The following is a 65,739-nucleotide window of genomic DNA, read 5'->3' as shown; positions in this document are numbered from 1 at the left end:
CGATACAGCACGCTTTAGATCTGCCATTGAGCGTTCCGACTCATCTTTCTAATTTCCACATAATCAATCCCGCCTTTTACATGCCCACCCCTCATGTAATGTCCTATTTTGGACCCTTGAGGTATTATTAAATAATAAAAAAAATAATAACAAACACGTTGACTGCATCTTTCTTGAGTATGCAAAAGCCTTCGACCGCGTAGCTCATTGCCGCCTAATAGCTAAAGTGACCTGTATTAGGCTTGACTCTTTCACATTAACTTGGCTTCGTAATTTCTTGTCTCATAGGCAGCAGTTTACTGCCGTGAATAACCCAATTCCCCTCTATCATGCGTAATATCGGGTGTACACTCGGTAGCGTACTCGGCACTCTCACCTTCTTATTTATATTAATGATTTGCCCAGTAACATATCTTCCAGTAAACGGCTCTGTGCGAACGATTGCGTAATTTACAGGCCTATTAACAGTCAGGATGGCAATCTAGCTTTACATTCCTAACATTCCCATAGGGTGAATGTCTGCGCATTGCTCCGGGATGACGCGTTGACGCGGCTCCCTCTAAGCATAGGCCACGGTACTGCGAGTACCTTGACGCTCTTCCGCCATCTCCTTTTCCAAACCACGCATGTCGGACTTTCCAGCAAGCGGAGCGTTACTCGGGTGTTTCGGCAGCATGACCCGTTTCCGCTCCCCTTTCTGTCTGACCACACCGTCTGTTTGCCGCAGCCGCGGCTACTTACTTTCCGGGCAGGGCCCTCCTTTCCGTTTACGACGGCAGCGCTGTCGCATCACACTGATCACCGGTACCTGCCTTCTTCTCTCCAGCACCGCACTCCTCCTCTCCCCTTAACCTCATCTCTTTCTCTTCGCGTCTACCAATCCAAGGGGGCCTCACTTCTACGTTGGCATAACGACTGGACTAGACGTTTTTCAAAGGGCTGTTGAAAACCTAGCCATAGTTAGGCACGGAAAATAACTACAAAGAACCAGTAAACGGAGACATAGGTTGGGAGTACTTCGACATACCGGAACCCCAGGGCAAAATCAGTTTCGAAAAATGCCTCAGCGGCCTGATGGAACATAGATAGGCTGCTAAGAGGTTTTTTTTTTTTTTGTATTGCTGTCGTTTCTCTTTTTACTTATTGCTATGTATAAAGGTGAAACGTTGACTCGTCGTGAAGAAAAATAACCAGGAAACTGGCTAGTAAAAAATAAATGATCGTTGTAAAATGCCAAAAGCGCCAACCAACTGCGGTTCACAAATGGCAAAGTATTAGTGGCCAGTACTATCCAATGGATGTGCCCTGTAACGTATGTATCCTTCCTTGAAAGTGATTTTCAGCAACTTATTTATTGCTCTCGCGCTGTTGCCTTACATCGACTGCGCGTTGTTTCATGCTTCGCATTTCTGTGAATGCCTAAAAGAATCTCCAAAAAGAAAATACACATTTTTTTGCAATATTTTCAATTGGTTTCGATGGTTTGTTAACACAAAGCATGGGTTCTAAAGGCCCATAGTAAGCTCAAAAGAAAGGTAAAAATAACGAGCTTGCTGCCACAAGCCGCCACTCCATTTGAAAGAGAATGCCTGCAATATTCATTCATCCACCAGTCCATCGATTCACTGTCCATCGTTGCCTCCTAGAAAGGTCGTACGTGGCACCTCCACCTCTCTCTAACTTTCAGTTGTTATTGTCGAAAATATCAAAGGGTGTCCTTAAACAATTCGCCCTAATGCTATCGCAATAAAAACACCAGAGGTCTTTACCACAACGGCAAGATCAGTCAGCTTATCGTTGTTGTTGTTTTTTCTCGTCAACAAGAACGCTTACTGTTATCTTTTTCTAACTAGAAATTCGTACGCGTGTAAGCACATGGATAAATGACTAGGTGACCTCTGATGATGACTCGGAAACAAAAATGTAACTTTGACAGGCCATCCTATATTCGTGCGGAGCTCAGTACGTCTTCTCTACACCCTGTACTCGGGGGCAGTTGAGAGCACACTAGTTTTCTAAGAAGTGCCACATACGAACCAGATGCATCGACGTCAGAGCCAAATCACCAGCAATTATTTGCGAAACGCTTAGCATGCTAAAAACAAATGGCACATGCTCTCAAACGTGGGTTCCGCAGCACCAAATGTGAAGTACAATTTACACTTTACATTTTCTACAGTTTCGAACTGCGCGTGGCAAAGGTTTTGGCACGTTCATACAGCGTAAAGTGGACTAAACAGCTCCAGCACTGCTTCCACAGGCTGTATGCGACAGAGCAATTGCAGTATTAAAAAAAATTCATAATTGAATAATGCTGCGAGAATATTCTGCATTTCGAACACGGTCCAAACTAATGCGCGTTAGTGTTAAACACGGAGGATGTGATTTTACAGTCGTGCTTTTAACTGTAGGCGCTTCTCGTTCAATTAAGTGTAGAGACCAGAAAACTCTCAATCAACAGGCTAGCCACATATGCGATCAAAGAATCAACTGAGGCCAGGTAGATCAGATTCTAGCACGCCACGACGCCGCAAAGAGTGAGTTCCTGTCCGGCATGTTTATCCTATCGCACAGGCGACTTCGTTGCTACAGCGGCCATTGGTGTAACGCTATTGACTTGTCAGCTTAACATACGAGCAATTGTTTCCACAAGTCGTTACTATACCTGCGGATGCGAAAAAGTGATACGTTAGTGGGCCGTCGCCACTGGCAAGGAAACTGCTGCTGCTGCTGTAGAAACCTAACAAGTATCAAACTATACTGATTTATTTGTTTTGTTTTATTATTCGGCAAGCGAGTATTGCAAAAAAAAAATCCACTGTTGCAGGAGCGGCTGCGCACGACAAAGAAATTACATTTGAGTTCGCGCTGTTTTCATATGCACTCGCTTCTTTCGCTCTTTTATCTGTTGCGCACGGAACACTGAAAACCTGATCCGCCTTGTCTCTTTTTAAGGCTATGCACGATCCTTGTTTTCAACGCCGTACTTTTCCTTCGCTCCTCGTCCTTTCCTTTTAGGCTCATATCGCGGTACGGACGCTGGTCTCACAGATATAACTACGAAGCCAGAACTTCAGCTTAAGCTTGTACGCTTATATTTCACGTTGCAGTGTCTCTGCATCCTCGTAGACGGCTGCATTTATCGCAGGGGACACATCCGACCACGCGCGTCCGGGCAACAACGGGAATACGTTTGACATACAGAACGCATCTTTACGCAATTCACCATTACCATGGGAGAACCGCTTGACTTAACATAGCAACGCCATGCGGTTCTCCCACATGGTAACGCCGCGCCGTGGTCAGAGCCGCAATACGCTCATTTCCATTTTACCTGCAGTCTATACACATATACCCCCTGTTTTCTTTTCTAATGTTCTTTCTTCTTTTCAAATTAAACAGGTTCCTTAAAAAAGCGTCTCGAAGAGACTCAACGTACCTGCATGAGACATGGCTATCTCCAGGAAGATAATTAAAAATATTTATCACATCACTTCTTTAAGAATAAAATAAATAATGGGGTTTTATGTGGCAAAATCAGGATGGTATTAAGAGGCCCACTGCAGTGTGGGGCTCCGGGCTAATTTTGACCACCTAGTGGTCCTTAGCGTGCACGCAAATCAGGGTGCACTGGTGTTCTTGCATTTTGCCCCCATACAAGTGCGCATCAGCCGCGGCCTAGATTCAACCCCGTGCTCTCGGGCTTGACACCGCAACGCCAGAGCCACTGCACCACTACGGCGGGTGATCAGCTTCCTTATTTGTTCACTTATGGAAACTCTATTCGGTCGATAAATGAAGCCGATCAGTAGTGACATAATCGCTGGTACCCACTTTCGATATTTCTCTTCCTAAAATGCACTATCATATACAATGGCGTCGCAGTGAAGTTTCCCAAAAGTCCTTTCCAGGGTTGCTGACGATCTGATCTGGCATTCTATAATCAACAATTTCTCAAAAGTATCTTTCTACTACCTTGTGAGGCTGACTTTATTTGCAGCACCTAAGCAATTTTTAACAGATTCTCGAGACTGCTAGCTCGAAAGGGGTGCATGCCTTGAGATTTCATCTAAGTAGGCATGACTTTTGTACTGTTCGGCTTCAATTCCACATTTGCAATATGTATCCTGAAGTCAATAATTGAAAAGTTCATTTGTATTTTTCGTCTTTTTTTTGGTTGTCCACCTCGAAATTGAAATCTCTGATGCAGACAATATCAGTCCCTTACAGTGGAACTGCGCTGTCAATGGCGATATTTTTGTGTGTTCAAAAAACACACGCACAAATACACACATATCTGCATACGTACATGCACGTGCGCCATACACACACACGCAGACATCCGGTATTGCTTCTATGATATTGCTCAAGTGTTGGGTCATTGTAAGATCGTAATATTTATTTTGGGATAAATCAGCTACACCCCCCTCCCCCCCACCTCCACAAACACACGTACACATTCGCAAATTCACGCACGCACGCGAGTTGCTTTCATGACAGTGAAACACGTATAAACTGTTTGTTTTCGGTGGAGGTTTTTCACAAGCCCATGCGTGTTAAATGCTATCGCTCAGAGCTAAGACGACTTTCCGTGTGGGAAGCTTCCCGAATGTTACCGCAGTTTCTATCTGTTGCCGTTGTCGCCGAACCTTGCTCTGGAAGGCACGCGAGCAGCAAGGATTAAGTTGGAACCTTCGACGACTCATGTATAAAAGCCGACGCGCTTCACGCGCAGATCAGCATTTCGAGGAGCGACGAGCGTGCTCGCCGCTATCGTCGCGGTTTGAGCGTCACTTGCTTTTGCGGGCTGTTGTCAAGTCGGCGGTCCGTGCGGCCAACGAAGTTTCCATGGATGGTGCCGTACCAGGTGCCGGGAAAAAGGGTTCAGAGCGACGTTTAAGAGAATGAAAAAAAAAAGGTTATATTAAAAAGAAGTACATGGTTGAGTTTTACAATACGGCTCCAACTATTGGAGCACACTATGGTAGTGTCTCATAGTTTCCGAGCGTCCCCCCCTCCCCTTCTTTTCACAGCCGTCTGGATCCGATTTTTATGCCCTGCGTCGTCATTGTTCAGTCACTTCCTCCAATCCGGCGTCAGGGGACCGATGCCCTCAGGTCCAACCAATCCAGAGGTTTGTTGCCCTTTTCCTCCGACGGGAGTTTTGTCGAAACACACGCACATCACTGGGCACAAACACGGGAACTGGGATGGCACGCTGACTCCGTCTCCGGCGTGGTCATGCCAATTTGTGTGGCTGACAAGTGTGAAGAATCGTAGCCTTGCACGGACCTCATCTCCGGCGTGGATGTTAAACATCCCATTTGACGAGGCCGACGGCTCGTTTCCCATAATTTCTTCTTCTGAGACCGGAGCTTTGTCGCGGAGTGAACGGCTGATCATAACGGCCTTGATGGGCTCTTCGTGACGGTCAGAAGAGACGACGTTGCTATCTGCAAGCGAGCTGCCTTGAAGCGAACGATGAGGCCTGACAACTACACGTCGCCGGGATGGCATCCCCCGCTCTGAAGGGCCGCTGGGCACAACAGGGCACAGGTTCACCCAATAAACACTTAGTTTCGCGACTTGCGTTGGACCACGGTGGCTGTTCACCATAACTACAACGTGACAATATTGCTGAACTGTTAGATTGTTGTAACATTGTGTTATTTATTTCGAACTAAACCGGCTAGCTAAGTATGACAGCTTGACCCCACTGGTAGTTTTATTTCGCCTCGGAGCTGTCGGCCAAGTCCAAGCAAATGTCCCCCAGTCAGATCAGCGCTTCACGTTGACGTTCAGCCTCCAAGCCCTGTCCCGACACTTTATATTGACGATTAGATCGACGTCCTTGCCGTTTACAGGCCAGAATCCCATTAAGTCATATCTCTCTTATTGCGTTGAATATGTATATTCCCACGAAACCTGTGAGGCTTCCAGGGAACATAACTTGCCATGGGAATGGGGAGGGGGGCCCCGCATCCGTCTAAGTTCTGCGATGCTCTGGGTCATTCTTCAAATCAACGAACATTCACTGAATTCTGGTGCTTTACGTGCCAAAACCACGATTTTATAATGAGGCATGCCGTAATGGGAGACTCCGGAATAATTTGGGCCACCTGGTTTTTTTTTTTTTTTTTTTTAACGTGCACTCAATGCACGGGACACGGGCGTCTTTGCACTTCGCCCCCATCGAAATGCGGCCGCCGCCGCCGGGATTCGATCCCGCGACCTCGTGCTTAGCAGCGCAACACCAAACCCGCTAAGCCACCATGGCTGGTACACAAACACGCTTGTCCTTCTGGTAACGCACTGCGTAATCCCAAACAATTCTGAGTATTCAACTACCAGCAAAATGCTTCGCATAACATCGATTCCCAAAGTGCGTTGGGTCTGCTTAATTTTCTCCATCTGTCTACCTCTGGCAAGCCTACTAGCTAGTGGCGCGCTGTTATCCAGACTGAGAAACAAATACACCACAGAGCCCTGTAGAAACTGCTTCGCTTACAGTGAAGCTTTAATTACTTTGATAGACACTAGGGTGCAACTAGAAGTACCGCATGCGCGTTTATTCTCATGAGAAGCACCTTTGTTCTGCTACTAGCGTGCCCACATTTAAGAGGAAGCTTTAGCTCGGGCCCAACTCGGACGCGGCCTATTCAAATACATGTAAAACGCAAAAACGTTTTTGTTAGATAAGCCCTGGATCGATTTTGATTAAATTCGTTGTATTTGAGAAAGTTAAATTCTAGTGACTGTTGGAAGCGGAATTTCGATTTAGGGCTTAAATTTTGTTAAAAAGATTTTCAAATATTCGATAGTTTGAAAAAAGAAATAGAAGCACGAAGTTTACAAACTTATAGCTCTGCATCAAGAATAGAGATCGCGGTTCTGTAAACGGCATCGATTAGATCATTCAAAGCGGACAAATTCGATGTGTCATTTTACATTTTACGTGAATTTCTTACGTTGGTTACAAGGGTTCTGCAAAAGGTGTATTTCGCTATTACTACATTTTTTCATATTCATGTGTAACATATCAATTTTGTCCGCTTTAGATGTACTATTAGATGCAATTCACAGAATTGTGATATCATTTTTCGTTGTTGAGTTACAGAGTTGTAAACTTGATAGTTGCATTTTTTGAAAATATTCGAATTTTGCTAATTTTTAATAAAAATTGACGACCTAACTAAAAAATTCGAAACCAACAGTCATAGATTTTCAGTTTTTCCTTTAAATGCAACAAAGCTCGATAAATTCAGTGCAGTGGTTGCCGAGAAAAACGAATTCTACTTTTACATGTATTTAGACAGGAGCACCCGAGCTAAAGCTGTGTTTATTTTCCCGGCATCCCCCGGGTTCATAATCAAGCCGATTGTGGCAACTCAGAGGAAAACGAAACTGCAATCCTGAACGTCCCTGAGCACTCCACAGACAGACGGAGGGAAAGACAGACAGACAGACAGACAGACAGACAGACAGACAGACAGACAGACAGACAGACAGACAGACAGACAGACAGACAGACAGACAGACAGACAGACAGACGGACGGACGCACGGACGGACATACAGACAGACAGACGGACGCACAGACAGACGGACGGACGGACGGACAGACAGACGGACGGACGCACAGACAGACAGACAGACAGACAGACAGACGGACGGACGCACGGACGGACATACAGACAGACAGACGGACGCACAGACAGACGGACGGACGGACGGACGGACAGACAGACAGACGGACGGACGCACAGACAGACAGACAGACGGACGGACGGACGGACAGACAGACAGACAGACAGACAGACAGACAGACAGACAGACAGACAGACAGACAGACACAGACAGACAGACAGACAGACAGACAGACAGACAGACAGACAGACAGACAGACAGACAGACAGACAGACAGACAGACAGACAGACGGACGGACGGACGGACGGACGGACGGACGGACATACAGACAGACAGACGGACGCACAGACAGACGGACGGACGGACGGACGGACGGACGGACGGACAGACAGACAGACAGACAGACGGACAGACAGACAGACAGACGGACGGACGGACGGACGCACAGACAGACAGACGGACAGACAGACAGACAGACAGACAGACAGACAGACAGACAGACAGACAGACAGACAGACAGATGGACGGACGGACGGACGGACGGACGGACAGACAGACAGACAGACAGACAGACAGACAGACAGACAGACAGACAGACAGACAGATAGACAGACAGACAGACAGACGGACGGACGGACGGACGGACAGACAGACAGACAGACAGACAGACAGACAGACAGACAGACAGACAGACGGACGGACGGACGGACGGACGGACAAATAGCCATGCACTTATCATACCATGTACTTTAATCAAAAAACGTCGAGCGAGTGAACGTTTCGTGTTCACAGTCAGAGCAGCTGCGTACATGATGCCGGAAACGTGGGCTGGACTGGACTGCTCAGAAAAATTAGCAACGGTGGCGAACGTAAGATGTACTGAATTCCGTTGAGTCCGTTGGGTGCGGTGACGCCAAAACCGAAGTCTTGAGCCGTGGTCTTCTTAGACCTGAAAAGGGTGGAAACGCAACCTGTCGTGTGCGCTTTCCACAAGTTTATTACTATTATTATTATTATTATTATTATTATTATTATTATTATTATTATTATTATTACAGCAACAGCTGTATATGAGTAACCTTCCGTAGTTTTTCGGCGCCCGGCAACAGGAACGGACTCAGCGATTTCTAACAAACCCAAACACAATGGGTTTCATTGTTTGCTTTGCGTGTGATCACGTACGGGTGCAGTGCGGCGGCGCAGTCAAAATGGGGACCAGATTAGAACGCTCGCCGTGAAGAATAGCGTGACGTCAAGGTTATCGCAGTATATAAGCAGGAGAGGTATCGGCGCTAAGAACAGCTGCCTTATAGATGGGGCGGACACGTATAGTTCGTACACCCGAAGAACAACATGCGTACGAGCAGCGCGGGAGGGAACAGCAGCGAGTATGTAAACGGCGCCGGCGCGAAACGACCACCGACGAAGAACGTTCCCCCGATGCTGAATGAAAACGATAACCGCGAGCCTAGGCAACCATTCCACTCTGTGAATATGGAATTGCAGCGCAAGCACTTTGCTTTTCGTTTGAGAGCTCTGACTGTCGCCAGCTTTCGTTACCAATCTATTTTCGCAGAGTGGAATGGCTGTCATTTTTATTATTATTATTATTAATGTCGTCGTCGTTGATGTTTTTTGATGTGACTGTAACAAATAAAGATGTCTCGATCAGCTCGTCACACGCTTTTTCGTGTCATCATTTATTCAGCTTTGATAAAACATTTTGTCTACATGGCTCGATTCTTGGTACATCATCCTTAGTGAATATCCGACATGCTGTTTAGGTCGCCGTCGTCATCACCTTTAGCGAGATGCCGAAGAGAGCGTCCAACAACGGCTTTCGCTGCAAGGGCTTGTCACGATGGACTTCTGTTTGCCCCTAGAGCGCATTCTGTTCCTTCACCAAAGATGGTCCTTGTGACCGGGACTATAATCAACTTCTTAAAAGTGGCATAGCTACATTTGGCTGTTTGATTCGTACCCTAGCATTGGTGCTGTAAGTAACTGATCTTTTAATTTGTAATCCCAGTGTATTCCGTGTTCTCCTTTCGTGATTTCTTTTTCCGTCCCTATCAGAACGTGGAATTAATGTGATCATGCCCATGGCAGCTGTAAGTTCAGTTTTGGTGTCAGGCTCGCGCCATTTTCTGACCTCTCAGATTACTTTGCTGTGCCTTACATACCTCGGGTGCTAGTCATTACTGAGGAGGTAAGCGATAGTCATCATTTCTGTTCTACGGCGTAGCTTTCTCTGCCCTTCCACCCCCTCGAACAGTGCTTCTCTTCGCAAAGCTGGGCGTTCGCCAATCGCTCAGTGCTTATAGCAAAGCAGTAAGGTGCGTTTGACACGGGATCGCTGCCTCGATGCCTGCTTCCACCTATTCGATGAGGGACACCCGACGCTTGCACTGCACCGCCAGGCGTGTATACGCTACTCGTACACCAGCGTACCGCACCGCGCAATTCAAAGCGCGCATTGCAACACCGTCGCCTAGCTCGAAACGTTAAGGACGGAGTTCGCAACGGAGTTACGAGTTGCGCGCGGCAGCACACAGCCTGCTCCGATCTTGCGACGCGCCGGGCGAGCAGCTGAAGCCAGGCGACCGTCCGTGTTCGCTCTCCACATCCAAGGGCGAGTCGTCTTCCGACGAGTCGCCGCTTCTTGAACGACGCCTCTCGTGGAGCTCCGAAGCGGGTCGCTCTGGCGCGGCAGCCGCGACGATGTGAGGGCGGCTGTGCACGGCCGTCGCGTTCGGCCGCGCAAAGACGGCCACGGGAAAACCTTGCGGCGCCGGCAGCCCGGGTGACAGGAGGGAAGGCAAAGTGGGCACCGCCAGCAGACTGGTGGTGGCCGTGGTGGAGCACGGCGGGCAGGGCACGTTCGACCACATCTGCAGGGCCGGCTGCTTTTGCAATGAGTCTTGAATCGCCAACGACTGGACCTCGAGACGAGCTGCGCCGAGCAAAGAGCGAATGGTGGTCACCTGTCAGTATATAGACCCGTATCATAGACCCGTAAAGACCCGTCAGTATCATTAAGGTCAAGATATCTATAGCCAGTGTTTTTTTTTATTATATTTCATCGAGCTTTATCTTACGAACGCCCGCGTTTTGATCCGCCCAAATTTAGGCGGATATATATATATATATATATATATATATGTGTGTGTGTGTGTGTGTGTGTGTGTATATATATTAGACATAGATAGATAGATAGATAGATAGATAGATAGATAGATAGATAGATAGATAGATAGATAGATAGATAGATAGATAGATAGATAGATAGATAGATAGATAGATAGATAGATAGATAGATAGATAGATAGATAGATAGATAGATAGATAGATAGATAGATAGATAGATAGATAGATAGATAGATAGATAGATAGATAGATAGATAGATAGAAGGAAAGCTTCGTAGTGAACAAAAACATATATATACGTTCTCTTCAGTGCTTCTAACCCGGGAGCAATGCTTTCCGGGGCTGTCGCCCAGCCATCTGAGCTAGCCAGGAGGCTAGCAGATCGCAGAGCGGGGCATGAACATGACAAATCCTTTCCGCAGAAATCCGCTAGATCCATAGAAAAAAGGACAGATTGCCATCCACCCAAGAACCGCATCCGCTGCGGTGGCCTAGCGGCTATGGCGTTTTGCTAACAGGCCGTCGGTTCGATCCCAGCAGTAGCGGCTGCATTTCGATGAGGGCGAAATGTAAAATCATTCGTCTACTTTGAAATAGGTGCAAGTTACAGGACCCCAGGTGTTCAAAGTTAACCTGGAGTCTCTAACTGCAGAACAGCTCACAATCTGGATAGTATTTTTCGCACGTAAAACCCAATAAAATTAATTTTGGTTTTGGAACAAGCGCGTGGGGAGAAAAATGTGCGTCGAGTGGTTGGTAGGAGCCTGTTGGACCGACATTTTAAGGCATGGGAGTGAGAAAAGCGAAGGGAGCGGCTTCATGGATAGTCCAGTTCACCTTTATCTCTGTCAGGAGGCATTGTTGCCTCCTTTTGCCGCGCCTCGTGGACATCCTGTACCACCTATGTATGTCCAAATAAACTGAATTGAAATTGAATTGAATTGAAAGAGGAAAAAATACTAGGAGGGAATGTCTCGTGATAGAATCGAAGGCCACCAAAGTCGGCCCTAAAGCCCGCGATATCAAAGCGTTTGACGCCGTCGCGCTCAGCACGCGCGGTTCTCTCCTCCGAAAAGAAATATGCGACGCAGTAGCAACTTGCACTTGCCGCCCTTGCACGTCGCAACGAGTGAGATGAATTCGCTTAACAAGAAACGATCGAACTTGAACAAGCGCGTGGGGAGAAAAATGTGCGTCGAGTGGTTGGTAGGAGCCTGTTGGACCGACATTTTAAGGCATGGGAGTGAGAAAAGCGAAGGGAGCGGCTTCATAGATAGTCCAGTTCACCTTTATCTCTGTTTCAGGGACGAAACCGAAAGCGTCGAGAAAAAAGCAGGGATAGCCACCGCTTAGTCAGCTTCGTCAACCAGTGCAGTGCGCATGACACAAACGGAAGTATGACATTCGCTGCGCATTCTACGATTATACAGCAGAAACTACAAAACAAAATGTATGGTCCAAGAAATGCTTTACTTTGTTTGCAATTAAACACAATCCTATTGATCAACGTTAATGGTCAGAAATCATATTAAACAACCTATATGCGCATGCAATACCCGCCGTGGTCGCTCAGGGGCTATGGTGTTGGGCTGCTGAACCCGAGGTCGCGGGATCGAATCCCGGCCACGGCGGCTGCATTTTGATGGGGGCGAAAACACCCGTGTGTTTAGATTTAGGTGCACGTTAAAGAACCCTAGGTGGTCGAAATTTTCGGAGTCCTCTACTACGGCGTGCCTCATAATCAGAAAGTGGTTTTGGCACGTTAAACCCCACAGTTTGACTGACTTAAACATATTTAAGTAAAACAAGATGCCGTAGTACATGTATCATTAGACCATAATACAGGCTACTACCAGTAATAATTACGAATTGCAGAAAAGGACATTGTTCTCGAATTCTTGCAGATCAACATGTTTATAAATGTTGAAGCGATGAATTGTACGACATTTTCGGTAATGTAAAGGTATCAGTTGGCACAGTGATTCTTTCTAATCCATTCCGTTCATCCCTGCGTGCTAGCACCCGCACTAAATTATTGATCCTGTAGGCGCTTCCATCTTGTTAAAGACAGGAGGTCTCGTTTCTTATGCCTCTGTCACAAAGCTATAAGGATAGAAAGGTTCAGGACGCTAGTTTTTTTACAACTATTTTTTGGGCGAGCAATGTCGCAATCCTTGTAGCGTGCGAACACAGAGACCGCCGCTTGCCAGTTCTCGCATCGCTAAAGATGCGAGTCAGCCGACCAAAGAAGTTAAGCTCCGCGTAGAGGATGGAGTTCATAAAACTTGGAAGCACGCATTCCCATGCTATGAAGGCCAAACTAACATGTATACTTACCTCATTTGAAATAACTCGAATACGAAAGGCAGATTGCTACGAGATGGTAACAAGGAAAGAACAACAACATATATACGCGAAGAAAGCATACACGCGCTGCAGGTTCATTAACATACATAGTTATCTCTACTCATTTTGTCTTCAATTAGCAGTGCTAATTCGCGGTTGCTACACCGTGCAGCTTCAATAATAATGAGCCCACTAGTGGCTAAGCAACCATCGAACGCAATCCGCTCAGTGGCGAAGGCATATTTGCCTTGTCCGATCATAGCGGTGGTACGCCGCTACAGAGACAACACCCCTGTGCGACTCGCACAGTTCGACCCACACGAGACGGAAGCGCCCACCGCTCGTCACCGTCGCCAGGCCCCCACGGTGCATGCTTGCTGACCCTTTCAGGCCCAGGGATCCCATTTGGAATCACATAGCGGCCTGGAAGAACGTGCCGCTTAAAGTTTTCCAAGGCAAGGCTGTTACACTTAGCAAGGTTAGGCCTCAATTTTTATAGCACCACTGGCCCTCTACATTCACGGATTTCCGCACCTGCATGCACCACATCGCGCAGTTCATAAATTCATGGCAAGGAAACACTCTTCGAACTGTTTATTTTGCTGACATTTATATTTAGTGAGCCTAAGGAAAGATCCCCAAATAAAGTTTGCTAGAACAAAACAATCTCCTTCATTTCATTTTTTTTCTTTGTAAACACGATCGAAATAGAAATGATTCAATTTGGAATCATTGGAACCTGCCGGGAAATTTCTGCTGGGTATGCAAATGAAATGCCTCGCCGTAAATTTAAGCTTTATCTAGATAAACTTCTCTCTTCTTGTGCTTTGGGCAATCTGTTCAAGCGAATAACTTGTACTTTTGTAGTTGGTAAAGGTCAACATTAGCTGTTTCCTTTTTTTTTTTTTTTTGAAAAGGGTATAACCGTAAGTTCTGCCATGCGACGTACCAGACACGCATATTGAATCATCATATGAACAAGAGAAAATTAGTTAAATAACAGGAACAAAGAAATACTGCTTATCCCGCCAAAATATTATTGTTGATGATGTGACGAAGAAAATCCCCAACGTAATCAGAAAGAAACGCCCAGCAGCATTGTGTGCACATAAATAAAAAGGGGAAAAAAAGAACGAAATAGGGAGGAGCCTTGCTTAGTCGACAGCCATACTAAGTTGTAGCATCTTATAAGTTCTTCAAGGTGCTCTCATATATAACTGTTTTATAAGGTTGCTTCAAACTTATACGCTGGTCTGTGCGATCACCCAGCACTTCTGGGAAAATAATTGCTGAAAAAAAAATCGCAATTTTTTACCATTTGGAGATTTCTCTGGTATTGTGAGAGTTATGCCGGGCAAATTGTACTGAAGTGAAGATGAAGTTTTCAGCACTGTAGGTGACATAATGATAAAATTACGCAGATCCCACGCACTGTGGGAATCGATGTAAGCGAAGCTTTCTGTGCTGAATGCTTTGATTGACGATAATTAGCGGTAATATTGACGGATAAAGCTTAATTTCTTCAACATTTAGGCTAACCCGAGAGTGGTGAGTTGATGTTAAGCGTTGCCTTGCGTGCACCACTGTTGTTTGCCTGCGTAGTACACAGAACACACAGGGAGAGGTGTTTGCTTGAGGCGTCGTTGTACGCCATATTTTATAACCTCTGAGAGGGTTGAGCGTTGTCATTTCCTCACATGGCACATCACATTGTGGCAGAAGTATTAAACTTGAATTGGATTATGGGGCAGTACGTGCCAAAACCACACTCGGATTATGAGGCAAGCCGTAGTGGCCGACTCCGGATTAATTTTTACACCGTGACGTTCTTTAACACGTCCCAAAATATAAGTTGACGTGCGTTTTCTATTTAGCCCCCGTCGAAATGCGGCTGCCGTGGTTGGGATCAAATCCACGACCTCTATCTAGCAATGCCACAGCCGCAAAGCTAACGCGGCGGGCACAGAAGTGTTGATTTCACGGTCGACCGCTTCCGTAGTGTCTCCTGTACCCTGCAGTACGCTTTAATTAATGCGGCTCTGCTTCTGCACCCCCTGTGTAAGTTGCCCGCTTGACATATTTGCATGGCGTTTGTTTTTCAGAAATAGCAGCAACTTACTGTACTGTACCTTGAACTTAAGCTTACCTGTTTCCCCCCAAACGTTGTCATGTAGTAGTGGGGTTTGCTTGCCTTCTTACGTCACCTCACCCCCTTTTTGTTGTACGGGAACTGCCTCTTCTCCTCCCTCTCCTTATTCTCCTCTCTACAGTTCTATCTGCGTCCCCTCTGGACTCGCACGTTAGTAGAAAGGGAAGCGCTGCAGTTTCTGCAGTGCTTCTTGAGGGTGTCACGGATAACTACAGCTGTCAAGCGGCTTAAAGGGAGACTAAAGCGAAACAATAAATCAGTTTAGACTAATGAAGCATTCTTTGAGAACCCTGCGGGCAGTCATTTCAAAAAAATAGTTTGATTATTAGATGAGAAAATGATGGCACAAGTATCAGTATTTGAATTTCGCGCCGAAACCCCAGCGCCGGTACGTCAGCGTGACGTCAGGGATTCCAAAGTATGTTTTCGCCTTTGGGCCGCGTTGGCTGAATAAAGGTTCCCGAAACTTGCCATGTTTAACACTTGGTTCCTTTAGAACACAATGTAGTCAATCTGTTCCGCTATATATAATTAGTAGGCCCTAGAAAATGCCATCAAAATCCAGGACGTCACAGCCCCCAGGTGCGGGAACTTAAGTAGGCGTCGCCACCCGTATTTCGTTCTTGCGCATTTCTGGCTTACCAAACGTCTTATTGTTGTAAGAGTGGTGTTTTTGGTGTTGCAGAACGGTAATTTACTGATGCACAAGAAATCATTTTTTACTTTAGTGTCCCTTTAAGTGGCGACGGCCGCGGAGCTCTAGAGGGCATTGTGCAAATTCGACGCGGTGGGGTGAAAACGAGTTTCTCCTGTCGCCTTTCCTCTCTTACTCGCGCCTGTCATATGTATACACGCTCTGAACCACCCGTCGAGGCGGTGTGCGCGACAGCAGTAGCCCACAGCAGCAGCGGCGGCGGCAGCAGTGGGAAAATTGAAGGAAGAGGCAAAGAAAGCTTTGCTTTAAAAGCGACAGGTTCGGTAGATAGAGCAAATGGTTTCATGCAAATGGCAACAGCAATGTGACCCCCAATACACGCCCCAGATGCGACAAACCTTCAAGGTGCAAGCACTGAATATCAGTCATTCAGGTGCAATGACGTTCTTGATTTATGTAGGTGCCACCAAGTCTTACCCCCGTAATCAGAAATGCAACTTAAGTCGAAGCCCATGCTTGACTTGATTTAAATGACGCCTGGCGTTAACGTGCACAAAGACGCTCACTGCGTTTCCTTCGGCGCGTTCACGATAGGCGTCACTTAGATCAAGTCAAACATGGGCTTCAACTTAAGTTGCATTTCTGAATACGGGGGTTAGTCATTTCAATTGCTACGCGTAATAAGATTACGCACGTAAATGTGTGCAGTCTGGTCGGTATGTTCCATCTATTCGAACCAGCATTACTTCTTACCAGAAGAATCAATTAGTTTCGTGCAGCGCACCGATATTTCCGACGTGAAAGGGTTTGAAAGTGCACCAATAACGGAGATGGCTATCACGAGACGACGCTGTAGATATCGCTAGCGATGCGCTCGCCCTGCTCCGTGCGTATGCAATGCGTGCAGCGTAGCGTGGACACGACGCATGCGCGGTGCGGAGCAAAAAAAGCGCAAGCAGATACGCGCGGAGGCTTTCAGTTTGCTCATGTACGGAATATGAAATGTGATATCTGTACCAGTAATCGGCGAACTTTGCTCACTGGTTGAGTTGGGAAATGATGGAAGACGCGTACAGCGAGCGGGAATGAAAGTGGAACGATTGGCAAGAACAACAGTTATCTCGCACGTACAATGTAAGCTTGAGCCACTGGTGATTTCCTTTTGATGTTTTTCTTTTATTTTTATTTTTCTTTGCGGTTACCAGGCACCGAAATGACTGAGATCATGAAAAGTGGCTGGTCACGTAGTCACTTAGCCTGTCAAGAGTAAGCGATTATACACGTATCGACGCAAAGTAAGCTGGTGGATACACAAACAGGAAGCCATTTCATCCGTCTCTGTTGTCACCAACTTTCAAAATAGAGACGTCAAACTCGGATTTATAATGCAAAATCAGTAGCCCCAGGACGTCATTAGTCTCAATCAAGATTACAATTTTTTTGCCCAGCCTAACCTATACTGGCGCTTGCAACAACAATTGAAGTCATACAGCACACGTCTCGGTGTCCATTTTGGAAATAGCAAATCTTCTTTTTCTTCAAAACAAGGAGAAGAAGCAATAGCACTCGCGGATTCCCCCCACCGGTCAAATAGTTGCTTCTTTTTCTTTCGCTGATCGATCGATCCTTGCCCGCTGTCCACGGGCAGTCGTTAGCACACCGCGCGCTCGCGTTATCATAAGAACAACGGTAAAAACTCCCTTAGCGGCGACGAAAACATAATTACGCGAGCTTTAGCGATACTCGAACGAGTCCCTGTTATGAAATTATTCAGGCTACACTGTCACTAAGCAGTAGCGTTCATCATCGCTGCGATGCCCGGCGTGCTTAATGATCCCAAGCAACGGACACGCGGGACTGTACTATTCGACATCGCGGAACAAATCAACGGGGGCGGTGCGGTTCAAATAAAAAAAAAAAAAAAAAGGAGGGCGCGGCGGGATGGGGAATGGAAGGGAGGGAGAACACGCAGCAAATTAAAGGATTAAAATAAAAGAAAAGACGTAGCAAGCTTGGCCAGAGAGTGACAACACAAACCAAAGCAAAATATGAGTCAGAAAAGAATACCTTCCAGAAGCCGGGAAAAGGCACGATCGACGCTGAAGTTTGTCTCCCGCAGGAGCGCGTACAGGTAAACGAGCGGCGGCGCCTCAGCACCGGAGACGGCGAGAGCGTTGGCAAGGCAGGCGAGGGCGTCTTGAACGTACCGGCGCTTCCGCAGTTCCTCGAGGATACCTAAATGTGGGTACAGGAACATCAGAAATGAGTGCGTACGGACCCGACGACGCTTGCACAGAGCGCACTAACAGTGCTCTTGCGACTGCGGCGTTTGCGAGTGACTGATGCATCAGACACTCGCAAATCGGTCTCTCAATATGCTATACCCTTTTGAGAGTGCAACACAGCGCAAACGAACGTGGTGCACTACGTATGATCACTTTTCAGTTCTTTCTCAAATGCAAGCTCCCCTACGTCCAGTTGTGAGCGACAATACGCGTAATAAATGAGGTAACTAAGCGAATTTTTTTTTAACAAACAGATAAGCCCACAACCTTTATATTTACAGCTTGAACTGGTGGACTGGGCGGAGAAGGCCAAGCAGGCCCAAGGCCTTACTTGAGCCCGATCCCTCAGCCACCTCCCCCTTTCCCCTTCCCCCTTTCAATAAAGTTTACCACCACCACCACCATCAATTTGTCAGGAACAAGAAAATATTCCGTATTCTACGGTCGTTTTTCTCGAACATTCGCATTCGATGTGATTCGGTAATTTCACTGTTCGACCATCGTGACATCGTTTTTATGTTAATCTCCCACATAAACATTGGCGCGATGTTTTCTTCTCACCAGCTTCAAAGGCTTGATACGCGGTAACGACACGTCCCGGTATACGTTCCATCACTTAAGTATGACAACTGCATTGGCGTAATTCCACCTGTGCAATTTTAACGTTAGTGAGCGTGTCAAAAAGAAGAAAAAGGCAAAACATCTTTCAGGGCCTCGTTCGTACTTCTGACCATGACTTTATTGCGTTGGTGTAAACCTCTTAGCGCAACGGAGCAACATACTTGTCACGATGATATGTGACAGTTTGGGTGAGTCATGTGCCACGAGTGCAGATACTTGCAAATGCTTATGGCAACAGACGAAACTAGGTGGTTATTGAAAAACTGCCCACAATCGCCAATTGTTTATACTACTTCTGCTGTTTTTCTTGCGGAACGCGCCCGTCTCGCCGAATCGCTGACCACGCGTATACAAATCAATGCAAAATACCTATGAACATGCCCTTTCCCTTGCCACCAATACTCGCTGTCGCACTTACATCGCTGAGAAAAGACCGCATTGTGCACGTAACCCCGATTGAATATCTTCCATCAGCTCTTCCTGCAGTGCGGTTCATCCTGGAAAAGTCCAGAATTCAGCGCACGAAGTTTTAGGTGCCAAAAACACGACATGACTTAGGCACGCCATAGTGAAAGTTAGACCTCCGGAAATGTTGACCACCTAGGGATCTTTCTCCTAGATTCTCCCCCATCAAAATGCGGCCGCCGTGGCCAGGATTTTATCCCCGTGACTTTGTGCTAAGCAGCGCAAAGCCATAGCAGTTAAAACAACCACGGCGACTGAGGCACCGGTACGAAATTAAATTAGATCTGGGGGTTTACGCGTCAAGACCACTAAACGATTATGAGGCATGCCGCAGTGGTGAGCGCCGGATTAATTTTGACCACCTGGTGTTCCTTAACATGCGCCTAAGTCTAAGTAAACAAGTGATTCCGCTTTTCATCTCAACGAAGTGCGGCCGCCGCTGCCAGGATCGAACCCGCGACCTCGAGCATTCCTGCGCCACGCCACAACCACAATGTTATTTGCGGCGGATCGCCGGTACGAAAGAAGGTTGCAAATTGAATAGCTGAGGTTGGGCGTACAGGTAAACGTTCACGATACAAAAGCGCTGATAAAAAGGAGACTTTGTCATGTGTTCTCCCAAAGTCTCCATTTTAGGCAGCGCGCTTTTCCATCATGAAGGTTACAAAGCTTTCTGGATGAGCCCGTAATGGCCTCTCGACTTACCAATTGACATGGATGGAAAGAAGTCGTAAGGAAAGAAAACTATGGGCTATCTATCTTGAAGCAGACGTTTACCAGCGTGAAGAAAACGTGACGAAGGACGAAGAACACGAAAAAACACAGACGAGCGCTGAACACAGGCAGTGCTCGTATTGTATCTCTTCATGTTGCTCATCCTTCTTCTCGTTTTCTTCGCGCTGGTAAACGTTTGCGTCAAGGTCATGAACCGAGCAACTCGCACCAGAGTCTTGCTACGCTATATGCTTCACTGTGTGCACAACTCCGCGCTTGTCTGTTGTTTGAGTCTCGGAGTTCCGTACCTTCGAGGGCTGCTGAGGCAGTGAACAACACAGCAATACTGTTTACCAGGCTTGCAAAAGCGAGGTCGCATTTTCGATCGTGAAAACACAGCCATCAGCAGCAAGCGCGCGTACCCAAATGGGCGTGCATGCAGTCGCTCCGACAAGGAGGAGAAGCGGCCGGCTATGTTCGAATCTGTCCGCAAGGAGATAGATCGGCGGTGGTACTGCGGGCATAAGCAGCGTCAGCCAATGGCTCACACGGTTTCGCGCACGTAATAGTTTCCGAAAATAAAAAAACCTTATAATACTTGCACAAAACCACTTCTGCTTGGACAACCACGGCTGGTCACACCCTTCTCTTTCAGTATACGTTTGGCATTCGTAGCCCCGTATTCTCAAATGATTCACAACCCGAAGCTATTCATTCTACTCCACCGACTCGAGCACGGCGCCGATCCTCGGCCGAAGAAGCCACTAGGCTTTTCAAGAATGACCGTGAAGTGTCACAGAAGCACCGCTCCCGGCATCTGCCGAAGGGGGCGCGCTGCCATCAGTTTTTCTCGAGTCAGGGGTGGAGTGCTGACCGGAGAAACGTTTTAGGACACGGGGGTTTATCCTACTTCCCCCCTCCACACATTAAAGTTTATATATATTTTCTAGCCCCTTGGCTCCAGCAGTCTTTATAATAAAAAGAGGGACTGGAAAATCTTCGGCAATGAGTGGTATCGAACCTACAGGTCTCCGAGCCCAGCAGCGCGATGCTGTGTCCGTTCGACCGCGATCGCGGACTGGCCAATGGAGATTCAATGTCACCGTTAGCCGTGCAATCTCTGATGACACTCCAAAGGAGGGGGATTGCGCGCGTGCGGCGCTAGATGGCGCGGCGTCTCTAGACGGAAGCGCTAGAGATATGAGTCTGGCTGCAGTACCACGGCTCATGCATGACGCCTTTCGGTGGACGCTCTTTCAAGTCTCTCTATTAATAGCATAAGTTTCATAATTTACAAACATAAACAATCTTACAAATCTTCTCGCGTTAAATTATTCTTATTATTTCACCACCAATTATGTGTGTCCTCATCACTTATAAATACATACTATATGAATCTTACAGCTACCTCTCACCCCTCTTACAATTTCCACGAGTTTCATACAACATAAAATTAAACGAATATTTACCAATTCTGTCAATAATGAAGCTGCCAACACCAAATTACATCTGCAACACCACCTGAATGCTAATCCCATTAACGACAAAAACATCCTCAAAGGATGAGTTCCGCCCGAATTTTTAGGTAATGTTTTCAATATAACACCGCGTTATAGTAAAGAACGGCATTTATCATGAATTTTAGCTTAAATGAAGTAATTCGTTACAACCGTATTCATCATGAGTCAAGACACGGCAGCATTGCATCCAAAGCGAGCATAGAAAGGTAGGCAATTTTGTTGTAGGGACGCCTATAACATTTGAAATCACAAAAAATAACGACAGGAGACTTGAGTGATTCCTTCGGCTCTAAACTCATTCACTGCAACGGCAGTATCCTCCCCCATTGAAGCTACCAGCATCTTATTTGATGATGATGATGATGATGATGATGATGATGATGATGATGATGATGATCCACATATATGGCGCTCGTGTTTGGAAACCGGGCGCACAGAGTCTGGCGTGACCGTGTTTACACGAACTTACTTCTGACGGGTTTGTTTTGGTTGCCGGCTTCTTCCTAAATGCGGTCGCATAAGTGCTCATATTTTAAAGAATTTAAAAAATAAATACTTAATATATTATTTAAAATTTAATTATAACTATGTGATAGTACGGGAAAAATAGGGCGGAATAGGTAAGCTCTGACCTTTTCTTCTTTGTGATATACACAACTTTCTTTCTGCATGACATAGTAATGCAAATTGTGGAACTCGGACTACGTACATCGACGGACGTTTGCACTTTCAGACTCTCCCTAAGTAAGGCATATTTATTTAGTTTTTCTGCATAGATTTATAGAACTTTTTATTCGCAGTTGTTTGGGCAAAGGCTTATGGTATCTTTTTTTTTTTTTTTTGGGGGGGGGGGGGGGTTGTTTAATGTGGTTTAACATTTTACTATTGGTAAATGGAGTATATCAATACCTTTTCTTCGGATAAGCTTCGTACATCATGTTTATGTTTGTTTGTTTGTTTGTTTGTTTTCAGTAAAACAGTCGTATTTCTTTATTTTAAACGTTCATTAGGACAATGTCTGAGCACTTACCTGCCCGACGTGACTGCAGCGTGGCATTTGAGATGACCTTCAAATTTGAAGTCTTACACCATTGTTTCAATTCAGTTTTTGTGCAAATCAATATTTAGGCCGCATGCAGGTGTGGAGGCACTTGCTCTGGCAAAGGTATCATGCTTTTAATGCTCGATTACTCGTTTGAAAGGTACGAACTGAGCCCTCCAAGTAGACTCTGAGGCCAGAACTTCTACTACAGCTGATCACGAGCTAAATGACGCAATGACACCTACGAGATTTGAAGAACCTCATTTTCTCTGTACATTTGCAGTACTGCTATTTAGGGGATCTGCGCTTGTGGATACTGTGAGCTACTGTGTGAGCTTTGCCGCAGCGAAGTCGTTGTTCGCATTGACGTTGTGGATGATTTTTTTTTATTATTCACATACCCTAAGGGCCCTTTACGGGCATTACATAGGGGGTTAAAAAAACCCAATAAAGTGATCACATTGCATAACACAGTGAAAAATCAGAAAAGCATAAACAAACATGCGCTCAGGAAAACAGGGAACATATCTGGATAAAAGAAGTGTATCATTTTGACGTTGCTTTCCAAACGCCACGTTATTCTTTGTGCATCCTCTTTCGTGGGCATGTGCCTTGTTTTAGGCTTATAATCATTGTCATACACCGCTCCTAGCTTTGTGCCATAGACGCTGTATTCATGAGCATGACAACGAAGAATCGCACGCATGCACAACGCCATCTCGTCAAGAACCATTTACATACTACACATATAGTGTAATCCTCGCCCGCTGCAGTATTGCTCGTTCTGGCCTGCGAGATACATACACAGATGCCACTGCTCTCAGAGTCTGTGGAGAACGCAGAACTTTGCACTAGTTGACCAGTACTGTTGTTGGGCGATAGGCGTAAGTGTTCTTTTAGGATGTCCCAATGTGGCTCTTAGAAACTGTATAGACATTACACCATAGTCCTTACGTTTTCGGCCATTTAAGAACCATGACGGCCATACATGACATGCTTCGTCTTGTTGGAACTACACAGCCTCTGGCAAAGTCAGATGCGTGGCAGGCAAGCTGAAATTTCCAGGTCTACGATGCCATTTTTCTGTGAAACTGGAGTGTGTGTGCGTAGGTGTGTATGCGGCGCAAGAGCTGCCGTCACAGTGGACATTTTTATTGGACCAATGCTCCTGTTTGACTGAATATTAAGTGCCTGTTCGTTTAGAGCTTCGTACACCTCTACCCCTTACTTTCATGTGTTAAATAACGAAAAAAAAAATTTCCCCGATAGCTTGGTGATTAGCGCACTCGACTCCCAAACGCACATTGCGTCACTGGCGCAACCTCCATGGAACCTCCATGGAAGCTATTCGGGAGTTTTTTTTTTTCTTTACTTCGCGCTGTGGCAGTGGTGGAAGTGTCGCTAACGAGGTGGCCCTACGACGTAACAAAAAAATCATCGTTGTCTTTCGTCGATGACGACAACGGTCGCCGTCAGCGTAAAAGAATGGACGGACGCACGGACAAACGAACAAGGCAAACCCGATTTCGAGCATTTTACTGCTGTCGCTGTAAGAGTTTCAGAATGAGTACCAACGTTGCGCAGAGTTACCTTTTATTTACTTTTTAAAGCATTGTTATTGACGCTACACACTTCGTCGCAGCAAGGTGAGTTGGACGAACGTACCTGCTGCCGAGCGCGTGCGTTCCGCAGAGAGCGTCGCTAAGCACTTGCCTCTGACAGCCAGTGGCACTCACGGCGCACTATAGTACTCGCATGAGGGGGCACTAAATTTGTCCGTCTGACAGGGTATAAGTATGGATCAACGAAATGCCCCATAATTTGCAAGCGAATTTTATTTAAGGAAAGGAAGCGCAACCCCTTGCATATATCGAACCGTCAGAAAAGGAACAAGACCGTGCCGCGTAAAATACCAGCGATAAGTGTGCCCCGTATGTCCAGTGAGTTATGTACCGCAATACCTTTGTCCTACGGCGCCTCGTGCATTAGAGAGAGCGAACGAGTCGGCGCTTTGAACATGCGATTGCGTGAGCACGGCAGAAATGTTTACTGAGGCGTCGAAGGCCACCTGGCGGCCCATGCATTTACGGGTGCCGTTGCGCACCGCCCCGTGACGAATGTGCATGCGTGTCCAGGTCGCGGTGCCAGCGCGCTCGCAAAATTATGGAGACGAAAGCAATGCCCAGCGCGCATGTGTTCAGGGAGTTCTCTTTGAGAATATGAATTAGCGTTTTAGAGAGGAAGGCCGCAACTCACACTATACCGTGGTGCTGGGGTGCGTGTGTGTGATCTCAGTTTCGTTTCTTGTTTAACCTCACTTCTCTAATTTGGGTCGCATAGGTTCTGTTTCTTGATTTTCATCCCTCGTGTAATAATATGCTGGTCCCCTTTCTTTCGGTAATATTCATTGGCAAGTAATCGTGTAAAGGTGGTGAGGTTTTGTTCAAGTAAATACAGAGAGGTCGACTTGAGGTAGTGTGTTTTTCTATCCGGCTACTCTGCACAGGCGGAAGAGGAAAATGGGAAGAAGGGATGAATGAGGATGAGAACAGAGTACAGGGTGGTTGCCAAATGCACGATCTTGTAGCACTGCTAATGGCACGGGCTCACGCCGACCACTGACGAAAGCGAGCACTGACAAGAACCACTGACGCAAGCGAAGGCGCATAAAGACTTGCCGGACATCGATACGCACCAAAAAGATAACCTGGTGACTGCCACTCGTTCACGGGCGTACTATAGGAAAAAAGAAAGCGATTTCTCTCTCCATAGTATTAGTAGCAGAGTGATCCGGCAACATTGATGTCTTCAGGCAGCATGTGTGGGTTTAATGGCCAGTTGCGTTGACCCGAAAGAGATCACGTACTCGTTACGCCTGCGGCATAAAGGATGTTCCACATCCGCCGCCAAGGTTTGTGAGTGGTGGCACTGGCTAACACTCCCAAGGTTAGTTGCAGTAGTAAAAACATAAATAGGGGGGGGGGGGGGAGAAAGTGGTGGGGAAAGGGCGTCGCGGTAGCTCAATTGGTTAGAGCATCGCACGCGTAATGCGAAGACGAGAGATCGTTTCCCACCTGCGGCAAGTTGCTTCTTCATTCACTTTCATTGCCCTTAGTTTGTAATTCATTTAATTCAATTAGTAAGTGCAAGTAATTTCCCCTATGTTATCCTTGGTGTCTTTGTTTGTTGGCTTCTTACGATATGACTATATATATATATATATATATATATCTATATATATATATATATATATATATATGCACACGTAGATTTCTTGCACTTTGATGCTCCTAATGCTAATGTCATCAAAAAGCTTAGCACCAGCTGTTTTCTATCAGTACAATATGCCGCCACGGAAAGACGCACCTCATCCGACCGGAGTACGATGAGCCGCAGCGTTCGCATTGTCTGACCAAGGCCTAACGGGCAGCAGCCCGAAAAAAAAAGGCAGCATAGAAGCAAATTAAGGGAAGAAGTGTGGTGAAAAATAGTGGCGGCGTTGTAGGTGGTGTATGGCAGTGGTATCGACTGTAATCCGAGGTGAGAATAAGTGGCGGGCGCGTACTTTAGAAACCGTTTCACCAATGTCACGTTGGGGTCATCGCTAGTGGTTCCATAACTGTACAATACCGTCTTCTATACCTTGTATTTTTCTCAAGATCGCGTGGTAGTATGCAAACGTGTTGGTGAGTCAGGGGCTCACAAATGCTCTTCGCAATAGTTGAGTTTTGAGACTAAAAATAACGCCGAAGTCCGCAAGTACGTTTCAATGACGGCGTTCTAACAATTTTCGCGCATTAAGACGCCCTGCTCAACAAAAATTTGATGTAACAAAGTCAGTAAATGAAGCACACGCGGTCAACACCGAGTGCCAGAGTGGAAAAAAGTGTGTGAATCTGAAGTGTGGGAAGCCGGTCACGCGGTAGAGGTAGAGTCTGCGCATGTATGTATGTATGTATGTGCGTGTGTATGTATGTATGTATGTATGTATGTATGTATGTATGTATGTATGTATGTATGTATGTATTCCACTACGCCTGCAGCTTGCGACGATGGCAAATGTGCCATTATCACGCCAAGCTTCCTCATCATCGTGGCATATACTCTACCTGGAAGCCGGCAATGTACAGCAACCGGAATCGATGGTGCACGCGGCGTAAATCAAACGCCCTGGCCCTCGTATCGTGACACCTGTTCGCGCACTAAGCGGCTGTTAACTCCGAGTCACGCCGCGAAGAATGACGCCCACTATATCTCGGCTGGTCTTACGCGCCGATCAGCGGTGCACTCATGTGCGAGGCAGTCCCGTCGACTTCATCAATCGAGCGCCTCAGTGACCGACAGAGAAGCCGAGCGTTCACGGATGAATGGGACAATGAATGTACTACTTACAGTTGTCATAGCCGGGTGATCAGTCTCGCGGCAGTAATATGCGACACCTGTATCGAGAGCCGCCGCCGCCGCCGCCTCTGCTTAGCATTTGGAAGACGATTTATGTGCTTCGATCACTTTCCCCTGACTGCTGCGCGTGCGTACGCCCGAGCTACCGACGGTGCCGAAGGGAACGCGTGATCCTCGCCTGTGCCGAACCACCGCCGCGTAGCAAGATAACAAGACACCGGGCCATCGCGCGGCCTTGCTTTAGCTTTGCTCTTGGTTATTTTCCTATTGCATGTCGCTCGAAACGGTATTGACTTGACCCGCCGCGTTAGCGCAGTGGCTATGGCGCATTGCTGCTGAACACGACGTCGGGGGTTCGATTTCCTTGTCGCGGCGGCCGCATTTTGATGGAGGCGAAATGCAAAAACGTTCGTGGTACTGAGATATGGGTGCGCGTTAAAGAACCCACGGATGATCGAGACTCGTTCAGAGTCCTCCACTACGGCGTCTCTCGTAGCCCAAGTGTTGCACTGGGTCTTTACAGCCCGTGAATCAAATAATCAGTACATGACTTTGTGGTCTATACCACAATTTTGAGCTAGGACGGACTCTTCAGAGTTTAGGATTTTGTATGTTGTTATGTAGCGTATTATGCATAATATGCATCATGCATGTTATTATAAACTACATAGCAAGTAACGAAAGTGTAACTGGAAAACTTTAGAACAATGTTCCTTCTATCATGCATTTGGCTGAGGCTCGCTACAATGAGGTTCAACTGTGTCAGTGCTGCCACACCATGCGGGCCCGTAGTATAATGCTGCCCATCTGAGTCAGCACTGGTCGCGCAACAGCACTATACAGCTTGCACGTAATTTTTCTTTAATCTCTTTGATGATCCACCGGAAAGGCGAAATTATCAAAAACATGTCTTTTCTTGTCGTGTACAGGTCCAAGGGCGCCAACAGCGAGATTTGCAGAATGAACGCGCATTGGCCAGCTCTTTCTTTTGTACACTTCAATAGCCTGCGATTCAGCAATCTCGAGGAGACTTCTGCATTCCAGAGAAAGTGCACACTCGTGCGTGTATTGTCACGATCGCATGGTATATTTTTTTTTCTTGCACCTTTCTCGTGTACGAGGGAAGTGTATGAGTGAAAATCAGTGACCTGGCCGCCGTAAAATAAATTTGGGTGACAAGAATCTGCTGGGCTGTCTTTCGAAAGCACGGCAGCCACTTTAAAGCCACACCGAATACGTGTCATAATAAACCCACAGATAGAGCGTGTTTCGGTGCAGGAAACCAGACAACAAAGTAGGCAAGACAAAACCGAGCGCTGTTTGGGCTTGTCTTGTTCAGTTGGTTATCCCGTTTTCGTCGATGTAAAATATATCACAATTCAAACCAACTAGCCCTACAACACATTCTTGTCGCGAAGATCTGTATTACAGTTACCGGCTCAGTCTCTCATTTTCACTTATCCACTTATGTCATATATATATCGAGAGAGAGAGAGAGAGTGCTGTTAGTAGCACAACTTTTTTAAAAGCGCCTGCGGTAGGCAGCACAATTCTAACACTTGAACTAAATTACTCCTTGAGGCGAACATTACTTCCACAAGAAATCAAATGCGTAATTCAGTAATCAACAAAAGTTCATCGACTAAGTCTTTTACTCATTAATTTACAGCAGATATTGCAACCCACCAACTGTAACTAGTGAGTTGGCAAGGAATATCAGTTTGGAACGAATTCTAAGGACGGCAACGGTTCCGATATATGCCCCGTCAAACTTGCGCCAAAAATGCACTGTTGTTCCACTTACTTATTTATTAAAACGCTGTATTAAGCATTTAAGCAATGAAGCCCAAAAGTAACTGGAACGGCAGTGTATCTTTCAGACACTTAATACGAGGGTGAATCAGAAAGTCTTTGACCCTATTTTTATAGCCAAAATAAGGTGCATACAAATAATTACAAATATACGTACTATTATACGTACATTGCACTATTTTTCCGCATAGTCCCCACATCGATTCAGACATTTGTCCCATCGCAGAACTAAATTTGTGATGCCGCTGTCGTCAGTCAGCGACGTGCGCGGCCTCTCCGAACGTTCATTGTCATGCAAGTCTTCGCAGCCTTTTGTGAACTCACAACACCACCACCTCACACGTCTCAAAGCGAGACACCTTTCCCCATAAGTGGGATGCATTTTCCTGTGGATTTCAATAGACGTTCGTTCCTTGCGCCATAGAAAAGGAAGCACATTTGTTGCTCGTACGCCGTGGACGTGTGAAGCACATCTGCTATCATATACAATAAAGTCCCTTGATAATTTGAAAGTATCGCCACTCTTTGAGCTCTGCCGACCTCCTCGCCGCCTTCTCGACACTTGCGTGTGTCCCCCCCCCGCGGGAACAAGCTTTGGCCCCGTTTTTCTGCACGATGATTGGTCTCCTTGCCGCTGCCCTTGGAAACTCGCGGATCTTGTGTTTTGCTTGTGTTTTACTTTTTCGTTGGCACCATTTTTCTCCTTAGCTGTGCTGGCTCAGCGGAACGAACGTTGCACACTGTGTTTCCTGCGGTGTTGTGCCAGCGCTATGACGTGCTGTAGCGCATATAACTGCAGCACGAATTCTGAAGATGGCTATGCAGTTTTTGTGATACCACAGGGAGAGCGTCACGGCTTGCGCAAGAAGCAGTGGGTGCAGAATATTGGCCAAAATAAGTTTGTTCCGACAAAGAACAGTGTTGTTTGCGAGGTAAGGCGCCTTTCTTATTGCTCGTATCAAAACATCCCCTAATGCTTCATTTTTTTCTTATTATTCCAGCCTGCTCATCAGCGTTTCACTGCGACAACTTGTACGATGTATGAAAATGGAGGTGTCCTCAGTATGCTGAATATTCTGCTGGGACTCATCTCCTCGCACGTCGTCGACTGTTATTCAGTCAAAAATGCATCAATATAGGTTCTGCTTTCCGCTGTGAACAATCATGTGCAAAGATACGGCCTCTCGATCACACTTTTCGTGATTGTTAGGATCCACTGCCTGTTTCACTGAAAATCAAAATAGCGGTTTGTAGAGAAGCTTTCTTTCCAGCTTACTTCGATGTGTGCGTCAGTTACTTAGGTACAATTAATGCAGGCCCTGAAAAAAATAAATGCAAAGAGAGAGAGAGAGGAAAGGGGAAAGGCAGGGAGGTTAACCAGAGGGGAAGATCCGGTTTGCTACCCTATGCTGGGGAGAGAGGGGGGAGGGAGGTAAGTATACCAGTGGCATTCCGGGTGGTGAGCGCCACCTAGTCTACATTGTGTTTTTAATGCGCAAGCATTCTTTGGCGAGTACCTCGGCACCATCACGCGAAAAGTTTAATGCCTTGTATCTGCATAAAAATGCGTAAATTGCACGGTTCATATATTTTATCGCAATAATAGTGTAGATGTAGATGATTGGTAGCTTAAGGGACAAGGCACAATTTAACCCCCCACCCAGAAAAAATTTAAATGAAAACAGAAACCCATGGAGATTACTCAGGACTCCTTAGAAAATGCAATAGTAGGGGCGGGACAACTAAAATTTATGGGTGGGTCACTTCAAATTTGGAGGGGGCCAACTTCAAATTTAGACGTGGTCCAACCTAAATTTATGCGTGGGCGAACCTAAAATTTCGGGTTGGCCTAGTGAAGTACGGCGGTGGGCCAACTTGAAATGTGGGTGTGGGCCAGCTTAAATTTGGCGGGTTAATCAACTTGAAATTTAGACATGGTCCAACTTAAATTTTAGGGCGGGCTAACTGAAATTCGTGGGTATGCTTACGCATACTTAGACAACTCCAGTAAAGGTTCCGCGTTATTTTTCAGTTTTTGAATTTGCTTTCAATTGAGCTGCCACGCAGGCATGAGTGGGTGACGATTATTATTTGGTTTTCTCACGGATACAGGCAATGTGCAGGGGATGTTCACATGATCGCGCACACTTACTCACACTGAAATTGCGCAACCATCCTATTCAGTTTAGAGACCGCAGTGTAAAAGCTACTCTAACACTGAGAAGACAAACACATGGACGGACGATGCACTCGCGACTAATTAATTATAAGAAAGCACGCTGAATATAATAGAAAAACTTTCTGTGGACCTAGTTGCTGCATATTTGACAAATATATTTAAAGCGCAAACAAGAGACATGGCGCTAAAGGAAGGTCATACACAGGCCTGTCCTGTGTATGACCTTCCTTTTGTGCAGTGTCTCTTGTTTGGACCTTAAAAATAGTTGAATATAATAACTGCGGTGCACATGCGCGCACAGGCAAGAAAGAAAGCCAAACACAGAGGGGTGTGCCACAAGCAATACTATGTGAGATCCAGAACGTAAATCATCTTATTATGCGACAGAAGAGAAATGTCTGGAGTACATAACTCGCCTCAAAGCTCTTTATACATCAGTATGCCCCATTCATACGGCTTTAAGAAGAAACCAACCTCCTCATAAACGTTACCTGCAGCTTTCTCGATGATGTTAACACCATTTTTCAAACTTTTCTACACCACTGGGGCATGCAAGTGGCCCAAGATCATGCGCCTCCATCGAATGCTGCGCCTCGTCCGCTGGAGCCAAGGAGAAAGAGCGTGCCGTGCGCAGCGCACGCAACTGAAGCGCGAGGAGAATCGAGGAGGAAAGCGCCACGTGGACGAGAGTGTCGCTACTTTCAAATTAGCAACGGGCTTTGTTCAACAACTGACAGCAGCGCGGTTCCGCGGAGCTACCGGCCGGTAAGGCCGGGTCGGTCGAAGTCCACCGCTGGGAATGGATATGTTGACTTGGCATTTACAACCGCAATTTGGCTAAAAAAATAGGGGCAAAGACTTTCTTGTTCGCCCTCGTATCTAGAAACTAGTTCCTTCTTGAGAATTTGTTCTAAGTGGATACGCCTTTCAAACTCACCGGCTCCTATTCGTAAATTGCAAATGTACCCTAATTAAATAATTAAGTAAATGAGTAAATAAATAATTAGTTGTTGCAGTCATGATAGGTATTCAGCTAATCATGTTGATTTCTCGTAGAATTAATGTGCATCTCATCTCATCATAATATACCTCATCGAGTAATTCAGTTCATCGGTTAGAATTGTGCTGCTCGGCACATGCGATATTTAAAAGTGCGGTGCAGATAAAGAAGGACACCCCTGGCATATTCGCACTCCACCACTAAGAACTATGGCTTCTCGTTTTGACATCGCTACTGACCCATAACCCTACTTTTCTGAAGGTGACAATATAACAAGTGCCGATACGACGTTCATCGATGCCGCTGCAATAATTGCACGCGTCGTCTTCACCAGTCGTATACAACCTTGCGAAACTCAAGATGAGATGTCTCATTCGCCTGGGCGATATGCCGTAAGTAAAATAAGCAAAACATAAAACGCGCTACATTTCTCCGCACCTTGTATAGCTGTTTGCTCGGTGTCGGTTGACGCGTTCGTAGTGAACGTGACATTCCTTAAATGCCTACGAAATGTTCCTTTATAGACGGCGTAAACAAGTGCATACAAAGGGTGAATCTCCGCGGTGTGATTGGCAGGCTTTGATGGCTCATGCAAAAGGAACGCGAATCATTCGTGGTCGGCCGCAACAAGCTCCCCGTTGGAGACTGGCATCACGGGACGAGATAACTTCTAACTTTTCCATCTCCGGCACACTGCAGCCAACTGCGTATACAGGTCTATAGTTCAGCGTGAGCGTTCCAGTCACCATGGCGTTCATGGAAACCTAAGCTCGCTCCTCACTGGAATGTCAATGACTACTCGTGACTGCAGTAAACACTGTTTCACGAGTTCCGAGTATGGTTCTCGCACTCAATTTAAGATAGTTTTTATACGCGTGAAACGCGAATGTGAAGCTGCAGATTCTCCGGCGCTTTGTCGCCACGGCAATCGCAGTGACTTTTCCAGAAAATCGCGTGCGTCTCTAGTGGCAGTCCGCTGATGAGCCCGGATGAAAGGCGTGCGCTGGCTCCGCTATCTTTTGCTACTGCCATGAGTTTCCGTGGCCATTTTGACAGACGCAGGCATCATCTAGCCTTTTTCTGCTGTTTTAGTTCAGCAAGTACTATGGAAGTATCCTGAATTTTCGTTCGCAAATGTGCAAATATTCACGCATCGCGCCACGAGACGGGATGATAGGTCATGTCCGTCCTATCTTTTTTTTCTTACGCCGCTTGTTAGTGTTAGCGCTGCCACGCTTGGTTAGCGTATCGCTGGGTTCTGGCGGATTCGCTTTTGTACGCGTTGCAATGAAACCTGATGGATACGTGACAAGAAAGTTTGCGATAGTGATAACGTACAGGCATGGACACTTACATGCGTTGATATGGTGTTCGACTTTCGTACCCGTCTCTAGAAAAGAAGTAAACTAAGAAGCTCGTTTACCATGTACTGAAGCAGCTGATAATATTGGACGCGCCAACTGTCCTTTTCCGTCGTGCTGCTCAGTATATGAAGCTGCGTGCTGTGCTTGCAATAATGGCGTTTGTTTATCCAGACAAACTGCGCCCAATAACGTGCTATGGCGCGAGGCCGGCTCTCCTCGGCGCACAACTGATATTGCACCGAGTGCATAATGCTACGATGGGTTTATCATATGAGCTGCTGTGGGGCCACTAGAACAACGACATGTAAGCTGTAAATGCCCGCTAGGCAGTGCCGCTACTAGAGTACGCTGATCGCCGGCTGAGAGAGAAGTTTCCAAAGCGTTGGCGTTAGTTCCATACTGAGCTCGTCTCTCTTATGCGTCATATGCACCAGCATCACGACCGTCTCCTATGCGCCCCTGCTGAATGTAGTAGGGACATTGCAGTTGCGATATATCAACGCAACCGAAATCAATTAAAGAATGCAGCATTTATGGAAAGCGATTGCTTATCACAAACGTATACGTCCTTCCTCATTTTCCTCTACTACAAGCTCGCGATGCAGTCTGTGGCGATTTCTCTCACATTAGGCACTCGTTTACTGGAAGTAACGATCTACAAAAGCAGTTCGTAGTGCCGATATGAGTCAAGTTATAGAGCGTAACGCAGGAAGACAAAAAGATAGAGTCGCTATTTTTATTTATTTATTTATTTATTTATTTATTTATTTATTTATTTATTTATTTATTTATTTATTTATACATACTGCAACCCTAAGAGGGTTATCGCAAGAGTTGGGTACGTGTGAAATACGAAATGCTGAGAGCAACGATTGTTCGCAAAGCACCCATTGCGTGGCTTACTACAGTACTTAGAATTGTAAACTAACGCCAAAGTGAATGAAGTTACCCGCAACTAGAAATGCAAAGTAAATACCAACAACACTGACGATAACGAAGCAGTAGAGAAGGGCAGCACATTACAAGTACAAATAGTTGGAAGAGATAAAAGTCATATAATGTCGCATAGTCACACCGACAACCTAGGAAAAAGTGGGTAACCTCCCGTACAACCTCACTGGCTTCCGCAAATGCATTTACACACAAGACGCATTACTGCAACTCCAGAAAGACATTACTAGGGAACCCAGCAGCGTACAGCTCGACGTGATCTAGGTCATCGACATTAAGAAAGGCGGTGGCAGTGATTGTGGTGTGTTGTAGCTGCAGGTGGGTTTATACTTAAGAAAACTTTTGACTGTTTCGCACGACACCATGCTACAGGAACTTGGGGCCATGTGGTGCAGATCTAAGCTCTGCAACTACATCAGGGACTTTCTCAGCCACTGGACCTACAATGTCAATGCCGCAGATACCCGGTCCCCAGACGCAACTAGGAATCCACCCGTAACGTGGAATCACCAGCAAACTACAAAGATCTCTTATTTGGCGACTTAATTGGGAGCTATAATTATTCTATTATTATGATTAACTACATTTTCTTGTTTCATGGGCATTACTCAACGTGCGTCTTCTTAATGAGTTCTGCTGACATTGAGCCCCACAAAAATCAAGTGGCGTTTGCTTACAATTGCATTACCAATTCCATCACAAATATGAATGGCTTTAGTCTGCTACTACAACTTACGAGGCCATAAGGCTATATCTGTATCAGTTCTAATTGACGGTGGTCGTAATACGTACTTGTATTTGTCTGTCAGCAAGCACCATCACACTGTATATAGGCACACATACAAATTACCTGTAATATAATATGTACCCAATTCAATTTCTATTGGATTGACAAGAAATCCAATCGCACTAGACTAATGTAAACTCCTATAAACTAAGAGATATCTTATCGTGAAATACAAAAATTTATTCCACTAATAGCAATGTGGATTGGAATTTTCGCTAAGGCAGCTGCTGCAACCATACCGCTTCCAGCAGTGATTAGATGTTTCCTGAAAATTGTCTCATTAGAGAATTTTACAGCGTCCGCGGTATTCCGGCAAATGCGGGTGGTTTGTCGGATGAGCGGGGGCGCAAACGTGAGCGGCCAGATTGGTGACGTTACCTGGTGGTGCAAAGCTCAACCACATAAACACAGAGCCAATTACTATATTCTTCTTAGCTGCTGGTGTGAATTTTCGTCAGCGGCGCAATCGTGTTCACATTTACGCCACTGCCGAACATTTGCACCAGAAACGAAGCAGAATATAATGGGTTACTGCAATTTTAGCTCTGTGTTTGTCCGGTTGAGCTCTACGCCACCGCTCCGGCCGCTCTTGTTTACGCCTCCGACCATCCGGCAATCCGGCAAAACCACCCCCGTTTGCCGTAATAGTGGACACGCTAAAAGTCTCTATTACACTGACACATGCACCCCGAACACCAACAACCAGACAGCCAGACACCAACAAGTCGCGCACTCCCCGCGCTACACATACAACAGGCAACTCCCACGGCATTTACTGTACACATACGCAAGCACACGGGACAAAGGCATAGCAGTAGCCATGGTCGACCACTCCCTTTCTGCTTTGCACACCGCACTCGTTCCAACCAGTGACCCCACTACGTCGGCGCTTCAGGCTATATACCGAAAAGGCGATTGGACGTCTGGTGGCAGGAAAGTAGGGAGAGCACAAACAACGGAGGCGTAAAATAAAGTTCCCAGTAGTTGTTCAGAAAGTTTGATGCTGAATCGCTTGTGCGCACGTGTGCGTGTGCTTGTTTGTGTACAACTTGGTGCAACCCATCCTGACGCAACCATCCGCCTCGTTCCAAAGGAAGGAAGGAAGGAAAAATTGGAGAAGGGAAGGCAGGGAGGTTAACCAGTTTAGCTCAACCGGTTTGCTACCCTACACATGGGAGCGGGATGAGGGATTAAAGATGGGGAGAAGAGAGAGAGCACATAATACAGCACACACATCGTTAGTTACAGTCCGTCACTCTTGCGCGGTACGTGACATCACTGTCACAGCCGCTTGTCCAAGCCTGTCTCTTTCATAAACCGGAGTAGTCCCTTCGTCGCCTTCAGCTGCCATGCCTTCTGTCGGCGATATGTGAAAACAGTTGCAACTGACCATGGTCTATTATAAAGGTGCGCTAGAACGGACGCCAGGGACTGTCTCTCAACATTATATTCAGGACAGTTGCACAGAATGTGTTACAGCGTCTCCTCACAAAGACAGGCATTGCAGAGAGCGTTGTCGGCCATTCCAATACGGAACGAGGAAGATTTCGTGAAGGCCACACCTAGCCATAAGTGATAAAGCAGGGTGGCCTCACTTCGGCGGAGTCCAGTTGGCATACAGAGATGCATCAAAGAGGGCAGGTCGTATTGACGATTGCTTCGGTTGGTCTGGCTGCTTGGTGTGCACCATAAAGAGAGCGTGATCTCCCGTGCAAGCGCTCGAAGTCTGCTGGCTGCGTCGGACCGTGAAAGTGGTATGGCCTCTTACTGTGTGTCTTGAAGAGCTGCCCGAGCGGCTTTATCGGCGTCTTCGTTTCCTATGACGCCGCAGTGACTTGGCAGCCACTGAGCCGTCACGTGATGTCCTTTCTCATGTGATGTATGCAGTAGGCATCTAATATCGAGCACGAGCTGTTCGAATGGCCCGCGACGCAGAGCTGATAGCACAAATTGTAGGGCTGTCTTTCAGTCACTGAAGATTGACCATTGTCGAGGTGGTTCCCGATTGACGAAACAAAGTGCAGCGCGAAGAGCAGCTAGTTTCGCAGATGTCGATGTCGCTGGGTGGTCAGTCCTAAAGCTGATGGTAATAGCTCTTGCTGGGACAACCGCAGCACCGGACGAAGACTGGATGTTTGTGGAACCATCAGTATAAATATGTACACTGTCCGCGTACCACTTGTGCAGAAGACAGTTGTTTCAGCACAGGCGACGACAGCTAATACTTTTTCCCGATTCGTGGTACGCTGAGATGGACTGTGGGGCTGATAAGACACCAATGGGGTATCGATGGTTTAGATGCAGCGGTGAAGCCCGAGGGAAGTTTGGCGTTATACTTGACGATAGTTTTAGAGAATGATGCTTGGTGCCTGTCTGAAGGTAGTGTTGCAAGGCGGTGATGGGGGCACGTGCAAAATGTCTGATGTGCGTTCTCAGGGCTTCCACCGTAATGTGAGTTTGCATTGGATGATCCCGACCAATTGCAATAGTTTCCTCTGTTGACGTGCATCTGGGCGAACTCTGAGTGCTTGAGCTTGTGCTGCCTGCAGAACACGAATATATGTCTTGCAGGTGTTGTTCAGTACAGGTAGACTATATCTTAAAAAACCGAGAAAGAGAGCTCTGTAGAGTTTCAGCATTGCGTATACTGACATCGCCCACGTCTTTCCTGTCAACCATTTAAACAACTGGGAGGTTGCTGTCAGGCGCCGTTTCATGTAGGCCACGTGCGGGCTCCAACAGAGGTCTCGGTCGATAATTACGCCAAGAAATCTGTGGGTTCAGACATAGGATATGGTCCGCCCATTGATTGAGATGACATAAGGCGTCATTGGTTTGTGAGTAAATGCCACTAGTGCGCATTTTTCTGGCGATATGCTGAGACCTTCGAGTGTCTTCGGGTGACTGCAGGAGTGACCTCGGGTAACAGAATATAAATACCTTGGTATATGGATAAACGAAGGAAATAGATATATGGAAACACTGGAAAACACAATAACAGTGAAGGGGTAGAGAAATTCAGCCATGATGGACAGAGCGCTATGGGGATACAATAGGTACGAGGTCCTCCGAGGTATGTGGAAAGGTGTAATCGTTCCAGGACTTACTTTTGGAAATGCGGTTGTTTGCTTTAAATCAGGGGTACAATCAGGACTCGACGGGAACCAAAGGTCAGTGGGTCGCCTCGCATTGGGCGCTCACGGGAAGACTACAAATGAAGCTGTGCAGGGTGATATGGGCTGGACTAGTTTTCAAGTGAGGGAAGCTCGCAGTAAAATTGAGTATGAAGAACGGCTGAGGAATATGGAAGTAAGTAAATGGGCTGGGAGAGTGTTCAGGTATTTGTACAGGAAAAACATTGATTCACAGTGGAGGAAAAGAACTAGGAAGCTTACCAGCAAGTATGCGGCCTGTAGGGTGAGCAACACAGCAACAAAGAAGGTCAAGCGGAAAGTCAGAGGCTGAAATAATCTCATGGGTGGCGGCAATGGAAAAGAAACCTGCCATGAGTAACTACTTAAGAGGAAAAAAAGAAATCAGGAAAGGAACAATTTATGATAACTCAAATGGAAGCTCATTACTTTTCGAAGCGAAATCTGGATGCCTTAGAACACGCACCTATATATAAAGCGAGATATAAGAAGGAAGAAGAAGCATGTGCTTGCTGCGGTAAAGCTATGGAAACTATGGAGCATGTTTTATTAGAATGTGAAGACGTCTACCCAGCGGTCGATTTAGGCACCACTGGGCTCCTTGAAGCCCTTGGGTTCAGCGCGAGCAGTGGTAAAGTAAACATGTCCGCAATAGGCATTAGTAAGAGGCGATTGGAGGATTGGTGGAAGAAAAGTAGGGAAACGACAAAAGACGGAGACGTGCAAAAGCACAGTTCGCACTAGGGGATCAGAAAATTTGGGTGTGGTAGTTTATAGTGTTTTTTTTTATTATTATTGTTTAACCTAGGTAGGACATTAGGCAGTGTAATAGCAAGAGCTTGGTGGCGCAACCCACCGCCCCGTTCCAAGGGGACGCTCATAACATCCATCCATCCATCCATCCATCCATCCATCCATCCATCCATCCATCCATCCATCCATCCATCCACTTTCGCATGGCAAGCACTCCGTCGCCGAACCGGCATGCCTCTTCAGTTGCCGCTGAGTTTTTGCAGGTGCTTGTGCGGTTCAATTTTACAACGAAGGAAACGCAGTATGCCGACGAGCTGCGTCTTGGTGGGTTGCGCCGAAAGACGCAAGTGGCACAAGTTTTTAAAGTTTACCTGTTGATGAAAACCGTCACAAGCTATGAGCCGCCGCTGTAAATGCCGAGAGCTGTATTCCGATACCAGCTCATCGATCCGTAACAGTTAAGGCTTCTGTGTGATTTTTCGTGGCATGCATTGTACTTAGAATCGTTAACAGCGTGTCATGACTATTTCTTATACCACATGTGCTGTGACAAAGCTAGACTGATATTAGTTCGAATGTAGGTGGTGGGTGCAGAGTCACCTCGAAGAACGTCACATTAGCAGGGTAGATATAGATAGCCTAGGTCACTTTCACACACGCAGGCTGCACGGTCACAGCTGCGTTAGCTACAGTGTGCATGTCACCAACGGGACTACACGATGCAATGAATTGTCCAGAGATGGTCATCACGCAAGTGCGAATGAAACCGTGATTTAGGCCACGCTTTAACCGTATAGAGCAGGACGCACGCGGCATGATCCGGCGTCCAAACTATGTCTAAAATGTTCTGACAAAATGCGGCCTCGGATAGGAGGCCGGACGAACAGCCAATTCCTCAGATATCGATGTACGATGGCTGGAGCGATCGGACGGCCGAGGTCAATAGCGCAAAGTACGCGTCGCCGTATAGGCACCAGGCGTGGGATGAGTTTGGGCCGGTAGACGGGAGACGTACCTCTCCTATTCTTTTGTGCGTGCTCTTTAAAGGGCTTTGCATGGGAGATATTAGGTTAAAAGGCTTTCGCTGCTACTGAAGCGGTTCACGAAGACTGCTCTGATTTTCTCGTTCATCATACAACGACAAAATGTTTCTGAGAAGACTACAAAGAATACCATAGTGATTGCAGTAGTTAGGAGCGATAACTCGTAGCCTTGCGCGTGCATCATTCAGTTCCAATGGCAATGCTCTTGTGCTGCGAGTGCTTCCATATATATGGTTGAATCGAACCCCTGACGCCGCAAGCACAACAGCGCGACTGTTTAAACCGCAACCGTGCTTCGCTCATGCCGACGCCAACTATACAGTAGAGCACCTCCACAACGAACGACACTAGAACGGAACGGCCTGTATAACGAAAGAATAACTCTGTGCCTGTTCTTGTGTGAGCTGTGCGCTTCGCGACTTTTACAATGAAGCAACCTGTATAACGAAGGATTTCGGAGGCCCCAATCACATCGTTATAAAGGCTGTTGACTGTATTACACGTGTTTGACACGCACGACTGGCACGTATACATCACGCCCCACATAGCACAAGCTAGAGCACTTGTGTGCGCTCTATAGCTCGTGCTATGTGGGACGTGACGTATACGTGACAATCGTGTCAAACAAGTGTTACACAGTCAACCGCCATTATAACGATGTTCTTGGGGCCTCCGAAATCATTCGTTATACAGGTCATTTCGTTCTAGTCGCGTTCGTTGTAGAGGTGCTCGACTTTGGCGTTGGCAGGGGGGAACCCAGCGTGCGGTTTGAACAGTCGTGCTGTTGACCCTGCGGAGTCAGGGGTTCGATCCAATCATATATATAGAAAAAGTAACGGAACAGCGGAATTGCCAATGGAACCGAATAACACACGCACAAGTTTACGAGTTATCGCTCATAACAACTGGAGTCACTCAGGTAATCTTTGTAGCCTTCTGACAAATACTTTATGATTGTATGATTAACTAGAAAACCAGAGCAGTCTTTTGAACCGCTTCGGTAGTAGCGAAAGCCTTTTAGCCTAATATCTCCCATGCAAAGTCCTTAAAGAGCACAAACGCGATGTTGAAGGTCCTATTTGGCAAGAACGCGCTTTTTGAGAGCCGTAAAAACCACAACCGCGACGCCGACCCTCATTTACAAGAAAAATCGCATTACGTGTATGTCATCGTGTAGGTGTGATGTTGCTGTGATACTTGTACTGAATCAAGTTCACGTCAAAAAAGGTTCATTGAAGAGTGGTAGGTGCCCGCTGACCCCTGGGGCATGCACCGGGTGGCGCACACCCAGCGGCCCCATGGGTACATACCAGTGCTATGTGTTTTGCAGATTTTTCATACATCGTCGGTAGATTTTTTTTCTTGCTCTTCCCATATTTACATGATTAAGTTCCGTGACACTGTTAACCCGCACGGCAAAATAACATCTGGACTACAAATGCTGGAGCTCCACGTCTTAGCTTATACCGCGGTGAGTTCTGTTGGCGGGGTGCATTTGCATCGCAATTTGCACTAAATTTCTACTTTATATATTACCTGGTGCCACGAATGTGGCCTGCTTAGTACAAGTGGCGACCTTTCTCAAAAGCAGACACGCGAAAATGCGTTATGCGGCACGTGAGGCCTCAAAACCCGCAGTGCAACATCACTGGAAGTACCGCGATCGCCTTCGTCCCGTCGTCTGCTTCACGTGCCAGTGTTCTGACTTCTGCCGTTCGAGGCGCTGTTCGCGAGCACGTCGCTGACGCGCCGCTGGTGCCTTATGACGGCCGCTCGGTGCCTGTAGGGTCGGCATGTACCTCGCCCGTCGCATCATCCAGGCGCAGCGATCGCTTCCATCTCCCCTCACGGCGGCGTACAAATCGGCTGCTCTGTATTTCCCACAATATAATAATTAATAGAACAAATTCATGTCGAATGTGCACCTGTTACGTGAAGCAGCGCCCAGTATTAAACCACTAGCGTGATCGCGAGCAACTATCCGACGGCGTTTCGTCTCGCAGACAGAAAGCAAACACCGACTGTCTCAGCGAAGTGGCTCGACTCGATTGCACGTAGTACATTTCGTTTGCTATTCGCACCAACGGCAGCAAGAAAACCAACGCATTTAAGCCCACGTTAATAGTGTTGTCAAACATAAGCGCGATAAGGCGAGCTGCGGCGGAGCGAGCTAAGTAAGCCCCGTCTCGATGGGCCGTATTTCGATGAGGGCGAAATGCAAATAGCACGTGTACCGTGCATTGGGTGTGCACGTTAAGGAACTCCACGTGGTCGAAATTGATTAGAACTCCTCCACCACCTCGTGCCTCATATTCAACTTGTAATTTTTGCATGTATAACCCATTAGTTAAAAAAAAAAAAAGATGCCTTCCGCACAGAAGGGGGCGGCGAATGTGGACGGAGCCTAGACAACGGCGCTATAGTACCTAGAATATACCGACGGCGCTTATGATTGTTCGCAAACATGATGTAGATCTATACCATTTTCCATGTAGAACCTTCCAATTCCTAATACTCAGACTCCATTGCAGCATACAGAAAACTCGTCGTACACGGCAAACTCCCGGTATCTATTGTTAAACAGTTACAAGAGCAATCCCTCAGCCCGGCAGAAATGGTCTGGGTTCCTGGTCACTGCAAACTGTCAGATGAATGAACGAGCTAATGATAATCGCCTCTGAGATGTTATTGCAGGTTCCAGACATTCCAGCGCCAAGCTCCGGCGGTCGTATACCGGTCGCGCCCCCCCCCCTCCCCCAGAGCCACACCCGTGCCAGGACGAGAGAAGAAAATTTCCTAAACTTTGCCCTGGCCTCGCTCGCACACAGCGAACACTCATTCGCCAGGCACAAAGTAATACCCTACTGATCCCTGCACGTATGCACCTCCTTCGTGGCCTTCTCGCAGAGGACGCCTTGTCGATATTGTGAAGACCACTTCAACAGCCCTCATATCCTCTGGGGCTACTATGACACACAGATTCCGCTCTCATCGCCCACTGAAGTCGCCCGAAACCCCGCCACTGAATGACCGACTCGAGCAGCTAGCCTGCCAGACCAACGGCATACCTGGCGGATTTCCTCAGCCTGAGTGCACCGTCAACGTGACTCCGTTGTTTCAAGCGTTGTTTCAACGCCACCGCAGCACCAGCGTTTCTGTTGAAGCCCCGAGTTCGGCTCTTAGGCCATTACGCTATTATTATTATTAGATGAACCGTAAGACGCACACGTCAAGACACAAATAGTGCAAGATAAAAAAAGAAGACGGTGACTTCGAGAAGAGAAAACGAAAAAAAAAAAGCAATTAGTTCATCCGCACGGTTCTCTGCGAATAAACCACTGCGGTTGCTAATAAACGCCGTCGCCTTCTCAGCGCACGGTAGCAACGGCTCTAAACAGCACGGGAAATGGGCTCTTGTTGCGTGCAACGGTTTAACGCATGTTACAACGTCACAGGCAAAGTACAGCCCCCCCCCCCCCCCCCCCCCCACCCCCAGTCTTGTATTTCTGAAAATAATTCTCGGGGCACACCACGCGTGAAATGGACATTTTTTTTTTTTTTGTTTTTGTCTGCGCATGGGCAGCGCAACACTGTGTACACCCCGAAGTTGCGTAAAAGATATTGTCGCTGCGTCGTATAGCAAAAAAAAAAGAGAAAAAAAAAAAAACTGGCCTCGTTCGTGATTTAGACGCATCAATGTGCTCCCCTGCTTTTATTTTTTTTAAGCAGTAAACTGAGCGAAATGTATCTTGCTATTTTTTTTTTCCTACAGAAGTTTGGAGTTGTAATCCATGTAGTACAATGTTAAGCGGCGCTTTGTCCCAGTCTGCGCACCACCAGCCCTGTAATAATTACTCGAAGCAAAATAACAATTAACCAACTAGGCTGCTGTCAAGGCGTGGAAGCCAAGCCCACTCCCAAGAAGACACAGGCGCTCGCACTAATTAACTCAGTCTTTCATACGTACATAAACATTTCTCCGCATCTGTGCAATATATTGCTAAATGAAGGTTGTTAAAAAACGTCTTACTCATTCTTATCAAGGTGCCGTCTGCTTGCCGATAGCGCTTTTTTAATAACGATTTCGCTAGAAACCCGGTGACAGCCGCAACGCGAAACGTTTGTCTGAGCGGCGAGCATCTTGTACTAAACGACTGTACAAATAAAAAAAATTTTTTAAAAAAATGATCCAGCACGGAAAAGTGCGGCTGCTCTTGGTGTTACTGGTATCTCAACGTCTTGGGCGACGTTGCATCCTCAAGGCTTTTTACTTCGAGATTCGTTAAAACGGACGTTTGGGCGAGTTGGTAAGCCATATTTGAAACAGAACAGCGCCGTTTTGACGGGGACAAGCAGGGAGAAACGACACGGACGAGCGCTGACTTGCAACTGAAGTTTATTGCTTGGAACGACGAATATATAAGAGCTTCAACCAACAGTAGAAACAAAAAAAAAGATACATATATTTACAGTCAATCATACATGCCGCACTGTTTCTCCCTGCTTGTCCCCGTCAAAACCGCGCTGTTCTGTTTCAAATACTTCGAGAATGTCGCTTGTATTCCATGTGCATGTGACATATTAGTATATTAGACTTACTAATGCCTTTTATTTGTGTGTGTGTATATATATATATATATATATATATATATATATATATATATATATATATATATATATATATATATATATATATATATATATATATATATATATATGGATATTCACAAACATTTTTTTTTCATTCTGCAATGTTGCGTCCCTAGATCGCAATTCGAGATTTGCAAAGAAAAAAAAAAAAAACCTACGATAATTCGGTTGTGACCATAAGAACTTGCGCTTAAAAATCCGTGTTCTTATATGTCTCGGAATACTAGTATTCTTTAGTCGAGATGTAGGAATACTGAAAATTTCGAATACGAAACGAGTACTCTCAATTCTTATGCAAACGGCTTATGCAAAGGGCTTATGGAAAAGGCTTACCCTTATATTTAGGTGCACGTTAAAGAACCCCAGGTGGTCAAAATTTCCGGAATCCTCCACTACGGCGTGCCTCATAATCAGAAGGTGGTTTTGGCATGTAAAGCCCCATAATTAATTAAAAGGCTTGTCCAAACGCAGACTCGCCTATATGATACTTGTTTAGCAGGCCGGCTGCTGTGCAGGTGATCCGAGTTCCCCAACGAACACACGGAGGCGTTTAAATATGCACAATAGTTGCTCGCCGTTTCATAAGCTGGTATCGTGTCAGGTAGCCTATGAATTCGCTGTTTCAATTTAGACAAATAAATATGTTATTTGACCAATCGCATGTGTGCATTCCTTCAACACAATGCGCGGCGCTGTATATATAATGTTGCCTTTTGTTCCCTTTCAATTAGCGCCTGTACACTCCCTTGCATGCACTTGGGATTCTTCTGACCCCCCCCCCCCACCCCTCTTTTTTTTTTCAATGTCATCGTGCAACACATGTGGCCGTACCCCATCACTGTATACATGTATCAAATGATGCAGGCTGGCCTTTTGTAGCCTAACAGGACCTGCGAAATTTTTCGTCTCACTTTTTCTAGAAATTGGAAATATTCGATATTATATTCGATATTGAGCGGTAGGTTCTTCTTTTTTTCTCGCTCTCAAATAGTAGTATTCGAATTCGCTCATCGAACGCCCTTACATATTTCCTATGTTTTCCCCGCACTCGGTAATGATGACAATAAAAGGAATCGCGAGAACGATGCAGCACGCGTTGATATCGCGCTCGGCACACCCTTGCGATGACACTAAGACGACTGTCTTTTTGCGCGTGCCTGCTGCAGCTTTACAAGATTACACTCCGTTGATATTCACGAAAAAAAAAACATTGATTTTTTTCCCCATGGGCCAGGAAGCCCACTTCTTCCGTATCCTGGCAACATAGCCCACGCATGCACCATGCGTCCAAGTCGATAACACTCTGCAGCATTTCGCCATATAGGGCAGGATCAAGTTCACTCTGCTGAACCGGCTCGCGACCCGTTATAAATTTGTATTTCTCCAAAGCGGAACTGAATTGTAACGAAATCGAAGTGCGCTGCATCCGCTAACCTGAACCGAACCGGTATTTTTTTTTTTTTTCCGGTTCGACACCCTGGTTGCAACAGCAGTCGCATAAGGCACATAGTGCCATTCGTCCTCGTCAGGTGACTTATCTGAAGAGAGGAAGCGGAAATCACTTGAACGATAAAGCTTTATGCCCAGGCAGCTAAGTTGAGAGATCCAATAAGCATCGCTGTATTCACTCACTTCAGTGTACTGGCTGTAATCGCAAAATTGAAGCCCCGCCGTAATAAAGTCACGGCCGGTACAATGTAGCTATTCCTTCCGATTCTATGCTAATCTCGTCATGCACTGTTCGCGGCTGCCTGATGCCGTTGTTAACGCGTGCGGAGCCGCCTGTGTGACCACTTGCGATGCGCGAAAAAGATTCGGCCCATGTCTGATTCCCCGCATGTGCGCGTTTAGCGAATGCTTTCCAGATATATCCGCCCTTAAAAGTTGCTGCAAAATTCACTGGCCTTTCAGTTAGCGGCTTCTCAAAAGCATCCGTCTAACAGTGTAGGACAATCTTATCAAGAATGCCAAGACATTTTTTTAGGAAATTTTGAGGATCGATAACTCGAAACCAGCGTACGTGTGTCTTAGACATTTTGCGAAGTAGGCATGAATTTACAAGATGGCAACTGTGCCCTATAATTAAGAATTAAATAAGTTGCTTAGTGAACCTGAGAAGCGACATTCGAAATTTCCGCCTCTTGGAAAAGTCCACCTGAGAAGGCAAGAAAACGCTATTTCATAAAGGGGGTTGAGCGCAGGGACACACGAAAACAAGGGAAGCACCTGAGCGTCCAATGTACCTTCTTTGTTCTTGCGTTTCCCTGCGCTCAACCACCTTCAGTCAAGATGTGCCAACAAGCCCACATCGTCACCCTTGTTTTCATTTATCCATTTAAAGGTACATCACAGGCTCCGGTCGGAGCATTGAGTGATGGGGGATTATACAATAAAATACGTGATGAGCATGAACAAGAACAAAGAAAAGTAACAGTAAGCAGGACCAAAAGAATGCATCATTATACAGTCTCAGTTCGTAAAATGTGCATATAAGCGCTCACGCAAATGTTCGCGGTTAGTGATTGAAACAATGTCATCTGGAAGATCGTTCCAAAGTACGATGGCTTGTGGCAAAGCCGAAGAATTGAAAGCTTTAGTTTTACCAAATATGCGTTTGATGCTGAGGTGATCATGAAGGCGCCTGGATGTGCGTAATGGTTTTTCAAGTGGCAGTGGGGATGGCGTTACGCTGTGAATATATTTGTGTATTAAGCATAAAAGAGCAACAGAACGACGGATACTTAACGTATGGAGTGGAATACCTAACTTAATTTTTGTTATACTGGAATGGCGGTTATAGTTACATGAAATGAATCGAGCAGCTCTATTTTGTACGGCTTCCAGCATTGAAATTATGTACTCTTGATGAGGCGACCAGATGGACGAAGCAGATTCAAGCTGTGGGCGGGCGAAGGTTAAATATGCCAATTTGCGTGTATGAGCAGAGCAATGACGCAAATTTCGACGTAAGTAACCCAGCGTTTGTGACGCTTTAGCACATATGTTGGTGATATGCAATTTCCATGAAAGGTCAGATGTAAGATGCAAGCCTAAGTACTTATATGACACCGCATGGGGCAGTGAAAGGTTGTTTATAGAATACGCAAAGTTAGAAAGTGACTGTTCATGAGTAAAGTAAATTGCTTTGAACTTATGCGAGTTCAACGTCATAAGCCAGTTATCACACCAGGCATAAACAAGGTTATTGTCCCTTTGGAGGATGAAATGGTCATCATGACTTTCAATAGTGCGGTATACGATGCAGTCGTCAGCCAATAGTCGCATGCAAGAGGAAATGTTAGAAGGTAGGTCATTAATAGACTATTCAATTGTCACATGCACTTTCGTTTATAGTGTTAAATTTATTTTTCCAGAGCAGGTGGTATAATGGCCGTGATAATTCATGATACCCACAGTGGTGGCTTAGCGGCTACGGCGTTGCGATTCTGAGCTCGAAGTCGACAGCACTTGTTCGATCTTGGCTGCAGCAGCTGCATTTCGATGGGAAACGAAGTGCAAACACGTTCATGCACTTAGATTTAAGTGCACGGTAAGGCACCTCAGGGGGTCAAAGTTAATTCGGAGCCCCTTACTATGGCGTGCCTCATAATTTGATCGTGAGTTTGGCAAGTAAGACCTCAGAATTATCTTTTCTATTTTTTTCTATAATTCGAGGTATTGAAACGAACAAACAAATCCCTCACCTGCGGCAGCAAAGGCCGACGTTCCCTGTGCGAGCGGGGACGTCGGGTCGGGCGCCACGGCGTCGCCCGAATTCCACTGCGACGGAGGAGCAACGTGCAAGCCGAGCACAGGGCTGGCAGGATCGACGTCGTTCTCGTCATCAGTCATCAGCTGGTGGCCCGTGGATTCGGCGGCTGCTTGCGCCCTGTCGGCACAAGCGCACACACCGTTGATATACAGACGGGCGGACGCGCGCGCATATAACCCGGGGTTGCACTTCTGAGATATTTCCAATGCGCTCAGGCGGAGGAGGAGAAAACACTGTAGAATAAGGCAAAAAGGGGCTACGGGACAGTCAGACCACTAGAATGGACACAGAGAAAGCGACAGGACAATCTTTTCCATCATTTCTGCCTTCTTCTAATGGCGTATATCTTTTTTTTTTTCGCTAAGTGGCTGGAAATGTCCTAAATGTCTAAGTTCCAACTAGCTCAGCGCTATTACTTAAGTACTCCTAAAGGTTACATCATCGCAAATTTTCAAGCAAACTTTGTAATGTGGCGTTCTTCTCATGCGACCGATCTCTGAGCCTGAGAGTATTCAATCGCGCGAAATTGAAGGTCACCTGTGTGCAACGTGGCTCGCTGATTCAGGAATTTTAGCCAATATGTGTAGGTGCTTTTTGTGAAAACGTACGAGTTTTCAGTTCATATACCGTGACCCGCGTAGGCCTGGCCGTCACGTAAAAGAAGAATGGTGCGGGAGAACAGATGTGTTATTTGCATTTACGCTCAAGCACAAAGGTCCCACAAATGCTGTGTAAATGAAAGAAAGAAGGTGAAATAAATATAAACAACGGCATGTGCAAGGGCGCAGTAAAGGTGGCCACAACACATGCCGGCTAGAACAGACAGCTATGGAGGACAACCCAGTTTTCTTGCAACTTGTTAGAACGAACTGCTATGTTTGCAAGAATTAAACTGTGCCCCGTGTAACAATTAATAGGCGGGGCGTGCGGAAAAACGAAATGACCATGATGTCGTGCCGACCGAAAGACATTATAAGGGACTTGGGACATTGTCCTGAAGGCTTCGTTGTACTACCACGTGAATACTTCGTATAATACCCCTCTTATATTAGCGATGCGCCAACTGACCCGAATGTGTAACGATTCAGAAGCCGCTGCAACAATCAGCCAGCGTTCCTTAACGATCATTACGCGTGGCTGATTTTTTTTAGATAATTCCGAATTGTTCGTGACATATAATTAACGCAAGAAATTACAAAGCAAATGCGAACATTATATAGCAGCGAAAATAAAAGGACCACTGTAGAGAGTGCATACCGGGCAAAGACTGCTTTCGGCCTTGTGGTTTTGTCACGTTTTCCGCATAGACAAATATCGGATATCTGTTTCCTTACGAAGAACATCAAAGCTAAACAACATTATAACGCCTCCTCCTCCCTGATCCTCTAAATACAATGACGCTCGAGCACAGCAAGTACGCAGTATTTACATTATGGCACGGGCTATAATTTCGTCGCCACAAAAGCACAGCCCCGACTTACGCAGCAGCTGCTGCAACAACCTCCCGTAGTGGCGCAATATTGTACGTAAAGTTGGAGATCTGTGGCCTCCACCCTTCCCTCGCGCACAACACGTGCTCCGTCCAGCCCGTTAAACAAGGCAGCTGCAGGCACGTGGGCGTATAAGCACGGTCCGCGGGCGAGAAAGAAGAAGAAGCGCGAGTAGAGGCTGCGCGATCACCTCCTCAGGGCCACTTGCTTGGCCATGACGCGTTGGCGTTCGGCAATGAGCTCGCACTTCTCGCAGGTGCACTCCCGAAAGGGACAGTGGCGCTTGTGACCGCGCACCAATCGGCGGCGGCCGTGGTTCCGGCAGCGGGCGCACTTGGGCTGCCGGCCGGTCGGGGAGCGCAGGGCGCAGGCCGCGGGCAGAGCGGCCGCCGCCGGTGCGCCGGACGCGGCGTAGCGCGCCGGCGTCGTCGGACCGCCGTTCATATCGGCCGCACGGTGGACGCAATGTGCCAGAAGGAACGCCGGCATCGCCGACAGCGACGAGCGCACGCGAGCAACGCGGCGGGGAGAGGGTGCGCGGCGGGAAAGGGAGCGCCGGTGCGAACGCTAGAGACGCGTCTCCCCCCCCCCCCCCCGCCCCATAACGTAGCGCGGAGATCATGACGCAGGTGATGACGACGACTCCTGACGACGATTGGAAACAGCGGCCGACTGCGAGGAGAGAGGCACGTCACGTGGCCCAGCTGCACGGATTTATTTGAACATCGACCGGCCTGCCCGCATCGTTTACTACTTTTTCTTCTCGCGCGCCTTTTGTTCCTACGCAGCCTTGCAGCAAACATACGAACCTCCTCCACATTTCCAGCCAAAAACATTCGTGGTTCTCTGTAACCCTCATAAGCATACTGGAGAACAAAGGAACCGCCAGTTCAAGAAAGCAATTCCCGTCTGCTGCATTTTTTTAAGCGTTTTATCATGCCATGCTACTGCAAACTGCAAAGAATTTGCCATAAATCCATGATCGATGCCTACTAAAACGATAACTGAGATTGCTAGTGGTATTTCTCGTACAGGGTAATTCCTCTTGGGTTGTAAGCGTGCAGGGGCGAAATACCCGGGCCTTCGATAGCCTGAATTCGAAACCTGTTATCGGATCAAATTCGTCCTCGGAAGGCGGTCACGTTTTGTGCTCGGACATAGTGCAACTTTGTCGTTTGCACCGGCTTCAAGAAATAAATACTCGAAATCTGCAGTAAAACGTATTCCAGTTCCATTAAAAAAATTTTCCGTACTGTATAAACATGCTGTATATGAAAAACCGGTAACGTCAGTCCCTTCGCGGCACAATTTTTGAGTGCGTACTTCTAGAAACTGGCGCTAAGCAAGAAAGTTATATATATATATATATATATAGATAGATATATATACGTTTTTTTTTTACTTTTTAATCATCCCAGATCACAGAAACACGTGGTATATTCACTCGAGTGAAACCATGCACCTCACACAGTAAGTCCTACATTCGTGCAACACAAATTTCGTTAAATTTAACTAGCGCATGTCCTCGGCGTTACTGATTACAACGTACCCCCGAGAGGCTGAGTGCCGCCTGTTTCAGGGAGTTTCTGGGCTATCCCAAAAGTTCCAATGCCCTGGGGAGTGGCATCCACTCTCGTACCAATTCTCCACTGGTCTGGAGTGTCAGAAGCGCCACGGCAAGCGCACCACGCAGCCGAAGCACCACAGGCATACGCTGAAGGCACGGAGTAGCCCTCAAACCCTTTTGACAAAGGCTGCATACTCCCCCGAGCCTAGGTATATAGACCAAGGTTTCCGTGACGAAGTCGATTTTCTTCTCCCTCTGTGGGTGCAACTTGGAACTGCTGACTGGTCGTGCAGTCCAAACGTAGCACTGCGAAATTCCCGCTGCACTCGGCGATTTCTGTTTGTGCCTCTGAGATACGAAGAAAATGTCTCTCTGTGGGGCCTCTGGTCCGTAGGCTCTTTCTTGCTCGCGGGTGCACATCGGCTTTCTACGTAGTTTTGTGCCGCACTTCTAAGAAAGCACCTTGTTTTCTAAGCGCGCGCCGTAACTAACTGCAATACACGCCTAATCTGCTTATTTTATACGCTTACAAACCTGCGAAATCATCTTGCAGATGGAAATGCTTCAACGCTAGAAGTTATAATACTGTACTGATCACGGCGAACAAAACAAATCGCTGCACGTCTTGCGCACTGCAGAAAAATTGTTATAAGACTTTACAGTGCTTAACCTGGAAGTCAGGAGCAGTACGCAAATTGTCGAGTAAGCAACGTATGTAGTACATGGCAGCGAAATGCACAGATCCCATACACAGACGAACACCCGTGGCGGTAGGGTATATACAGTATTCAATTCATGGAAGTAGAGTAACATAATATCATGCATCTCATTACAGGGTAAAATAAATCAGAAGTGCATCCACAGGTGTCAATAAGTGGAACAATCTAATTACATTATTTAACAAAATGATGTCTCTAAATAAGAAGTTATTCGAAGAACAGCAAAGTAGTATTTTTATTATGTAATCCTGTTCTGAAAAAAAAAAAAATTCATGATTGAGTTACATGTGTTTACAGAGGGGAGGAAATAGGTCTCCGCTCACTCTTGAAATGGATTGATACGGTCCCTAACCGGTCCATATCAATCCTCACAAAATGCTTTTAAAGCTTCGCCGTAACTTTAGTATTGTGCACCGGATTTCGCAATTTGCGGGAAGCTCGCCTTAGACACGCCTGTCGGTGCGAACTTACACAATTGATCTTCGTGGATAGCAATGACAAATTTAAGTAGCGAATCCTTTGGGCGTGCGAGAAACAGATCGAATCTCGAGGCATAAAAAAACGACATCACACACAAACGTGCTTCAGTACGGAGGGCTACAAATTACTTGCCCTGATAGCGCTTCAACGCACATCTGATCTTCAACGTTATCATGGAGAAAGTAATGGAGGCACATTGAAAAGACATGCATATCACGGATCGTTCTCCCCGATAAGCTCTGCCCAGAAATCTGTCTCCTACCTTGCCCGTTCCCCACAGAGAAAGGAATAACAATCAACGCAGTTTTGCAAACATTCAGTGCTTCGCTCATAGCCGTTTTTAGCTGAATTTCTGCACCAAAGAAAAGGGACAGCCTAAAGATAAAGACAGACAAAGATTGATCATCTTCGTCAACTCCTAAAACCTTCAAAAATTTTGACAGCCCTTTGAACAATATCCTGGTTCCCAACAACGACAAACGGCTCTAGCTCGTTCAACTGCACAATTTGCTTTTCCGCCACATTGGTCCTCTTTTCGCAGCAACTGCGTGAAGTGGCTAGGTTCGTGAATGCGCCACTATTTCAAGATCGGGCTCGACGCACAGAATCAGACACTCGCTCGTGCGTACAGATAGCAAAATAGGTCGTAAAAAGTGTTAACATAAATGTCGGCCGCAATGGTAACTCGCGCGTTGCTTATGCGAAGCTTGGCAATTGTTCCTGAACGCACAAAGTTACTGCTGCGCTAGATGTTCTGTTTATTGAAACGGGTAAAGCAAAGACAATGCGCGCACAATTCAAGCGGCTGAGTTATAGGTTCAGTCGCTTCCACACAACCAATGCGCGCTACATTGGAACCACATGTTTCGTTCCTAGACGGCTAGCGAAGAAACAGCGACCATGCAGCTGCGTAATCAACGGGAAGAAAAATAGGAAAATGATAATGCAAAAGAAAATGAAGGCATAACGCCTTATAAAAAATGGTAAAAGAAAATTACGCAGATGGTTAGGAGGAGCGGGCTGTTCAGAAAGAGAAATGAGAATGTCTTCGCGAGGCAAACATTGCCCCAAGTTTTTATGAAGACCAGAAAAAAACTGAATACGCTAGGTTTTCTTTTCTTTCCTTTTCTTTCCTGTGTTTTTATGACGATGTTCAAACGCAGCAAGAATACATTAGTAACACCTTCCTTTATGTAGATTTACTCCTGATCACCATGGTCATTCTTTTCAAGTTGGAAAATGTGAAAGTCTAAGCCACTCGAAAGCAAGAAAGGCATGCATAAAGCTTCCGTTACAAAAACGCTCGCTAAAGTGATTTTGAGGCGTTCCGTACAAGTTACCGGCCGATTTCCAGTCTGTCTTTTCTTTTCTTTTTCTGCTTTTTTTTTTGCTTTCTCATATTTTACATTTTCACATGATACTGTGCGGTGAGTCAGATAAACAGACATATACCAATTATATACCTTTTTTTTTTTTTTACTTAGAACGTCGTAAAATATGTGTCAAAGACCGTAAGAAGGCAGACTACCGCACTTGTTTACGACGCTCTTTCGCGTTCAAATTGCGAACTTTGATAGCGGCTAACTTACAACATAATTTTACCACGACAGCAGTGAAAACCTCGAAACATGGTTTGCTCTGCTATGCGTCGTCGTGCCATTTTACGTGCATCGCCTAATTAGTGCAGGAGGGAAATACAGTCAGCAACATAAGCAATATAAACATAAGTAAGACTATTGTTTCAAACTGTGTAAATCGCCAAAGTCCCAGCCTGTTCGCGGGCTCAGATGTGGCGTTGCCACGCCATTTTTGTTGTTCTTTCATTTTTTTAAAGAAAGGAATATCCAACTAAGCGCACAGATTATTTCAGCGTAAACTTTGCATATTGTATTTCAATAAGCAATCTAGATTAAAACTTTTAGGCTTTAATGTTAGATTTACTGCACTACCTAAATATATTTATATCGTGCTTAACTGTCTGATCGTTATTGGCAATAAAGTGTATGACCATTGAAAACTTTTATGACACGTTGAATACTGCGAAATAATCGAAAATACTGACTTCTATTTTCAAATTGTAATACCCCCGTACAGTCGATGAACTTCACAGGTGTGCTCATAAGTTGAAATCGCATTTTGGCCGGTTGCCTATACATACTTGTGACCTGAAATACCGAAAATTTATTTGTTTAAAAATAAATTTGGCAGCATGTTACACTAGTGTAGCACGTGTAGGCAAAAGCCTGCTGCACACTTGGCAATGCATTAAGTAATGCGATCGGAGGGGCAAGACTTCTTTGCAACACGTAATGAGCCGCGATGTGAAGTACACGTGCGGGAAACCGTTGTCTGCGAGCTTCGGCCTCCTCTCTACGCTGCCGTCTTGCCTCGTCGCGTTGCTTCTTTCGCAGTTCGGCTTCTCTGGCTCGTTTTCGACCCTTGGCTGCGGCTTCGCGTGCTTGTATAGCGGGGCCAGACTCGCGCCAACGAAGTTTCTCTTCGACCTTACGTTGTACCCGCTCAGCTGGGGAAAGCAGCCGTCGCGGTCGAACGCCTCGCTCCCGCCGCTTCGCAAGTCGCACCTCGTTTCTTGCTTGGCGAGCATCCTCGACCGTAGCGTACTTCCGAGGGGGGTACGCAACGCTTTATTGGTGGCTTGGATGCTTGTTTTGATGAAAAAAAAGAGAGCGCTACGAAGACGAGGACGAAAGAACAACAAGTACGACAGACAAGGCGACAGACAAATGACGGATGCGAATGAAATTGGCAGCCGTCATTTCTCGACAAAATTTCGACGGAAGCCAACTCCACTTCCATCATTTTTTTCTAAACAGCAGGCTTGCGAGGTTCGCAGATTTTCTTTCGTCCTCGTCTTCGTAGCGCTCTCTTTTTTTTCCATCAAGTATGCTCAACCAACTCGCCCACATCAAGCTTCTGCTTGTTTTGAGCTTGTTCTTTATTGAAATGCATGCTGTTCTGCGTGTTGTATGGGTGATTTCAATGAATGTATGCACTGTTCGCTTCACGTTGCTGAGCGCTTGTAGCCTCTGCCTTAAGGGGGTATGAGGCATTGCATATTTGCTTGCTAACGGGGGTACGAACCATTGCTGGGGTAATGATTTTTGTACCACTCGACTAGACACCGCGTTTTTTGGTATGGGCCATTGCGACGATCCACTTAAGGCTTTCCTTTTAAAATAGAAAATAGTGACACATACTGCAACCGCAAAGTTTAGCAACGCCGACCTTCGCTAAAGGGCAACTCCGGCGATATTGTTGAGTTCCACGGATGCGAATGAAATTGGCAGCCGTCATTTCTCGACAAAATTTCGACGGAAGCCAACTCCACTTCCATCATTTTTTTTCTAAACAGCAGGCTTGCGAGGTTCGCAGATTTTTTTCGTTCATTGCATTGAACCACCAACGTTGCCTGCTCGTCACTTGGTGCTTACATTGTGTTGTACCGTGAATGGTGGAATACGCAGATGATGCTAGCTGGGAATGAATGGCAGACGACCGCGACAACTGCATCGAGGAGTTGACTATCGTGACGCAGTGTTTGGCAGGAAAGATTGCTGTCTCGAGGAGTTACCATCCGTGTGTACGTTTTGTGATGATTAGCGCAAGTGGGCTTGACGTTGTTGCCTGCACGAACTTCAGCCTTCGTCAGCCACGCACTCAATTTGAACCGGTGTGGATCGCGTTCAGCAAACGACAGACCTAGCACCATCGCTGAGTTAATACCTCCGCTATCGGTGGACCTGACTTAAAGCTGAAGCCATAGGGATGAAGAAAACTTCTTCTATAGCTCAGATTTCCCCAAACGAATTTGAAATCAACCATTATTCTTCAAGGCTGCCAATCGCACTCGCCGACGCATCCCAAAATTAGATGTGACTACGTACGTAGGGGTATTTGTACGTAATGTTATGCTGACTCATTTAACTTCCGAGATTCACTGTTTGCCTCTCATCCCAAACGAGCAACAAGCGGTGGCCCCTTAGATACAGCAACGTAAGCAACCGTTTCGTTCAGCAGCCAAAGGTGTCGGTACTGACATCGGCGTTTCGGCGAGAAAAATATGCGTCCTCTAAATTAGCGATCATACACGCAAAATCTTACGCTTAATTCCAATGCAGATCGTAGAGAGGTCCAAAAGCTCGGCCACAGAGCGCCGTCGTCCGGCGGAGAGTACTCGCTCCGAATCCGCGTTCGGAACACTGGCGCTCCAACCAGAGCAAGCAAATGTCATGCCAAAGTACTGGCATTGCTCACGCCGAAGTGGCAATTTTCCGTTTTTGGGAACGACAAAGGTTTCTGCCACGCCTTTGCGGCATGTTTGCGCGCGGAACTTTAGAAGCTATTCTCTCCGAACATCAGGTTTCGTGACCGTGCCTGCGGCCTGGCTGTTAGTAGGCCAACGAATCACAGCAAAGCACGCGCGCCGCGTGCGCCGCTGGGATGCCTGCAGCACCGCCAGATGGCGCGAGCCCCCGCGCATCTGCGGCAGCAGTGGCGCCAGCCGCGCGGGGTAAGAAAAAAAAGAGAACCATAAAGCTCGCCTTCGCGCATCCGCGGCTCATTTTAGCATCTCCGCTTAACAAAAAGCAAGGTATAATTTGTGTGCCCCCGCGCTTGTGCGTGCATGCGTGCGTGCGTGCGTGCATGTTTCGAGACTTTATGCACTCCCACAAAGCTTCGCTGTATATAGATTCCAACTCGTTGGATGTGCTGCAATTTACTTTGTTGAAGGAAACCTCAAATGCGAACTCTGAGAAGGTTCGCGCATTGTCTCTTTTACTTTCGCATCTAAGTGGCGGCCTCCACTGTAAGGTTCACTAGTTTGGGCTTGGTTCGGTGAACGGAACAGATCGCCTAACACGCGTACTTGCAATCTGCTTTGCGAGCCGCAATTTTCTCAAAAAGCAAAGTGTGTCAATGTCACCGGGGGACAGTTTTCTTTTTCCCGAACAGCTCAATTGCCTTTCTATCCGTTGCTATACGGAAAAGCAAGATATCGCTCGCGTTCTGTTTGGTATCGTCTGCGGTGGCTTTTTATGCCATCTGCCCTACACAGACGATCCAGTCAACGATTGCTGCAGCAACTACGTCACGCAGACTTCCGGTCCCATCCGCTGATTGTGGCGGGGCAGTCTCGACTGATCCGCAGTGTGATCTTGAACCGAAATCAGCTCTCGGAATTTTCATTGGAATAGGCGATCCACGCTCTCAATCTGCCATTGGAACAGACTTGCTCCAAAAAGAGCAGACACTTTTGATCCGGGAGGGCTCCATACCTGCCATTGCAATTCAGCATCAATTTAAGTCTAGTTTATCAAGCACATGAACTGTCTCCAAGAAAAAAGTACGAAGAATGATAAATAGGCAGTATAACAGTGCATACTATATGTACGGTCTCCCGCTCGCTTTTTTCGAATGTTCGTTCACTCGTACCAGCGCGACTCATGCAGGGTGTTGCGATAATGCTTACATGTGCAAAATTAGCGTGTTTTGCGATATCCTCACATTATTTGATGTCACCGAGAAGCGGCCTTCCATTATAGTTCAAGCGAACGACGAGCGGTCGCTCTACCTGCCGATGTAAACAAATGCACCGGTCAGTGCTTTGGGCTGTCACCGGCATTCTTCCGGGTAAATTGTGCTTTGTACAAATCGACGTACAGACAGCGATGGTTTGAAGTTTTTCTGTTGTCCAGGGACCTAAAGTTTTTCCTGAGGATAGTGGCCGTCTATCCAAGCCATGTAGTTTTTGCGAGAGATTCTTGCGGGGAGAATCGTGATTTTTACAATGTAGAAGAAGGTGTTCTATGTCTTCTTCAGCCTCTTCACATGAGCGTTTATCACTGTTAGTTTTTCTCATCCTATACAGGAAGCCCCCGCAGGGGTGTCAGCGTCAGCTCGCGTTTGGTGTGTTGCGACACCACGTACCCGAGCACATGAGGGTTGGACCCTCCTGCATGTAGCCGTGCGCGGCTTAGCTGTGTCCGGGGAAAAGGGGATCGTGGGGGTTGAGCCGATGCCGGGTGTTCGCAACTTTAAGGCAACACACCTCTTTGGCATCTGCTTCACGTAGACGGCACCCCTGGACTGACCCACCCGGGTCAGTCCGGGGCTTACTCGCGCTCTTGCCCTTGCTGGAAAAAAAAGTAATTGCGCTAACTGTTAAGGAAAAAATCTCGTTCTTTGAAGCAAGGAAGCGATTGTCGTACCTTTCGCGAAGAAGTTATGGCGATGCGACGCAGGTGGGGGCAGTGTCACAGAGGCCTCGGGAGTCCTCCGAGCTTACGCATAGTGGTCCCGCAGTGACCCCTCATGCCCCGTGGTGGAAGCAGCCAGCGCTGCTCCATCCTCTTCAAAGGCCCTGCAGACACCAGTCCCACAGGGTCCTAAAAGCAAACGAACCCCAAGGCCCGAGACACGTGTATCGGCGCCTAACTCTTGGTCCTCCAGCGCCTCAGAGAGAGCGATGGAGGTCGACGCAGAAACCCCGGTGTCATCGACACTGAAGGACAAGCGCTCGCTCGAGCGCGGAAAGAGGGACAAAATTCCAATAACCCTGCTAAATAAGAAAGCGATAACCTAAAGATTATCGCTCCTTTGTATTAGCCTTTTTAAATCCATGTTGCCTAACATCTTACCTCTTATTCCTTCGTAGTGCCATTTCTTACCTTTCAATTTCAAAATGGTTTTTATTATCCATTGAAATTGTAGAGGTCCCATACACAATCTAGCAGGCACGTACCCAGGATTTCTTTCGGGGGGGGGGGGGGCAACCCAAGGTCACTTTTCTATGCAAATGAGGGGGGGGTACCTTTACTAGTACAAATGTGAATAACGCCCACCATTCGCCATAAAAACGCGTAAAACCACAAAAGAGAAGTGAAATAAGGTGTAGTTTACACGTACGCCTGTGCGATACGCCTCTCCTTTACTTGGCAAACAAAGAACCACGTCAAATTGACTCGCGCAGCAAAGAAGCGCAGGAAGAACACTGCCAAGAACAAGCAAAGAAGCAAAATTGTAAAATAAAGATTAGTTTAGTAGAATAGAACCTAAAAACACAGCAGTTGGCAACAAAGGCACACGGACCGCGCGCAGTTAGGTTACTCCGCCAGCCAGTCACAGAAGCAAACAAAATCGTCGTCATGCGGCCTTTTCAATATGGCATCGTACTCGATACCTCCGGAGCGTCTGCTGTTCTTGAAGACTCTTTTCATCGGCAGAAGCAATGAGATGTGCAATAGACATGGAAAAAATGTATGGAGTCTTCAAAAGTCTGCAGTGCAGTTCATTTCACTGCATGCTGCACCCGTTTTACTCATGAAACTTCACTGCCAACTGAAGTGAAACTTCACAACAAATAGTTGCAGCGAAGCAAGCATGTTATTTCAGTTCAATAAAGAATGAGGCATTCGCCCTTCCACTATAATAGGCAAGGAAAAAGGTATAAAATTACGCACTAATAATTTTATTTTTGTAGTTACCGCCTTATTTGAGTAACAGAAAAAGTTTGAAGTACGAATTAGTTGCAGCCTCGCGGAGGAACAGTGGCTGGCGGTTATGAGGGCGTGGGCGGGGCTTCACTGCTGACTTTAGTTGTATCCGACAATAGTAGCGTTTTTTTTAATTACCTCTGGAATAATTATAGAGAAATATATACTTGCGGAACAATCACAGTTCTTTTGGATCCCTCGTTAACTGCTATATCAAGTGAAGTGCCACAACCGACTCGTATTTTTATTTGGGAAGTTGCGTAACGATGCGGGCCGCCAGACGCGTCCAACCGCGTATGGCGCAGGAAGCTGCCATAGACGTACTGCGCCCATCGCGGAAGGTTAGAAAAACACCTACACAAGCACAGCAGAGAAGTGGCTACGTTAGGCGGCTCTAATGTTAACTGTAGAAGCGTCATTCAGAACACACGTAACTGTCCTCCACTTCTGGCGGCGTTTTCTTTGTTTCCTTTTTAAATAAAGAGATGTTGACCCATAAATATTTGCATAAACAATGGCTAAATTTGTTCATTTTCGCTTGTCCTTCCAGTTTGGCTGTTGTCTCGGCCCACTCCCTTAGTAGATCGCTTAATTTCTCAACTCCTTGAGGCTCTTGTTTCCAGTTGCCAATTTTGCACGAAAAGTGCTGTACAGTTAGGGAAAAACCAGACGAGTTAACGGGTGGCAGTCATATTGCCTATGAGTTTAAGTGTTACTGCAGGGTTTGATGGTGGACGCTGTCTCACATTATTTTATTTTCCACCTTATCTAACCCATGTCACGGGTATGTGGTTCCGAGGATCTGTCAGCGTCGCGGCGAGCCGTCACTCGAGGAAATAATGAAACAAAAAGCAAAGTTAAACGTAATTGGCATTTTCTCTGGCCGCAACTCGTTCCACGTGCATACAGACCAGCTGACCACGAGCTGAATCTCTGTCTGGTACCTGGATCAGTCTAGACGAAGAAGGTTGAACTAACGAAGCAACAAAGATGCGCGTGACCGTTCAATAGATGGTGACAACTGAGTGCATCTCGAGTTAATCGCGCGGGCACCGAATTGATGAGGAAACTGGCCTCCACATCTCAGGAGATGCCGATAACTACCGCCATCCAAAAGGAGTGAAAATGGCAACAAAATGTTGACCGCCGAATAGCTGTAAAGTCTCAACATTGATTTGGCGGTGCTTTAGGAATGTGTGTGAGAAGTGGTGGCGTGGGCGAGGAGGGGGTCTGCGTCTTAATTTCGAGGCGGGGGGGGGGGGGGGGGGCCTTGGGTACCTGCCTGCAATCTAGGTGACATCAAAGACATCATCAACATCTTTTCACCAGTTGCAGTGTGTCTCCAGGAAACAAATCTCGGTCGAAAAAATAGTCAAATTCTCAAAGGTTTCACTGTTGTCCGAAGGGACCGCGAATGCTCCAGCCGTTTGTCAGGTGGAGTCGCTATAGTCGTGCAGGGCGGCACTCCTACCCGAAATTTCCAATTAAATATATCTTTCGAGGCCGTAGCTGTTACCATTCTGTCTTCCAAAACCATCACCATTTGCTCACTGTATATTCCACCCCACACCCATTTTACTACTAAGCAGTTAGAAAATTTAACAGATCAATTCTCGGAACAATTTTTTTTAGTAGGGGATTTTAATGCTCCTTGTACTCTTTGGGGCAGTGTCAGAACTGACCAAAGAGGACAGCTGGTTGAAGATTTTATTCTGTCGAATGATCTCTGCCTTTTAAATTCAGTTGCCCCGACCTACTTTTCACCAACTTCCCGCACTTTTAGTTTTTTTAGATTTAGCTTTTTGCTCACCATCTCTTTTTAATGATCTTAAATGGGAAGCCCTCGACACGTCATATGGTAGTGATCACTTACCCGCAGTCATTAATATCTTATCATCACCACCAACCTTAAGCACTAGGCCACGCCGATGGAAATTACAGCTCCTAACTGGCCGGTTTTTATGGAGAACTCTAAACTGAAAGATGTCTTTTCGCCAGGCCTAAGCGTTCATTAACTCAAAAAATATTTCACTGAGGTCATAATCTCAGCGGCAAAAGAGGCGATACCCCAGTCATCAGGTATTGTGCGCAAAAAGCTAAACCCCTGGTGGACAAAGGAGTGTACCGACGCTAAAAAAAAAAAAAATAAGGCCTGGGTTATCCTACGGAGGTACCCCACCTATAGCAACCTTCAAACAAGCCAAAGCCAAAGCACGATTTATTCGAAGACAGGCGGAGAAATCATAATGGCAAAACTACATATCTTCAATTAATAGTACGGTCACATCAAAACGAATGTGTGACCACGTGAGGAAATTTAGAGAAGAGTATACTCATCTTACACAATACCTTTACTTACGTGTCCAGGCACACAAACATCACTACAGAACCAGGCCAACTTATTAGGTGAACACATTTACAACATCTCCAGCTCAGCAAACTCTTCAAATACATTCTTAAAATATATAGAGACGGCGGAAAAACAGAGACTGCCCACCACTGGGGCTTCAGCTGAAATGTATAATAACCCCCTCACAATACATGAATTGAACAGAGTTCTTTCTTCCGGTTAAAAAAACGCCAACAGGTCTTGACCGTGTTCACTACAGAATGCTGGCACACCTATCACAAGCATCGGTAGAGGCACTTCCTAAATTTTTCAAAAAATATATGGGAGTAAATTGGATGAGATGATTGACAGGTGCGACTGGTCTTCACTGATTGTTTCCGGGACGCCAGTGGTGATTTATGAACAATTTTGTTCGCAAATACGCAGCTTTCAAGAAGCCTGCACTCGAATTGTTATAACAGAGAAGAAATCATAACTGGCTTACCGTGGGTATCATGAATGGAATAACCTACCGAGATTTGCAGTGGAAACGGCTTAAGCGAACTCCAAGCAATGCTGAGCTTCGCGCTAGTTACAGAATCGCAAGGAATAAAGTCGTCGTCCTTATACGATGCGCTAAACGACGCTACTTTCAACGACAGTTTCAATTATATGTTCGAAACCCGGAGAAGACGTGGTCATTGATAAACCACCCACGCGGTAAAGACACTACCAATTCAAAGCTAGCCGACGCTTTCCCATGCGATCTTGCACAGACAGCCGCAATCTTCCATCAACGTTTCGCACGCGTTTCGGAAGCAATATCAACGGTGCCAGCTGGTCGCTCTGGAAAAGAAAAAATTATATCTGCTTCCGCGTTCTTACCGACGATAGCATTCGACGTACTCGCAAGAATAGTTGCTGGGTTTAGGCGACATAAGCCAGCTGGTATAGACGGTATATCGGTATCTTTGCTCCAACGAAACTTCAACGCGCTATCGAGTATTCTTCTTGTCATACTTAATGGATTCCTAGAGACAGCTAGCCGGCGGAATTAAAAACGGCTATTGTATCTCCATTATTTAAAGGAGGAAAGAAAGGTATTGTGGACAGTTACCGACCTATTTCGATCTTGGTTATCCTATCACAAATAATAGAAAAAATTATCTTAGAAACCATGACGTCGTTTCTAGATATGTTTTCAGTTATATCGAGCCGTCAGTTTGGTTTTGTCGCGGGACAGGGCACCATTGGCTCTGCTCGAGGTATTTTCAGACGAATTAAACACAGCTTTAGAACAAAACATGTTTGCATGTGCATTGTTTCTCGATACTTCTAAATCATTCGATACTGTGAACCACGAACCCCTGCTTGAAAAACTATACCTGCTCGGTTTCAGGGGGCCATTTTACCAGTTCCGAAAAAAGTTTTTGTCCGGTCGCTCGCAGGTGATATCTTTAGACAACCAGTTATTCATCAATAACAAACTACCTTTGAAAGCTGGAGTGCCTCAGGGCTCTATTTTGTCTCCTCTTCTTTTTAACATATTTATAAATGATTTTTCTTCAGCTGTATCGAAGTGTATGATATTGCAGTATTCAGATGATACTGTCCTTTTAACTAAACATATCTGTTACTCAAAAGCAGTTGCGTTACTTCAAGAGAGTGTGTACAATGCAGTGACCTGGTTTGCTAACAACTGTTTGTCAATAAACAAGGAAAAAACAAAAACGTTGTGTTTTAGAAATCCGCTTAAAACAACTGTTACAAATTTACCCTTGTTTTTGCACTGTCGCGCTTGCCAATCGTGTCAGTAGAATATGTAAACTCCATTAAATACCTCGCTCTTTTCTTTGACAGTGACCTCTCGTGGAATGATCACATGACATCATTGCGGCAGGCTCAGAAGCGTTTCATCACTGCTTTTTAACATTAAATCCATTGTTCCGATGCCTGTAAAAATCACTATCATGCACGCCTTAGCATACAGTGTGTTACGTTATGGCATTACATTGTTCGGGTTTTGCTCATCTCGATGATAGTGCCGAATTCACAGAATTCTAAAAAGTATGTTGAAGTCCATGCGTATAACTCTTCCTCGGCCAACAATGTGAACTTGTTTGTACGTCTGGGTCTTCCGTCATTTAAAACTTTGTTCACTCAAACGGTTGTGGTAAGACATTTTTGGAACCCGCATTTCAAACAGGAATATATTGCTCCCCGTGCACTGCGGAAAACATGGCGTTTTATAGGACCGCACTGCAACACAAGATTTGGTAAAGCTAGTAGGTATGCTTATGTCCCAAGAATATTCAATGACCTACTTGATCATATATCTACTGCAACAACGAAACGAAACTTGAAAAAATTGTTGAAGGCACTGTAAGATATGTATAATACTGCATGTTCTCTTTTTCTTGTATTTCTGTTGTCACTGATTTCAGCACAGTTTCTGTTTCATTTTGTTGTGATAAGCTTCACCAGCTTTTCATTTCTGTACAGGCGCCGACAAAAGTGGTATACTCCACGCAGCGGGAGCCGGAGCAACGGCAAACTGCATCGCAACGCCATCTACAGGCGGCATCTAGGATCGAGACAGCCAATGGGTGCCCTTTATTATCTGCAGGCATGTCGCTTGACTCGTGTCAATGTTTCGTGCTTCAGCTCGCCAAAATGCCGAGCGACGCCGCTGCAGTAGCAATCTGCCTGGAGTATACCACTTTTGTCGGCGCCTGTACATGTTGCCATTTTGTCTTTGTCTGCCGACATACCGGGCCAAGTCACGCAAGCCACTTCCTTGGCTCTGACGGGCCTGCCTTCTGATGTACGATTATTGTAAGATGGCAACAATAAATATTACTATTCTTTTTATTATTATTCTTTTTATTATTATTATTATTATTATTATTATTATTATTATTATTATTATTATTATTATTATTATTATTATTATTATTATTTCAGAGTAAACGATCGATGGTCGAACAACAGTACATGAATTTTTTGCACTGAACCATAACTTTATTTTCGCAATAAATTCTTATTGTTATTCTTTTCTTCAAACTGACTATCGCCGCAAAATCCTAGTAAGCTAAATTTCTTTTTTAACTTTATTTCTTCTTGCTTTGTTACGATGAAATAGCTTCTAGAAAACGAACTTCTGGCCCTAACTCTGACTATTCTAG

At 46.2% G+C, this 65,739-nt stretch overlaps 1 protein-coding gene across 1 annotated transcript; it reads right to left on the bottom strand.

Annotated features, from left to right (window-relative positions):
• Nucleotides 1-9,315: 9,315 nt before the first annotated feature.
• On the bottom strand, nt 9,316-50,463 carry LOC126548065 (uncharacterized). The gene is made up of 4 exons (XM_050196149.3): nt 50,136-50,463; nt 48,388-48,572; nt 18,012-18,179; nt 9,316-10,600 (listed from the first exon to the last, which is right to left on the bottom strand). The coding sequence occupies exons 1-4, from the start codon at nt 50,432-50,434 to the stop codon at nt 10,176-10,178; spliced, it is 1,077 nt and encodes a 358-aa protein (XP_050052106.1). The 5' UTR covers nt 50,435-50,463; the 3' UTR covers nt 9,316-10,175.
• Between the last annotated feature and the right edge of the window lie 15,276 nt (nt 50,464-65,739).

Source organism: Dermacentor andersoni, chromosome 1 (genome assembly GCF_023375885.2).
Source record: "Dermacentor andersoni chromosome 1, qqDerAnde1_hic_scaffold, whole genome shotgun sequence".
NCBI lineage: Eukaryota > Metazoa > Arthropoda > Arachnida > Ixodida > Ixodidae > Dermacentor > Dermacentor andersoni.
Note: the sequence above shows the minus strand (reverse complement) of the source record. Positions and strands in the feature narration are given on the sequence as shown.

What these genes read in the sequence shown, in the direction of transcription:
- LOC126548065 (XM_050196149.3), bottom strand. Translation starts at nt 50,434, where the DNA reads ATGCCGGCGTTCCTTCTGGCACATTGCGTCCACCGTGCGGCCGATATG. An exon ending in AAGCAAGTGGCCCTGAGGAG is followed by an intron (nt 48,573 to 50,135) that starts GTGATCGCGCAG and finishes TTGTGCCGACAG; the next exon opens with GGCGCAAGCAGCCGCCGAAT. An exon ending in GTCGGCCTTTGCTGCCGCAG is followed by an intron (nt 18,180 to 48,387) that starts GTGAGGGATTTG and finishes ACCCACATTTAG; the next exon opens with GTATCCTCGAGGAACTGCGG.